The sequence below is a fragment of the Actinia tenebrosa genome, unplaced genomic scaffold (assembly GCF_029948245.1).
Source record: "Actinia tenebrosa isolate PJP-AT-01 unplaced genomic scaffold, QUT_ActTen_1.0 PGA_scaffold3__52_contigs__length_22856419, whole genome shotgun sequence".
Classification (NCBI taxonomy): Eukaryota; Metazoa; Cnidaria; class Anthozoa; order Actiniaria; family Actiniidae; genus Actinia; species Actinia tenebrosa.
In genome coordinates this window covers 1240045-1312133 of record NW_028292580.1, presented here as the reverse complement: position 1 = coordinate 1312133, position 72089 = coordinate 1240045, and the positions used below count along the sequence as shown (strand labels likewise).

The window sequence follows — 72089 nt, the reverse complement described above, 5'->3', positions numbered from 1 at the left end:
TGGTTCAGCATGTGCCGTCTCCATGGTACGGTCTGTGAAATTCTTAAGTGTTATTGGCAGGCCATAAGTTTTCCATCACTAACAGCTTTGTCAATATATAAGGGGACATTAGGTTACAATTTGCTTTAGAGATGGTGTGATTGACAGGGTACCAAAGATTACTACAGATTGGAACCCAAGTTTTACCCGAGCATCAACTTCATAACTATTACTTGTTAGTCCTTCAGGTGTTTGTAGGAGGTTATTGAAGACACTCTCAAGTCCAGCACCAAAACAAGAAAGTACATCTAAAGCAACTCCACTGAATCCAGCTTCTTTAATAATCCCAGGTAGCTTCTGATGTAATGCTAGAACTCCAATTTCATCAAATGTTAGTTTTCCTTCTTCTAGACTGACGTGCCGTGCTACTTTTGCCATAGATTGTAGACACTTTGTTTTGGAACCTGTAAATGCTTTCAGGTGAAGGAAAAACAATGACAGCAATGAACTCTCAAAATAGAACAAATACATTTGCATTTATTCAGTCAAGTGAACTCTCAAAAACCAAAAATAAAGCCAGACAATCTTGAAACAAATAGCCCTTAAGAGAAGGACTACATAATCTAAAATATCTTAAAACATATACCTCTTATTAACCGATCATGAAGGTTGTACCATAAGTTATGGACCAAGGTTTTTTTGCTCAGACTGCCTTATGGTGGGAAAAAACTAGGTTCCATAAATATCTTTTTATGGTACCACCTGAGCAATTATTGAGCTTAATAAGATATTTGTTATATAACATTTTCCTTGCTTTCAAATTAAATAATAGCAGTGTGCATTATATTGTTGCTATATGATAAAATATTGTATAGATATCAGAAATACCAGGATTGCTCCAGTGTCTAAAATTCCATATGAATTAAACTGAGAATATGTGGACCGCGTAGCACTTATGAAATACAACGTTTCTCGTAGCCCCTCAGCGCGCCTTTCTAACGCGACCCTCTCATTCAGGGTTGCCAACCTTTCTAACGCATTTCGGGTAGCTAGTTGAAAGCCCCTCAATCTTGCCACGTTAACCTTGACCAAGCCATTTTCGTCGAAAAGGAGCTGTGGTTTCGTCCAGCGGTTTTTGTCGGGATATCTCATGTCTCTGACGCTTATGAGAACTTTATTTCTGCGTTCTGTGAGTTTTATGTCGTCAGCCTCGAAACGGGGATAGCGCATTCGTAGCTCTTGCGTTGCCCACTCTACGGTTTCCCGTGCGGTTGCTCCCTGCTCGCTTATGTTTTGAAGCTCTAAGTACTCAGGGACGGAGCTGCCGCGGTTCTTTGATTGCCACATGCGATTTAAGGAGGCCTTGAAGCTTTTCCACCCACTACCATACTCGTTTTCTAGGGCTGTGTCGTAGATTAGGGGGTCGGTCTCCGCGCCTTGGGTCCATGCGTCGTATTCTTCATCTTTAATGTCTACTTGGCCTTCTTCAGTGGTGGGGTCAAAATCCGTTCCTTCTACTTCCATTATATATGATGAGCTCAAAGTTAAACCCCAACGTATTACCTAAGCAGGTTGGCGGACTAAAGGCAGAACGCACCTTTCACCGGGTCACCTTTACCCCCAGCAGCGCTAAGCCAGGGGAGACGCTGTACGTGGGCGTACCCCGTCTAACGGATAACCTAGTCTTAGTTCCTGGCACCTTGGCTTTAAGGTTTGACCTAACAATACATCCAAGCACGAAAATAGAAACTTACGCAGTAAATGACCTAGGCCGTAACATAGTCTCTAAGATGAGGGTCAAGTTTGCCGGGGAGACCCTGCTGGATCTAAACAGGTACGATCTGTATACCACGTACAAAGATTTGTGGTTGACGGCCTTTGACCGCGCACAAAAGATAGAGCAGGGAATTGGAAGCGTCATTCTTCGTAAGGTCCGCAGTGATACTAAGACACAACCTACGGATTCTGGTGACGCAACGGCAGTAGCAGATGCGACGAGGGTAAAGACCGCCTATGGCATTAAGTATGTTATCCCGCTGGACTTCGAGGTGATTACAAACCATGGCGCGTACTACCCCAGACAGCTATCCGAGTTACAGTTTGAAGTGACCCTAGCAGATACCACAAACATCTTACAGATGGACACATCACAGGCGGCACTTACCGGAAGTATTCATCCCTCTTCTATCACCAACTTAGAGCTGCAGTACGAAACGGTATACAGCGAAGAGCTGGCCCGTAGCGCCGGTATGGAATACAGTGCAGGGAAGGCATTCCTTTACGACCACGTGGTGATGTATAAGACATTTAGCTTCTTGGATAAGACGGATGAGGTTATCAATCAAAGTATTAACCTCCCCCGAAGAAGTCTCACGGGGCTGATGTTGGTGTTTGCCAAACCCTACGAGGCCGGTAAGCGCGACTCCGAGGCCTTTCACAACCCCAACATTACTAACGTAGGGGTCAACATAAACGGTGTTCCAAACAAGGTCTACTCCCAGGGGATAAAGCCCGCAGACGTGTACAGGGAGGCAATGCGTAAGTTTGGCGACCAAATTAGTCCTGAGGAATTCTTCAATGATAAGTTTGCACTGTGGATTGACATGCGCACCATCAACGACGAAGACCTACATGGACAGGGTTTACGTCTAGTAAATACGCAGGATGGCATAACATTGGAGATCAAACGCACAAAGAATGCCTCCGCGGGCGACGGCGACAAGATAAACTGCTACGTTTTCGTGGTGTCTGACGCGCAGCTAAGCATAGAAATGAACCAATTGAAAAGCGTTGCATATTAATGACTTTGTGCCTCAGTCATTCTAGAAGATTTTCGAAGAAAATATGGTATATATACGATGCTACGCGTATTTGAAAATAACGACACCAAACTGCAATGCATTGTGCAAGGCGACAAATTGTACTTTAAGGCGAAGGCAGTGGCTGCTGCGTTAGGTTATGAACGTTCCAGGGACGCTATTAGAGCACACGTTTCAGAGAAATACCAGGAAAGATGGGCTGATTTACAAGGGGCTTCAAATCACCGCTCCCTTACTATACAGCCACATTCCGTGTTCATTTCTGAGCCTGGTCTGTATCAGCTGATATTTAGCTCCAAACTACCCAAGGCCGTAGAGTTCCAAGATTGGGTATTCGAGGAGGTCTTGCCAGCATTAAGGAAGACAGGCAAGTATGAAATAGAGCGCCGTTTTAACAGTCCTAACAAGTTGGTATTTAAGATCGAAAATGAATTCGACCTGCATAAAAAGGTAGTGGACTACATCCGCAGGTTTTACCCCTAAATGCTCGTGACCCCTGGTCTAGGTGAACTGCAGGATTCGGACGGCAAACGTATAAAGTGCTGGCAGAAAGGATATCAACGCGGTCAACCCGACTTGTTAATTCTTAATGCACACGTGCGATACCGTGGTTTCTGCGTAGAGCTGAAGACCCCTAATGGCAATGGGGTATTATCTGAGGACAAACGTCGCCTGTTGCACGAATACGAAAGAAATGGGTACAAAGTAATGATCAGTAACGATTACGACGACATCTGCAGAGCCATCACGGAGTATGCACAAGGAATGCGTTTACCATGTAGGTGGTGCTGTAAGCGCTTTAAGAACGCGGACACTTTAAAGACGCATCTTAAAATGTTTCATAGAATATATGGAGTTTGAGGCTGTAAGGCAGATACACTGGAGAGACTTAAAGGAGGGCGTTACGTATGAAATAAAAAATTATGTAGCCTTTGAAGATATTGACAGGCAACGGTTGTTGTTGGCGCATGAGGGTGTTACGTACAGCCTGTGGGCGCCGGATCGCGTCCGATACGTGATAGAGGGGCAGGAGTTTACGCATCTGAGGTCGTATGGGAAGAAGGATGGTCGCTGGGCGTTTGACGTCGCAAAGTGCGTCCTTCCTTCGCCTCTATGTAGTTAGGCGCATTTAAAGTAGGGTCGTCGGCAGTGCTCGGCGACTCTTTTTTAACGATGCCGTCTGCAGGGGGTTCACATGTAATACAGTCCATATATTGAAAGGGCGATTAGGAATCCTCCAAGAAATGCTGCTGCGTAGGCTATCATATATCCTTGTCAGAAACCCCCTCAGAATGTTAAGGTGTGGTTAAATTCTTGTTAAGGAAGGTCGGAAACTATCTCAGAAACCATCCCAGAAGTTTAAGGTGTGGTATTCCATTAACATATATGGAGATTGAGCAGCTCTTAGATGAAGTCCCCACACAGCTAGATGAAAGTAACATCAAGGAACAACTCAACATCCTTGTGTCTTCGGGGAAGTGCAAAGAAATGATAGGCAAGGAACTTACCCATGAGCAAGTTAACCAGTTGTCAGAAGAGGAAGTCAAAAAGTTCCATAAGAGGTATGAGGCTGCCCTTGCAAGTAAGACCACGGACGCCGTAGCAGACTCAGCCATTAAGTTCGCGACTAAATTGCTTGGACTTGCGCTGCCCATAGACGACGTGGAGCAACTGCGGAAGGACATAAGCGAGGACTATGTCATCGCCCAAGAACTTAAGATAACCTGCGGGTGGTTGTCTTTGAAGTGCGGTAAGGTAATGGCAGTTGCCTCTGCGGCACTTCACGTAGCTCAGCATGTCGACTTGAAGGAACTTACGACGTCTTGGAAGGACTTCAAGAAGGACAGAGAAGTCGAAAAAGTCTTCCAGGCAGCACTTGCTGAGGTACCTGATCAAGTCGCCTCAAGTACTTAGTCAAGTCGTCCTCAGGAATTACCCAGGTCGCCTCAAGTACTTAGTCAAGTCGTCCTTAAGTACTTAGTCAAGTCCTATTAAGTTACTTATCAAGTCCTTCAAGTCCTTAGATATAAATGAGTGAAGCTGAATCAAAGGTGGAGGAACCCGAGCAAAAGATTACCCAGGCTAAATCTCCAGGCAGAGTCGCTGCCGGAAAGAAGCTCGCGGAGATGACCAGGAAGAACAAAGCCAAAAAAGAAGAAAAGGTGGAGGAAAGAGAAGAGGAATCCTTTATCAATCCGGGATACGTCATTGGCGCGTTGGGAGTCATCATAGTAGCAGGTAGCCTTTACTTACAATGGAAGGCAGCAAAGCCAAAGGTAGAACCTGTGCATGTGACGCAGGAGCCACCTAAGAGAAGCAAAGTACCCGTGATGGAATAACCTTCTCGCTTTGTAATATAATGTCAACCGCGTTATTGAAAACTGTTGAAGAGGCAGCTATCATTACTTCCATCGTTGCGGGTATTGGTTGGGTAGGTAAGAAAGTGCTCAAAGAAGACTTTACTGAAGACCCAAGCAAGAGCTTCGCTAATTTTGCTAAGATGACCGCTGCCGTAGGCGGGGCTATCATGGTAAAGGATTACCTACGGAAGGAAAAGTACATCCCTAATGTATAGATGGCTGCGATAGGAGGTGCATTAATTGCTGCTTTAGCATTCACCGGCGCCAGTTACGCAGGTAAGTACATAGAAAAAGCGGTAACTGGTGGAAGTAGTCTCGAAGCCGAAAGGAAGAGACACGACTTAGCGCTGGAGAAATATCAAAGGGACGTGGCGGCTTGGAATGAAAAAAGACAAGCTTACAGGGATTGGTTGGACAAGAACTACCAAGACAAGATGCAGGCAGACAAGAACTTCGAAAACACAGACTACGCCTTTAAGCTTTATGCGCAAGCACACCCCGACTTTAGAATGAGAAAGCCCCAGTTCAAGAATTACTACCAGCCTTCTAAGAAATAAAAAGACAATGAGCTGGTATTTGTAGGAGTTGCAGGGCTGGCGGGGGGCGTAGCTTTGGCGTATTTAGTCTAAGCTGCCTCTAGAAGGTAACTTTGTTGCCTGGGATATATGATCGTCTTTTTGGAAAGCGACAAAAATAACTTTACCACTTATTTAAATCCCCACATTAAAGCCTGTAAGGTTCGGCTCATAAGTTGCTCTTGGTACAATTCTTGGTATAATTTAATTAATGGCATGGTTACCGAGTGTAAAGGCAGCGGCCAGTATCAAGGTGTAATGCTACCCAATGGACATTACACGCCAATCACCCTGGCAAAAGAATTAGCATAGTACGGTTATACTCTCACCACGGGATTACCACACGAAATGACCTTCAAACATAGTCTTCCTAACAATTTCTCGGTAACCCTAGGAAAAGCTGATGCATTGGGATCTTTACTAGGTGTCTCAGGCAAGGCAATTACCAACACGGCCATACACGTGAAATGGAAAGTCGCATCCTCTTACGAAGTCTATTGCGATTTGGTCCATAGTTACGACAATGGAGAAAAGTCTTCTCTTATGTCCAAGTTTCTGCCCAAAGGTAATCCATTTGACCTGGTAGAATACACTCCCATTTCTTTGAGCTATGATTTGTCTCATTTGGTAGAAAGTATCAACGTTACCATCAAAGTGGACGGAGAGACGGTGGATTTCAACGGATGTAAGATCAATCTTGTTTTGGAATTCATATAATGGGCCGCGTAGAGGACAAACTTAAGAGGATTTACTATGGACCTGAAGGCTACTGGAGAGGAGCGTCAGCTATAAAGAAACTCGCGACCGCGGCCAGGGTATCAGAAGAAACGGCCAAGAACTGGTGGAAAAAACAAACCCTCTGGCAGGTCTATCTTCCCGTGCCCAAGTACATTCCCAGGCCCGGCTTCACCGTAAATACCCCTAATGAAGTTCATCAGGCGGATTTGCTTTTCTTACCGCACGACAAGGTGAGAAAGAAGACATATAGATACGCTTTGACCGTAGTTGATATCGCAAGCAGATACAAGGACGCCGAACCCATAACCAGCAAGGATTCTGGGGAAGTCGCAGAAGCCCTAGGTAGCATTTATAAGCGCGTTTTGAAATGGCCCAAGCTGCTGCAGGTGGATGCGGGGACAGAGTTCATGGGCGTGGTTACCAAGACCCTGAAAGACCACGACGCTAAAATTAGGAGAGGCGAAGCAGAGTACCACAGGGGTCAGAGCATCGTCGAAAGATTCAATAAGACCTTGGCCGAGCGTCTCTTTGGATACCAGTATTGGAAAGAGCTGGAAGATCCCTCCAAACGCAACAGGGAATGGACTCAGAGGCTCCCCCAGGTCGTCGCGGCTTTAAATAACGAGGCGGCCAGGGCTACGGGAATGAAACCCAAGGATGCTATGAAAAAGAAACACGTGGAACACAAGTCCTACGTCAGAAATTCGAGGGCGGTCGGACTGAAGGAAAAAAAGCTACCCCGCGACATAGTGGTCCGATACCTCTATATAGAATTCTCATGGACCAATTCTGCAAGTGGCGTGTTTTCGTAGATCTTTGTCTCCTTCTTCTTAGGAAATCTTAACTCTCTCCAAGCGTGTTCGTTGTGCTGGTAGATGACTATGGGAGCACCTCTACCTCCATACTTATGCGTACCAGGGTAAATAAACCCGTCCGTAATGTCTTTCACATGTATGCGCCTTTCTAACAGCACTTCTAACTTCTTAATGTTATCTATCGTCGCTCCGGCATTATGAGTAGCTTTTTCCCATTTTCTGATAGATTCTCTTCTCCTTAACGTAAGCTTACCACCTCTAGAGGAATCCTCGAAGAATTCTCTTACCAACTTTCCAACGCAGTTGCCGGGATGTCGCATTGGTTTGAGCTTCTTAACGTCTGGTTTCTTGATCTCATAAGCACCATAAATTACCACCGTAACTGGGTAGGCAACTTCATAGAACAACATATCCACGCCCACCAGCGCTCCTGGTCTCGTATGCTCATTCAAAACGAACAAGTTTTGCTTACCAGACGCCCTAATAGGATTCCTACCCTTTTCTATCGTCCAGTCACCATCTAAATACTTTATAAACGTCAATTCCAAACGGTAATCTCCTTCAGGCATTAAGTCAATTATCCTCTCAGCTCTTTCTTCATCCATAGTTTCATCCGTATTTCCCTCCATAAATGTCGTGAAGGCGAAGTCAGCATCCAAACGATCCAACACCTGAGTTCGCAGTCTGCGCACAGTCTTGTTCCTAATGCTCCTGATAGCGTCCATCTATATCTAAGAAATATTTTAACCCTCGTTTGCGACCCTTAACACAGCAGCAGTAAGGGACATATCGCGCAACACGGGTTATTCCCGAGGCCGGCGTATTAACGTGAGCGCAGGGAATGCCCATGTAATTCCGGGTGGTGACCGCGAGTCCCCCTTACTGCTGCTACCCTACTCTCCCCAGTAAGGAAACAGCTCCTGTTTCAGATGATCAATTAGAGTGCAGCTGAATGAATCTCACGAATGGTTTGAATGACACATTGTTTCTAAACGACCGCGATGGGGTCGGTCACAATTATACTTCTTTTCATTGAAAGAGCCCTTAAAGTGTTGCATGAAGGGAAATATGGAAACCTTATCACGAATCCAATCTCTGATATCTTCATAGGGTTTCTTGAGAGGAAAGGCCAACTTGTCAAATTTCCCGATGGCCGTACCACACTCTACCTTCTTGGAAAAAGGCTTTGAGTCTTTCATTTGCTGTCACCCCTCCGCCGACCGCAACGGGGTTTCCACACGGATTGATCCACTTAACGCTATTGAATTGCACTGCGAGTAACATCTGACAGTCCAAATCGGGATCATATTCCCAAGATCATGAGAGATTCTCCTAAAATCACGGAAAAATACAATGCCAATACACCCCGTTTTTCAGCGGAGTAACTACTCTGCCTAGTATGACCAGGAGGGTTGATTTAGATACCCCGTTTACAGAACCGTTTCAACTTCGAGACATACGTATCATTGTATGACATTAAAGAGAAAAGCAGGGAAAATATACGAGTTTCCCGAGAATGACCGTATTTGTATGCATCTGAGTTTCTTAAACGTTTTAGCATCAAAGACATTCTTTTCACAGCCATTCTACTTGGCCCATTGATGTTTTGCTTTGACATCATAGGTCACGTGACCTGCACAGCCTAGTCCTTAACTAGAGAAACATAATTACATACAAATTAACGGCATAACCCAGATTAACTCGTAAAGGCAATCAAATGCATCATTACCAATAACTCACAGATTACGTGCAATGCACTACGCATTCCATGTCCTCCGATGAATTCATCATCGATTCATAAAAAATAGCATTGTACAATGATGCGCAAATATGGAACTTCACTATACGGTTGACACGCTCATTCTAGCATTTGCAACACATGCATATCACAATCATTCTTTGAATCAACACGCCAAAGAGTTCACTCAAAGTAAAAATCAAATGAAAATAATACATTTCATAAAATCAAAATTTGGCATTCCAACTTATAGAATTCCACTGAATAAACTAATACTGACATAGTACTACTTTATTTAAACTAGCGGTTACACTTGAGCACTGTAGTCGTTCTGTGAACCAACTCGCCAAAGAATCCATTCCACAGTAAAAATTTCAGTGAACATAACAATACATAAGCACTGTAATCATTCTTCGAACCAACTCGCCAAAGAATTCATTCCACAGTAGGAATTTCAATTAACGTAGCAATACATATAAACCACTGTAGTCACTCTTTGAAGCAACTCGCCAAAGAGTTCAATCCACAGTATGAATTTCAATGAACATGGCAATATACATAACCACTGTAGTCATTCTTTGAACCAACTCGCCAAAGAATTCATTCCACAGTAAATGTTTCATTGAACATTGTAATACATAACCACTGTAGTCATTCTTTGAACCAACTCGCCAAAGAATTCATTCCACAGTAAAATTTCAATGAACATAATTGCAATACATAACCACTGTAGTCATTCTTTGGACCAACTCGCCAAAGAATTCATTCCACAGTAAAAGTTTCATTGAACATTGTAATAAGCAGCAGTAAGGGGGACTCGCGATCACCATTCGGAATCGCCCGGGAATTACCCGTGTTTATGCACTAGCGTCCCCCGCGGGAATTACCCGTGTTCTGTTATATGTTGCGCGAAGATTTCCTTACTGCTGCTATGTTTGCGAAGGTTAAAATATTTGTGTCGCAAACGGAGGTTAAAATATTTGTCGGATATACGATGCATGAATGTAAAAAGTTCACCAATGATTTCTGTGTGATTTGCCTAAGATTCAAAGTTAACATTCCAAAACCCAAGGGTTTCTGGTGTTGTGGTAAGAAAATGCAAATAGAAGACGACACGTCAGCGCAGTGTTACGAGTGTGGTAAGAATATTCGTAATGCCGTACCGAATGCTACCAAAGAGCAGTATTATGCCAATGGAGGTCGTACGAAGACCCCATACAAAAGAATAAAATACTTCCGAGACTGGATGAGTCATATCCAAGGTCTACATCCGGTATATTTAGACAACGAAGTAAAGAAGAAAATCACAGACCACTTAGAAGAGCCAACCCCACAAAGTCTACGGAAAACGTTGAAAAAATTAAAGCTAGGGAAATATTACAAAGCTATTCCTTATCTTTTGTCTGAAATTACCGGTAAGTCTATTCCCGAGGTTTCTGATATGACAAAAGCCGAGTGGATGTTATGTCGGTTGGATAAGGATATTCCTTATTATCCTGACGTAATCTACGAAATATTTTACAAAATAGACCCCAACCACCCACTGTTAGGATGGATTCCAAGAAGATAGTGGATCTTATGCCATAAGATGAGAAATTAGCATAAATCTTATGGCATAAGATTACGCGTAATTTCCAGACTGTCGTTCGATATGTAAATAGAATCCTGTCACGATATTTACTGAGCAAGCTTTCTTTGAAGCTCTTCTTTCGCTTCTTGATAGATCTTTTTGCGAGATTCCTCGGAAAGATCTTTTACGACTGTTTTTTTATTCCTTATGTCCGTCTTTAATTTCTCGTACTTTTCCTCTTCGGCCAGAATAAGCGAAAACTCTACGTCGTCTATCTTTCTGTCACGCAAAGCCTTTGAAACAAGGTCGGTAATAGTATTTACTTTAGCCCTTGACAGAGCTATTGTCGTGTCGTGTTTTGATATTTTGCTTGACAACTGTTTCATAATACCCGTAGCAGCAGCAGAAATAATACCACAGGCTGCCCCAACGCCGGCCAAAGGAACTCCAACAATTACTCCGGGTCCAGTAAGCGAAGTAGCAACGCCGGAGCCCGTTAACACAACAGATATGGATCCTGAAGTTATCGCAATCTTATGTAGCGTACTCCGGGCTCTAACGTACTTTTTTCTAACTTTTTCATAGTGTTTTGCCTGCCCTTCCAAGTAAGCCAGGATTAAGTTCGCTTTATTCAGGCGAAAGTTTTCGGCGTTTAGTTCGTTAGGTGTAGTATAGGGAACATCTGGGTACAACTGAGGTGCTGATGGTATAACATCCATTATATATACTAATGTACGACGCTTTTGGGAATGATATCGAGGAGCAGCCACATCACGACAACAGGGATTATGCCAACTGGAGGGCCTTTAGGAAGATGTTTCCGCATGCAGACCCCAGTAAGTTTGAGCGCAGACCTGATGGGATTTACTTCAACGGCGAAAGAATGTACAGCAATGCGGACTTGGAGCCAAAGGCGACCGTTAAGCATAAAGAAAGGCAGCCTAATTTCCCGGAGAATTTATTACCGACAACAGAGGGTTACCCATTTTACGACAACAAAGGTGGAGCGGATGACTTTGCTAAGATGGTTACCTCCTTAGAAATCCCCGTGGGTCCTACGACTTTCAAGACAAAGGTCAGAGACATCTTTAGAGAAACTGCCATGAAACATAACTCGGGGAAAGAATCCAGAGAATGGTTATCAGGTCCCAACATGCGGTATTGGCCGCAGCAGTTAAACTTTGCTGTCTGGGCTGCTACTAAAGGATGTGGTATAGCCGCGGATATGTTCCATATTCCTTTCCTACGATTTCACGTTGCTTTTACTATTCGTAGGATATTGTTTGAGTTAGGAGCGCCGCTTCCTAGTGACACTATCTTTAACCCGAAGGATAACAAATATGACAAAGTTGCATGGGAGCGATTAAGGAATGAGTTTAAGCTTACCAACCCTGATTTTCGCAACAAAGAGGGTGCAGCCCATGGTTTAGGAGAGACTTACACCTATGCTTCGTATGTTGGTGCCAGCATAGAAACGCCGGGCATGGGGTATCCCAGTTCCTACGAATTTTCGGACTTAGGAGGCAGCGGAACGAAGGGTAATCTAATTTACTACATAGAAAGCAAAGAAAAGTATCCTTGGGCGCCTTTCTTTGCCGCAAAGGGCATTGGACTGAAAAACCTAGCAAGGATTAATCGAAGCATCGAAGCCTTTGTCTACTGCATTCTAGGAGCACAGGTTAGCACTCGCAGCCCCATCGTAGATGCCAGTGGAGCGTCACAGGAAACACAACAAGTATTCCTTGTCCTCTTTGAAAGCGCTGTTATCGAGAATGAGATCTCTAAATCAGTTCAGAGGTATCAACTTGCGGTGCAGCAATCGAAGGTTAGACTGGATTATGCCTTGAGTCCTGGTTGTTGGTTAATGCCAAGTAATTTGGTTATCAACACTAATTCCGTTGTGGGTTATAACAACAAACTTCAACGAGCTACTAAGGATATGAAGTTTGGAGTGAATGATGTGAACTCTGACATGACCAAGGGCATTCCTCAAAAAAGTCACACGAAACGAAGCCGTCCGTAGTTAAGGAGCGAAAGAAGGTCCTGCCTACGATACCAGAGGAATATGACCATAACTTACTAAAAGCTGGTTTGGCTACCGCAAGCATTGGTCTGAGTTATTATATATGGCGATGAACAACCCCTACGTAGCTGGAGTAGATTGTGTCTATACGACTTACACAGGCGAGAAAAAATACACCCAGGCATCTTGGGTTGATGTCGCGGGGATGTCTGTAGACCTGAACTACTCAGGGAAGAAGTTAATCCTTTGTAGTATTTGCATTGGCACGAGTAGTCACGCCAACGTCGGCTTTAGGTTTCTGGATGAGAATGGCGTACTGCAGCCTATGAGAAATAAGACAAACAACAGGGAGCCTACGCATTTCTCCGTAGAGCCCAACCCAGCCAGCGCCGAAAATTTATCAGCTTGGACTTTCCACATGGTCGCCGATTGCCATGGGAAGGTAAAGCTGCAGATAAGAGTAGATGACACCGGGGGCGTTTGCATAAATAGTATAGAAAATCAGAGAGATACGGTTTATAATCACGCTACCATTAGCACTTTAACGGTGCTTAGTCTTTAAATATATGAACCCACACGCGAAGGAAGATTGGTTTTCTTATTACTTTGGGGAGGAGTACTACCAGGGGGATGAGTGGTACGATACCGGGGTGTGGGTAAAGGTTGGGGGCTTGGGATTAGTTATGTGCACCATTAACGTTAACCTATGGAATAGCTGTAATCTTGGACTTAGAATCGTAGATGAGGCCAACACCACATTATTACCATATAGGAAAAAGATAAATAAGAGGCACCCATCACACTTTACGTTTGAAGGTGTGCTTGCTACCAGGGAAAACCAACAGCCGGTAACTTTTCACATGGTAGTTAATTGTCAATATGCAAAGCTTCAAGTTCGCCCCAGCGATAACTTCCCAGGTAATCCCAATAGTAAAGGCTTTGTCGTATTTAATGCCATAACGCAAAATCGTGGCTTGCCGGATGCTGTTTGGAATCATAAGACCATTAGCACCATGACTGCCATACCCCTACTACCAAATTATCAGGGCGGTGCGAATACTATCTTTACTTATCCCCAGTCGAGGACGCCTCGGGCGCCCGACGACGATAAGCCCCCAGTAACGTACCCAGATAAGATTAACCCTGAATCTTCTTCAGGAGTACCACCCCAATAGCGACGACCAAGATCCAAATGTTGTTGCCCACAAACTTTAGCAGTTCTCCGCCGGCCCTAAGTGCCAAGGAAACAACCGAACCCAGCAGCCCAGGAAGACCGGCTGCCATCTTTTTTCCCAAGTCCGTCAGCCCATTGCCTAATTTCTTTACGCCCGCGCCTGTAGCCTTAAGCGTGGATAGGATAACTCCTACTACGCTCGAAATAGCAACCGCAAATGCCAGCGGAATACCATACTTCACCAGAGCTCTTTTTACCTTTTCCTTGGTGGTAAGCCCCAACTCCTTTTCCAGGTTGTCCTTTTGCGCCTGTAATTCCGCAACTCTCTCCTGAAGGGTTTCTACTTCCTTTTGGGCAGCCTCCCTTTCCTCTTCGGGGCGAGTCTGGTCAGCAATTATTTCCTGCTGCCGCTCTATTTGCCCCTCCAGGTCTTCGATAGCCTGATCTCTTTGCCGGATTTGTTCCTCCTTAGTATTGATTTCAGCCATTAACCGCCGCCTTTCCACCAAAGAGCCAGCTATGGTGGTTTGTAGGTTTTCGGTATCGTCTCTAATTAAGTCTAACTCTTGCAGGGCGAGGTTAAGAGCCCTTTGAGCCTGATTTCTTTCACGTCGAATTCGGGTTCTTTGGTCTACCAACTCAGCTATTTCTTGATTTTTAAATTCGACCTCCCTCCTATGCGCGTCGGCAAGCCGCTGGTTTTGCTTCATGTATTCCTCCTCCCTTTCTTCCAACGTTTCCCGCAGTGCTTCCACTGAGGCGCCAGAGCTTTGGGCTTCTCCTAAGTCCTCCCGTGCTTTGTCTAATTCGCGCAGGGCCTGATCCACCTGATTTCCTATTTCTTTTATTCTTTCATCTTGATGGGCGGACTTCTTTTCAGCATCGGCAAGTAGCTGACCTTGCTTTGCATATTCTACATCTTTTTCTCTTAACTCCCTTTGCAGATCCGCGGCACGTTTTTCCGCGTTGGTCCTTTCGGTTAAGTTGTGCAGCCTTTCTAACAGGCTTCTAGTAGCACGCTGAAAGCCTCTTAATCTCAAGACGTCACCCCTAACGTTGCCCTCCTCATCAAAGAGGTTTTGCGGTTTTGTCCAGCGGTCTTGGTCGGGAAATCTTAAGTCTTGGACGCTTATGAGGACTTTGTTTCCCTTTTCCGTGAGCTTTACGTCGTCAGCATCAAAGTTGTCGTAGCGCAGCTCTAGCTCCCGCGCTGCCCACTCTACGGTTTCCCGTGCGGCTGCTTCCGGCTCGCCCATGTTTTGAAGCTCTATGTGCTTTTTAAATATATCGTTTGTCCGTACACTGGTGTATGGTTCCCCAGTAATTATGCGCGCAGCACGATTTTGTAATTTCTGTAATTTTTCTGCTAATATTTCATCAAAACCATCCCAAACAAGACAGCAGTAGTTGAAATATGGTTCAACTATTGCCTTGCACAATTTGTTAAGGCAGTCTTTGTTTAGGAAGGGCTTAATTTTCTTAATGATGGATAAATTACATGAAATTTTCTTCTTGATATTTTCGATATGACGGCACCAAGTCAGATTATTATTTATCTGTACTCCAAGACATTTTGTTTCGTTGGTTTTTTTCAAGTTGAGACCATTTATAGACAGAGTTACATCCTCCTCGCGGAAAGCAGATAATCTCTGTCTAGAGCCTATTAACATGAATTCTGACTTAATGACGTTTAAAGTTAGTTTGTTTGCACAAAGCCAAGATGATACATGATCTACATCTATGTACATCCGCTTTTTTAGGCCAATTGCGTTACCATCAAAGAAGGTCAGACTCGTATCGTCAGCATACAATCTTGCTTTACTAACTGTTAAGCACTTCGGCAAATCATTGATGTACACAAGGAAGAGGATCGGACCTAGGATCGTACCTTGTGAAACACCATACGCTATTGATTTCATATCTGATAAAACACCATTAACAGAACACTGTTGGGATCTATCAGTCAAATACGACCTGAACCATTCTCTGGCACATGAATCAAAACCATAGTAATATAACTTTGTAAGCAGAACATTGTGGTCAACGGTGTCAAAGACTTTTTTAAATCAAGGAAGATGACACCGTTGACCAATTTTCGATCAATATTAAAAGACCAATGATTGGTGAGATCTAGAAGAGCGGTCAAAGTAGAATGTAATGGTCTAAATCCTGATTGAAGAGAATAGATTAAGTTATTTCCCTTAAGATAAGATTTTAATTGACTACAGATCAATTTTTCAAAAACGCGAGGAATTGTCGCTGTCACAGAAATAGATCTATAGTTGTTTGAGTCATTATGATCTCCAGACTTAAAAATGGGAGTTACCTTAGCAGTTTTCCATTCATTTGGATACACACCGGAATGAACAGAAAGATTAAACAATTCGGATAATGATTCATAAATATATGATGCAGATAACTTAAGAATGTTGTTTGTAATTCCATCGAGACCTGTAGCTTTATAGGTTTTGATGTTTTTTGGATGGATGGATGGATGGGTGGGTGGGTCGGTGGATGGATGGATGGATGGATGGATGCAATTATATATAATTCATATAGAAAGGCTAAAACTTTTAAGCGGGAATGTTAACATGAACCTTCGCTCGTGCCATAAGAATCTTACCTCACTTTGCCACCTAAGTGCAGGGTAATCCTCAAGAATTTCAGTGACAGGTTATTTTGAATATCATTTCTTCGGTAATTGAAAGTTTGGTTCTTCAGATCTTTCACCAGAAGTTTATATTGACTTGATTTCTTTCTCAGTTCTTCCTTTATCTTATTCAGGTGATCTCTTATTATCTCTTCTGTTGTGGTTTCATTATCAGAGCTGGTCGTCTCCCTAATACATGGTGTTTTTTTGTAGGGTGGTGCGGTTTTTTCACAGGCACTTCCCGTCTTCGTTTTTCGAATGTTCTTGAATCTACACTGGATGCTCCGTTCCCATGAGCCCTGTCATTATGCAAATTTGTTTCAGATATGAAAGTATAAAGGAAATTTAAATTGCCCATATCCTTGTTCCATTTATTTTAAGATAGCAATGGAAAAACTCGGATATGCCTTGTGTTCAGTGATAACTTGCTTCCCAGGTGCTGGTATATATTCACCGCACCGCGAAAGGTAAATATTTCCCATATTCACTGAGCCTGATCGAGATGAATAATTGTTTTAGTATAACTTTAGACTTGAATATCAGAGAAAAGTCGAAATTCAGGGTAAAGAAACGTTTTCGTATTACTTCTACTCTTGCAAACTTTGGAAAATCTCATGAATCACCGCTCGAGCAGTGATATTATCGTATCAGAATCACTGGTCGCTCGACCAATCGCAGTGCGAAAAACTCTATATTTAGGTCTAAAATTATACTAAGACTATATAACATATAGAAATGGCCAAAATATACTTACAAAGCCACTACCCAACGAATCAGCAAGGAAGGGGTACTTTTTAATTAATGCTTGCCACGCTGTCCCTCTCTGTTTTGGACGGATACATTGTAAAAAGTCGTACTGAATTGCAGACATCCCGAACAAATTCACTGCGGGCAGCATCACACAGAGTTTCATTTCTTAATCCTACTCTGACACGTGGTGAAAACTGTGGTAAATAAAAGCAACGTTGTAAAAATTTATTTTACGACAAAAAATGCATAGACGTGACACAACATTAAGCTATCATGGGCTATTAGTGAGCTGACCTAGCTAGTTATAGTACCGTTGCCAAATACATACAGTAGTCATTTATACTTTGAAAACATGAGTTCCAAAAATATCCATTATGTGCATGCAAAGAGGATATTGGAAAAAGGATTGTACCCTACTTTGCATCTGGAATTTTTAATTTTCTTCGACACAAACCTTGCAATTTTGGTTTTCCCCAGGGTTTTTCCTCTGACCCTAGGCCTCCTGGCCCTGCCTGCTGGGAATTTCTGATTTCCTCCATGGCCATAGTGGTAATGTATAATCTCTCATGCATATGCATTATTTTTAGGTATTGCTCACTTAACAACTCAAGATATTATCATGTGATTGGTGGGCTATCAGCAGATGCCATGCATGATATTCTGGAAGGTGTTTTTCAGTATGAGGTCAAAGAACTTCTGAATGAGCTAATTTTCAACCAACAATTATTTACTTTGGATGAACTTAACAAGAGGATGGCTGCCTTTGATTATGGTTACTATAATGATTCCAACAAGCCATTTCCCCTAACTGAAGACTGACAACTTCAGGTCACACCTTGAATCAGAAAGGTTATAATTTATTACTATTTATACATGAAGAAACGTCTTTGACTGAAGGGTTAAAAAATAAATTATTTTTGACTCGAGTTTTGATTTTTTTCTCAAAACAAAGATTTCATTAACATATATATTATATTCTAATTACTAATCATGTTTGGGTGGTGCAACTTTTTTAAAATGCGCTCTTCTTTAAAACACAGGGCAGCTTTTTGTTAATAATTATTACGTCCTTTGATTAATTGTGATCATGCACATGAACTGTTGTTTAATACAATGAGCTTCTTTATTAACTTTCTCCCTTGCTTTTTCATTTTAAGCCAACCAAATGTGGTGTTTAGCAAAGTTTATGCCATTGTTAATTGGTTCCCTCATTCCAGAAGACCATGAGTACTGGTGCTTGTTTTGCAAGCTGTTAGAAGTAACAGACATACTGTTTGCTCCTACTGTTGGTGAAAGCCAAATAGCATATGTACAAGTTCTAATGGAGGAACACCATAGCCAGTTCAAGATGTTATATCCTGACAGTCCCATTACACCAAAGATGCACTACATGATTCATCTACCAAATACTATACTTAGGTATTAACCTATTAATTCATCTTCTTGGTGTAATGTTTTCCAATTTCAGACCACACGTCATTCCCACAAGAGTATAGTAATATTATTATCATTTCATTGTGTAGCCTATGTCTATATACTAGCTGCACATTTTAAAGAAGACGCACCAATAAAACTCAAACAAAAAATATTCAATATCTACTACAAAATGACACATTGTCTGTAATGAGAAATTATATTGCACCAAGATGAGTTGGGTCTATAATTGATAATCTGAAGAACAGATTTTTGATCAAAGGAAGTTATTTAAGGAATTTTGTTGTGTTTAAGGATTTGATGCAAGACGAACGGTGAGTTTGCAATGAATTATTTACATGTCTCTATCATTGCAAGCCTACAAATCTTTCAACATGCTGCAGCAATTTGTGAAAGGGACTACACTAATTTACCTGTATTAATTTCTTTAAATTTCAGATTAGGACCACTTGTACGTTCATGGTGCTTCAGATTTGAAGCAAAACACAACTATTTCAAAAAGCTGGCACTATCTCTTGGGAGTTTTAAAAACATTGCTTTGACCCTGGCTAAAAGACACCAACAGTGGCTGTGTTACCAACTCCAGACCTCTCCTTGGCACCTTTCCTCCTTTATAACAAAAGGAGTAGAAATTGGTCCTGGTATTCATTCTTCTTTTTTTATTAATTAATATCAATTAAAACAGTTTTATCAGATTATTCATACATTCAGTTTATTTAAAATATAGCAAGCAATAAGCTATATATAATCCAAATAGTAATACTTTACTACTAGGTCTATACTAGCTGCTACTGTATTGCTATGCTGTTGACACTACTCCTGCTCACGACACTGCTACTATGACTGCCACTGCTATTGCTATACTGCAACTGCAACTACTGCTACCACTGCAAGTATGTACTGCTACTAGCATTCTGCAATTGCTACTACTGCTGCTATACTCTTACTGCTGTAAATAATAATAATAAATATGATAATAATGATGAAGATGATACATGATGATAATGATAATTTATTATAATAATACTTTACTATGATACTTTTATTGTTTATATTCTACAGGTAAAAACACATTTGCTGGTGATGTCCCATATTATGCAGTTCTCCAAATAGACAGGCAAACAAGTCTCACAGAGTATGTATATGAGATTTTAAAAATTGGAACATTTAGTCGATATGATCAACAGTTGGTTTATAATTATTATATAGTCTAAATGAAGTTGGATGGAAAACCATGAAGGAAGGGAGTCTCTGGGTCTGGAAGTACCTAATTAATTACAATCCGTGTGATTTTATTTTATTTTTTGTTTGTTTATTTTTGTCTAGAGCTAAATGGGTAACTATAAATGGAACGACATACAAAGAAGGCGGCATTGTTTGCATTGGTAATGATCAAAATGGAGATGCACAATTTGCTGAGCTGAGGAAAATTTGTATAATTGAAAGAAATCCAAAAAACATTCGATTTATCATTAATACATTGAATACCCTTGGTTGGAATTCACATTTTCATGCCTATGAGGTAGATGATAATTCCAGTCTACTCTCAAATGTAATTGTACAAAGTGATCTCAAAGATTACTACTTCCCATTATACGTGATTGATATGCCAACACCTGGCCATGGTATGAAATTTGTTAACATTAGACATGAGATCATCGACAACAATTGAAGAAATAGAAAACCCGCGCGCGTGCTGTGTGCTGTCATAAAGCATGCGGGGGTTGGCAGAACACGAGAGAAGTGTTAGGAAGCAGCAGTAAGGGGGACTCGCGAAATGCCCTCTGAATTACATGGGAATAACCCATCTCTCCGTTGAATCTTCCACAGTGGGTTATTTCCGTGTCCCGTTATATGTTACACGGTGATTTCCTTACTGCTGCTGTGTTAAGGGTCGCAAACGAAGGTTAAAATATTTCTTAGATATAGATGGACGCTATCAGGAGCATTAGGAACAAGACTGTGCGCAAGCTGAGGAGTAGGGTGTTAAATAATTTGGACGCTGACTTCGCCTTCACGACATTTATGGAGGGAAATACGGATGAGACTATGGACGAAGAAAGGGCTGAGCGAATAATTGACTTAATGCCTGAAGGTGACTACCGTTTGGAGTTAACGTTCATAAAGTATTTGGACGGCGAATGGATCATAGAGAAATGCAGAAATCCTATCCGTGCGTCTGGTAAGCAGAATCTGTTCGTTTTAAACGAGCAAACGCGTCCAGGAGCGTTGGTAGGCATCGACGCGCTGTTCTACGAGGTCGCTTACCCGGTTACGGTCGTCATTTATGGTGCGTATGAGATTAAGAGACCAGACGTTAGAAACTTACGGCCTATGAGACATCCAGGTGACTGCGTTGGGAAGTTGGTAAGAGAATTCTTTGAAGATTCTTCCCGAGGTGGTAAACTTACTCTAAAGAGAGGAGAAGCCATCAGAAAGTGGGAGATTGACACTGGCAAGGCTGGAGCTACGATAGATAACGTTAAGAAGCTGGAAGTCCTCTTAGAGAGGCGCATACATGTGAAAGACATCACGGATGGGTTCATTTATCCTGGTACGCATAAGTATGGAGGTCGTGGTGCTCCTATAATCATCTATCAACACAATGGACACGCTTGGAGAGAGTTAAGGTTCCCTAAGAAAAAGGAGACAAAGATTTACGAAGAGTCTCCACTTAAGGACTTAGTCCATGAGAATTCCATATGGTTGATGGACGCAGAAGGGAGTCAATTTATGACGCAAGATGGTACCTTGTACCGCCCGGAAATAGAACAGCAACGCATTCAGAGCGCTTGCGAAACTTTAGGTGAAGACTTCTCAGATGAGGTCCTTAGCTCTCGCAGCCTGGACTTCTTAGCTGCGAAGAAAAGGAATGGTTGGAAATCTACACCAAAAGAGTTCGCAGACATAGCCAAAGCTTGCGTAGAACACGGTCTTGGAGATTTGTGGAATATGGAATACGACGAAGATGAGTATGTTTCCTTGGATATGAAACATTGTTACCCCGCAAGTTTCAAAGGTTTGGGAGATTGTAAGGAATATTATGATCGCTACGGGCATCCAGACAGCCAATTCTTCCGTGTCTCCTTACCAGGTCACTACGACGCCCCATCTACGGGGTTTGTAAGGTTAACCTCTTGGAAATTAGCAAAGAACTTGCATCCAATAATCTACGCGTGGTATGGTAAGCATCTCCAGGAAAAGCAATGGATACCCGTACCCCTCCTCAAATTCCTTGAAGAGCGTAAGTTGCTCAAATACACCGCACACGAAGCCATACTATGTCATTCCTCCTTTACGAAATGGTTACCAGAGCACAACCCCACAGCGCGCGTTGTCATAGGTAAATTCACCCAGGGCGCTAAGGAGGGCGAGAAACACATGCAGCGACGTTTAATAACGGACGAAGGTGAGTTAAGTTTCCTCATCAAGCGTGCCCATGATCAAGGAACCATGGTTTCCGTGGAGAAGTGGGACTATTTCATAGAAGCCGAGCAAAAAGAACGCAAATGGAATGCTATATGCTACTACCAAGATCATCGACCGCAATATTACCACCTCCGCGCCAGCATGCTTGCCTACGCGCATATCAACCTTCTCGCAATGCTCCTGCGGTTTGACAAAGAAAATATCCCCCGCGTAGCCACGGATTCCTTATACGTAAAGCCTAGCGTGTTGGAAAAGATGAAGGAATTCTACACTGCCGATGAACTCGCAGAAAGCGGCCAATGGCGCGTCAAAGATGAGGAGATAAGGTCTTGGAGGGCACGTGTAGAATATCACGGCGAGCACACCCGTGATTCCGTAACGCCTACCGAAGAGCCTCTACCTTCAGTTGAGGACCCGATATCTTACCAACGCTTTCCTATCTGTACGGTACCGGAGGCAGCGGTAAGACGACGCGTGTTTTGGAACTCTTTCCTAAGATAAAAGTGTTAACGCCGACGCATCGTTTGGAAAGGGAACTGCAAGAAATGGGTCACGACGCTCAAACGTACCACAGCTTCTTCCGTTGGAATGGCTAAAAGTGGGTACCGGAAGCAATCCACGACATACTACCAGTAATACTTTGGGATGAGATTTGCACCGTTCCTTTAGAAATCCTTCAAGAATTCATAGACTTCCTCCGTAGAAAGTGTCAAGTGGTATTTGCCGGGGATCCTTGTCAGCCTCCTCCAATAGCCGGAGAGATGCCCCACGAATGGTTAAAAGAACTAACCACCAAAGGTGGTTACTGCGAAGAAATTAACACAGATTACCGCAGCACAAGATCAAGTAAGAAACCTGAAAGCGGAATTAAGGGGGCTCAGTGATGCCGAGCAATGCAAGACACTGCGCAAACGCGTACGAGCGAAGTCCTACGAGGACTTTCTATACGCCTGGCATCCCAAAGATCTGGTGCTAAGTAGTAAGCGCGCAGCACAGTCTCGCATACAGAAAGACCTCTTCAAAATACACCAAGAGCGCTTCCCTACGCATCCCGTACCCGTTTGTTATAAACCCCACGACACCCGCATGCAGCGCCACGACGTCTGCGTACCCGGTACCGACATCCAACTGCAAAATGCGGTAACGCATGATAAAGCCTGGGTACCCATAGAAAAGGTGGAAAAAATAACCTCCCATCCGGACTGGCGCTTGAGCTATTGCATGACAGTCCACAGCGCGCAAGGGCTTACCATAAAAGAAACCTTATGGATCATAGACCAGCGGCTGTGTTGGAGCAACCTTATCTACACCGCCGTAAGCCGTGTAGAATATGCCAAACAACTAAAAAGAGCCTGGGGTCCGCAACTGCGTTATGACAGAACCCCCGAAGACGTAGCCAAAGAGAACATTGCCAAAAAACTCCTTCGATACAAGCGGCACGACGAAGAGAAGGGTCATGTCTTTGACTTATGCGTGGACGACGTCTATAAGAAAGGGGCGCGGTGTGCCAAATGTAACATACCTCTACTATGGAGGTTTGACCCGAATGACGATCAGCAGTTCTCCGTGGATCGTATAAATAACAAGCGCGGCCATTGCAGAGGTAACGTAAGACTGACATACCTAGAGTGTAATCGTGCGCGCGGAGCAGCATTACTCTGAGTCTTTGGGGACTATGAGCAGCTCTTCCTTGACAAATCCACGACTTGGGCCATTTAGGTAATACAACACGGGCTGTCCTTCCTTGGTGACGGACTTCGAAATCTCATACGTTTCCAGGGACCAGTTAGGATCCGTGGCTCTCTTACTGCCACCTTCGAGTTCTCCCGGCTGATAGAGGTATCTGACCACTATGTTGCGGGGTAGCTTTTTTTCCTTCAGTCCGACCGCCCTCGAACTTCTGACGTAGGACTTGTGTTCCACGTGTTTCTTCTTCATAGCATCCTTGGGTTTTATTCCCGTAGCCCTGGCCGCCTCGTTATTCAAGGCCGCGACGACCTGGGGGAGCCTCTGAGTCCATTCCCTGTTGCGTTTGGAGGGATCTTCAAGCTCTTTCCAATACTGGTACCCAAAGAGACGCTCGGCCAGGGTCTTATTGAATCTTTCGACGATGCTCTGACCCCTGTGGTACTCTGCTTCGGCTCTCCTAATCTTGGTGCTGTGGTCTTTCAGGGTCTTAGTAACCACGCCCATGAACTCTGTCCCCGCATCCACTTGCAGCAGCTTGGGCCATTTCAAAACGCGCTTATAAATCCTACCTAGGGCTTCTGCGACTTCCCCAGAATCCTTGCTGGTTACGGGGTCCGTCGTCCTTGTACCTGCTTGCGATATCGACTACGGTCAAAGCGTATCTATAGGTCTTTCTTCTCACCTTGTCGTGCGGTAAGAAAAGGAAATCCGCCTGATGAACTTCGTTGGGGGCATTTACGGTGAAGCTGGGCCTGGGAATGTACTTGGGCACGGGAAGATAGACCTGCCAGAGGGTTTGTTTTTTTAACCAATTCTTAGCCGTTTCTTCTGATACACTGGCCGCGGTCGCGAGTTTCTTGATAGCTGACGCTCCTCTCCAATAGCCTTCGGGCCCGTAGCAAATCCTTTTAAGTTTGTCCTCAGTTCGACCCATTATATGAATAGAATCGCGCTTCGCTTGATTCAAGCGAAGGATAGGACGAGATTGATCTTGCGTCCGTTGAAATCTACCGTCTCTCCGTCCACTTTAATGGTCGTTGATGTTTATGCTTTCTACCAAATTAGACAAGTCATAGCACAAAGAAATGGGGGTGTATTCTATCAGATTAAATGGATTACGTTTGGGCAGGAACTTGGACATAAGAGAAGACTTTTTTCCATTGCTGTAGCTATGAACCAAGTCGCAATAGACTTCGTAAGAGGATGCGACTTTCCATTTCACGGGTATGGCCGTGTCGGTAATCGTCTTGCCCGAGGTACATAATAAAGATCCCAATGGGTCAAACTTTCCAAAAGTTACTGAATAGTTTGGCATATTATGTTTGAGGGTCATTTCGTGCGGCAATCCCGTGGTGAGAGTATAACCGCGTTTGGCGAGCTCCTTAGCAAGGGTGATTGGTGTGTAATGTCCATCGGGTAGCATTTCACCTTGGTAATTGCCAGGCGTCTTAAGTACGGTAACCAGGCCCCCAATCAGGTTATACCAAGAATTGTACAAAGAGCAACTTATGAGCCGAACCTCACAGGCTTTGATGGGGGGATTCAGATAAGTGGTAAAGTTATTCTTGTCGCTTTCCAAAAAGACGATCATTATATTAAATACGCCAAAGCCACGCCTCCGGCCAGCCCTGCGACTCCTACGAAGACCAACTCATTGTCCTTTTGTTTCTTAGAAGGCTGGTAGTAATTCTTGAACTGAGGCCTTTTCAACCCCGTTAATGCCGCGGGGTGCGCGTGTGCATAAAGTTTAAAGGCGTAGTCTGTATTTTCAAAGTTCTTATCCGCCTGCATCTTGTCTTGGTAGTTCTTATCCAACCAATCCCTGTAAGCTTGTCTTTTTTCATTCCAAGCCGCCACGTCTCGCTGATATTTCTCCAGTGCCAAATCATGCCTTTTCCTCTCAGCGGCGCCGCTATGATCGCCTCTGACTAATCTATCCAAATATTGACCACCATAATTAGCTCCAGTGAATGCTAAAGCTGCAATAACTGCGCCTGCGATTAAACTAGCCATTTATACATTAGGGATGTACTTTTCCTTCCGTAGGTAATCCTTTACCATGATAGCCCCGCCCACGGCAGCGGTCATCTTGGCAAAGTTAGCGAAGCTCTTGCTTGGGTCTTCAGTAAAGTCTTCTTTGAGCACCTTTTTACCTACCCAACCAATACCCGCAACAATGGAAGTAATAATAGCTGCTTCTTCAACAGTTTTCAATAACGCGGTTGATATTATGTTACAGAGCGAGAAGGTTATTCCGCATGGGGATGACCTTGCTATTCCATCACGGGTATTTTGCTTCTAGGATCCTGCGTCACATGCACGGGTTCTACTTTTGGCTTTGTAGCCCGCCATTGTAAGTAGAGGCTGCCTGCTGCTATAGCAACTCCCAACGCGCCGATGACGTACCCAGGATTGATGAAGGATTCGCCTTCGTCCTCCACCTTTTCTTCTTTCTTTGCCTTGTTCTTCCTGTTCATCACTGCGAGCTTCTTCCCGGCCGCGACTCTGCCTGGAGATTTAGCCTTGGTAATCTTCTGCTCCTCTTGGGGCTGCTCCTCTGTCTTTGACGCTTCACTCATTTATACTAAGGACTTGAAGGACTTGATAAGTACTTGGGAATGACTTAAGGGACGACTTGGAAATAACCTGGGCGCGACCTGACCAAGTTGACTAGGTACTTATGGTGACCTGAGTAAGTCCCGTGGATGACTTAACTAAGTTCTTGAGGTGACTTGTTGTCGACCTCGGCAAGTGCTGCCGTAAATACCCTTTCGACTTCTCTGTCCTTCTTGAAGTCCTTCCAAGACGTCGTAAGTTCCTTCAAGTCGACATGCTGAGCCACATGAAGTGCCGCAGAGGCGACTGCCATTAACTTACCACACTTCAAAGACAACCACCCACACGTTATCTTAAGTTCTTGAGATATGACATAGTCCTCGCTAATGTCCTTCTGTAGTTGCTCCACGTCGTCTATGGGCAGCGCAAGTCCAAGCAATTTAGTCGCAAGTCGGATAGCGGAGTCTGCGACGGCGTCCGTGGTCTTACTTGCAAGAGCGGCCTCATACCTTTTGTGGAATTTCTTGACTTCCTCTTCTGACAACTTATTGACCTGCTCATGGGTAAGGTCCTTGCCTATCATTTCTTTGCACTTCCCAGAAGACACGAGGATGTTAAGTTGTTCCTTAAGGTTACTTTCATCTAGCTGTGTGGGGACTTCATCTATCAACTGCTCGATCTCCATATACATTAGGGATCGGAGATTTTTACCTTGTACGGAAACCTCAAAGAGATGATCATTTTGGAATGTTGGTGCGTCTTTAGATGCCGCATGTATTCGTGTAACTGTTCCTTGGATATCTCGCCGCCGTAGTCGCTTAAGATGGTTTCCAGATCAGACTTACTTGGAGTGTAAAATACTACGAGAGATCCTATGTTTTCCCTAAAAGGCTTAGAGACACTGGTAAGCTGTTGCGAGAGCAACCAAACGCTAATGTTGTCATGCCTGCCGCTAAAGGCGAGTTTAACGAGCTCGGAAGTGCGTCTCTTTACGTCGTCCCCGCAGGCGATGTCATCCAGTATGAGGAGTGTCTGAGTATCCTTAGGGAATTGTTTGTGCCAAAACTTAAGATGTCCAGATAGCTCGTTAGGGTCTAAGATATCCACGAAGAAGTCGTCATCTTTCGCGCCTACGCCCGTCCAGGTGCGGTTATTCACGTAGGTGGGACAAAGCAGCACTATGTAGTCAAATCGGTATCTAAAGGGTCCTAATAGCTGCTCTACGACGAATTGGGTCTTTCCGCAGCCGGTGGGTCCTACTATCAGAGCGTTACAAGGCATGTGATCTGGGTTCATTTATATCCCTTCTATCGAAGGGAACTTGTTCCCTGATATATATGGAGCCCGTGGAAGCAGTCAAAGCAATGGTTAACGTCGTCAAAGAAAAGTCAGACCTGGAGAGGACGGTCAAAATGCAAAGGGAGGAGATAGACCGCCTGCATGAACGCGTAAAGGAGCTTTATGAGGAAATGTGCGGTCTGAAGCGCGCAGAGCGGTTTGGCGCTTTGATAACGATGGCAACGTGGGCTAAGGAGTCCGTCGTGGACTTCATGAGGTATCCCATATAAGGATTATTAAATTCTTATTATATATGGAGTGAGAGCGATGCAATAAGGAGTTCAGTAGCAAGCAAATGTTAGCGTACCACGTGGAAAGAGGTGTCTGCAGGAAGTCAAAAGAAAAGCGCTGTGATCGTTGCGGTACGTTGTTTAGCAGCAAGCAAATGCTTAACTATCACTTGGATAAGGAGGTGTGCCTGAAGAATGTCTGTAAACGCTGTGAGGAGGATAAAGATGAGAGTTGGCATCGTCTGCGTTGTCTAACGCGGTACGAATTAGACGGCGTCGCATGCGAGCGGCACGGCGATATTGCGGCGCGTTGTCCTGAGAAAACCAAGATGCGGCTAATACGTCGAAAGAAGAAGATTGACATGCGCTTCGCAATGTTTGACCGCGTGGAAGGCGTGCCTTGGGAAGATAGAGAATATTGGGAGGCGGATTGTGAGCGATGTGGTTGTAAAAGGGATGAACAACATCTGTGGCAGTGTTTATACGCGCAGGCGGAACCAATTACGTTCAAAGAGCACATGGATCGCGTCAAAGGATGGCACGATGAGGCCATGGAAACCCTCGAAGATGAGGATCAATAATTATTAAATGCTCGGAAACCCTCTTAGGAAGGGGATCATTCTTATTAAATTCTTATTAAATGGCTGGAAACCCTCTTAGGGAGGGGCCTATTTTTATTAAATTCTCATTAAATGCCCCCAAAACCCTCAAAGAGGAGAGGCCATTATTATGAAATTATTATTATTTTATTAATATCTTATTAACGTATTAATGGGTACGCGGGGATTATTATTAAATTATTAATAAGGATAATAAGAAATAAATAATATAGGCCTCTCCTCTTTGAGGGTTTCTGGGGGCATTTAATAAGAATTTAATAATTATCACCCTCTCCTTAAAAGGGTTTCTGGGGCATTTAATAAGAATTTAATAATAATGAGGGCCTTCCTAAAAGGGTTTCTGGGCATTTAATAAGAATTTAATAATTATCGATCCTCTTCTTTGAGGGTTTCCAACCATTTAATAAGAATTTAATAATAATGAGGGCCTTCCTAAAAAGGTTTCCGGGCATTTGATGATCCCTTTCTTTCAGGGTTTCAATATATGGACTGCATTACCTGCGAGATATCTAACGACTGTATCATCCCCGCAGAACTTGTTAAAGAGGGCGTCAAAGAGCGTGCTGACCAACCCAAAAAAAAGTCACCCTCCACTCCGGGGAAAGGTACGACTGCCGACGCACCTACTTAGGCGCCGACTTTACGGGCCATTGGTGCCGCGCAGGACCGTAGCTGACGCACTCATTTCGACAACTGAGGCACGAAGTTATTATCCACACAGAGGAGACTGAGTAACCCTCCTTTCGATGTCAAACACCCATCTGCCGTTCTGCTTACCATGTGAACGCAGATGGGTAAATTCTTCGCCTTGAATTACGTACCGCACGCGATCAGGCGCCCACAGGGAGTATTCCACGCCTTGCTCGTCTTTCAGAAGCAGCCGCAGACTGTTGATATATTCAAAGACGACGTAATTTTTTATTTCATATGCTTTGCCTTCCGTAAGTTCCTTCCAATGCGTTTGAACGATCATATATCCTATAAAATTTCCTTAAGTGCGTATCTAAAGTCTCCGTAGACTTGAAGCGCTTGCAACACCATCTGCATGGAATGCGCAGCCCTTGTGCGTAATCCGCAATGGTGCGGCAGACGACGTCGTAGTCGTTGCTGATTAACACCTTATAGCCGTTCTCCTCATATCGTTGTAAGAGTGAATGTTGATCTGCGGATAATACCCCGTTGCCTTTTGGTGTCTTTAGCTCCAAGCAGAGACCACGGTATCGGATATGCGCATTCAAGATAAGAAGGTCGGGTTGACCTCTTTGGTACCCTTTCTGCCAACACTTTACACGCCTGCCATCCGAGTCCTGCAGTTCGCCTAGGCCAGGGGTCACGAGCATTTGGGGGTAAAACCTGCGGATATAATTGACGACTTTCTTATGTAGATCGAACTCGTCTTCTATCTTAAAGACCAACTTATTTGCGGTGTTGAACCGACGGTCTATCTCATATTTGCCAGACTTCCTTAAGGTAGGAAGCACCTTTTCAAAGACCCAATCGCGGAACTCCAAGGCTTTGGGTAATTTGGAGCTGAATATCAACTCATACAGACCAGCCTCTGAGATAAACACGGAATGTGGATGGATAGTAGAAGAGCGGTGATTTGGAGCCCCTTTCATGTCGACCCACCTTTCCTTGTATTTATCGGAGACGTGATCCCTAATTGCGTCCCTGGAACGTTCATAACCTAACGCGGCTGCCACTTCCTTCGCTTTGAAGTATAGTTTGTCGCCTTGCGTAATGCATTGCAGTTTGGTATCTTGGTGTTCGAATACGCGTAACATCGTATATCATGCAAATATTTTAACTCTCTTTTAGGATGACTGAGGAACGAAGTTATCAATACGCCACGCTTTTCAATTGGTTCATTTCTACGCTCAGTTGCGCGTCAGACACCACGAAGACGTAGCAGTTTATCTTATCGCCGTCGCCCGCGGAGGCATTCTTTGTGCGCTTGATCTCCAAAGTGATGCCGTGTTGAGTGTTGACCAGCCGCAGACCCTGACCGTGCATGGTTTCGTCGTTGGTGGTGCGCATGTCGATCCATAACGCGTACTTATCATTAAAGAATTCCTCAGGGCTAATTTGGTCACCAAACTTGCGCATTGCCTCCCTGTACACGTCTGCAGGCTTTATTCCTTGGGAGTAGACCTTGTTAGGTACTCCGTTTACGTTTACCCCCACGTTAGTAATGTTGGGGTTGTGAAAGGCTTCGGAGTTGCGCTTACCGGCCTCGTAGGGTTCGGCAAACACCAACATCAACCCCGTGAGACTTCTTCGGGGGAGGTTAATGCTTTGGTTGATAACCTCGTCCGTTTTATCCAGGAAGCTAAAATTCTTGTACATTACCACGTGGTCGTAAAGGAATGCCTTACCCGAGCTGTATTCCATGCCGGCGCTACGGGCCAGCTCTTCGTTGTATACCGTCTCATACTGCAGCTCTAAGTTGGTAACGGAGTAGGGATGAATACTTCCAGTAAGTGCCGCCTGTGATGTGTCCATCTGTAGGATGTTTGTGGTATCTGCTAGGGTCACTTCAAACTGTAACTCAGATAGCTGCCTTGGGTAGTATGCACCGTGATTCGTAATCACTTCGAAGTCTAGTGGTATGACATACTTAATACTATAGGCGGTCTTTACCCTCGTCGCGTCTGCTACTGCGGTTGCTCCGCTGGAGTCGGTAGGCTGCGTCTTAGTATCACTGCGGACCTTACGAAGAATAACGCTCCCAATTCCCTGCTCTACTTTTTGTGCGCGGTCAAAGACCGTTAGCCATAAGTCCTTATACGTGGTGTACAAATCGTATCTATTCAAATCCAAAAGGGACCCCCCGGCGAACTTAATTCTCATCTTAGAGACTAAGTTACGACCTGCATTGTTTACGGTGTAAGTTTCTAATTTCGTGCTTGGCTGTATTGCTAGGTCAAACCTTAAAGCCAAGGTGCCAGGTACTAAGACTAGGTTATCCGTTAGACGGGGCACGCCTACGTACAAGGTTTCTCCTGGCTTTGCGCTGCTGGGCGTGAATGTGACCCGGTGAAAGGTGCGTTCTGCCTTTAGTCCGCCAACCTGCTTAGGTAATACGTTGGGGTTTAACTTTGAGCTTATCATATATAATGGAAGTAGAAGGAACGGATTTTGACCCCCTTACCGAAGAAGGCCAAGTCGATATTAACGATGAAGAATTCGATGCATGGACCCAAGGCGCGGAAACCGACCCCCTAATCTACGACGCAGCTTTATATAACAAATATGGTAGTAGGTGGAAAGCATTCAAAACGGCCTTGAATCGCATGTGGCAATCAAAGAACCGCGGCAGCCCCGTCCCTGAGTACTTATAACTTCAAAACATAGACGAGCAGGAAGCAACCGCGCGGGAAACCGTGGAGTGGGCAACGCAAGAGCTACGGATACGCTACCCCAATTTTGAGGCCGACGACATTAAGCTCACAGAACGCGGAAACAAAGTTATCATAAGCGTTCAAGACATGAGATATCCCGACGCTAACCGTTGGACCAAACCACAAGTCCTCTTCGATGATAGTGGCTCAGTCAAGGTTAACGTGGCAAGATTAAGGGGCTTCCAAGTGGCTACCCGTAGTGCGTTAGAAAGATTGGAAACCCTGAATGAAAGGGTCGCGTTAGAGAAACGCGCCGAGGGGCTACAAGGAAAGTTAGACGAAAAGGAGGCAGAATACCAAAGACAAAGACAACGCGCCGAGGAGCTACAAAGAACGTTAGACCAAAAGCAGCCAACCAATGAAAACGCGCTGCAATTCAAGCGAGAAGCTGAAACGGCCTTAGACGAAAGAAACCAAGCCCGACGCGCCTTCAACCTTGCCCTGCGGGACCTGAATATGAGCAAGGAAGAAGCCAAGAACTTGCGTGTCATCATAGCTGGCTCTTTGGAGGAACGCCGGCAGTTGGTTGCCGAAATCAACACCAAAGAAGAGCAAATCAGGCAAATGAGCCAGGCCATCGAAGACCTAGAAAAAAACATAGCCGAGAAGCGAGAAATAATCGACGACCTAACCAAGCCCGAAGAAGAAAGGGAAGCCGCCCAGACCGCCCTAGAGGATTTACTAGAGCGCAAAGCTGAATTAGAAGCCAAAGTCCAATCCTTAGAACGAAAATTGGGCCTTACCACCAAGGAAAAGGTAAAAGGAGCCCTGTTGAAGCATGGTATTCCGTTAGCATTTGCGGTCGCTATTAGCACCGTAGTAGGAGTAATCTTGTCCGCGCTTAAGGCTACAGGCGCGGGCGTAAAGGGGTTAGGCAAGGGCTTGACGGACTTAGGGAAAAAGATGGCAGCCGGTCTTCCTGGGCTGCTCGGTAGCGTGATTGGCCTGGCACTTAGGGCCGGCGGAGAACTGTTAAAGTTCGTGGGGAATAACATCTGGATATTGGTAGTAGCTATTGGGGTGGTCCTCCTGAAGAAGATGCGGGGTTAATCTTGTCCTCGTGTATTACTGGGGGCTTATTGTCGTCGGGCGCCCGAGGCGTCCTCGACTTGGGATAAGTAAAGACGGTGTCAGCGCCGCCTTGATAATTTGGTATCAAGGGCAGGACGCTCATGGTGCTAATGGTCTTATGATTCCAAATAGCATCCGTCGAAGGGTGAACGGTCAGGGCAGGCATTTATTCGTATGCGGCCTCGTCGTGCTATGGTTTTACCCCCATCGCTGGAGCGAACTTGAAGCTTCGCATATTTACAATTAGCTATCATATGGAAAGTTACCGGCGTCATGTCTTCCGTTTGCGGAGGAACGGGCTCCGACAAAAAATGAGCCGGATACCTATTATTACTTTTTACCCTGTATGGCGGCAATGGGTGGTCATTCTCATCAACGATTCTAAAGCCGACATTGCATGAGTACCCCGTCGAAATGCAAATAGTGCACATGATTAATCCCAGGCCTCCAACCTCCACCCACAATCCGGCGTCTTGCCACTTGTCGCCCACGTACTCCTTTTCCTCCAGGTAATGGAGAAACCAATCTTCCTTCGCGTGTGGGTTCATATTTTTAAAGGCTCACCACCGTAAGAGTGCTAATGGTAGCGTGATTATAAGGTCGATCTCTTTGGTCATGTATGCTATTTATCGCTACTACGCCCGTGTCGTCTACTCTCATTTGCAGCTTTACCTTCCCATGGCAATCAGCAACCATGTGAAAAGTCTAAACCGAGATGTTTTCGACGCTGCCGGGGTTGGGCTCTACGGAAAAATGCGTAGGCTCCCTGTTGTTTGTCTTATTTCTCATAGGCTGCAGTATGCCATTGTCATCCAGAAACCTAAAGCCGACGTTGGCGTGACTACTCGTGCCAATGCAAATACTACAAAGGATTAACTTCTTCCCTGAGTAGTTCAGGTCTACAGACATCCCCGCGACATCAACCCAAGATGCCTGGGTGTATTTTTTCTCGCCTGTGTAAGTCGTATAGACACAATCTACTCCAGCTACGTAGGGGTTGTTCATCGCCATATATAATAACTCAGACCAATGCTTGCGGTAGCCAAACCAGCTTTTAGTAAGTTATGGTCATATTCCTCTGGTATCGTAGGCAGGACCTTCTTTCGCTCCTTAACTACGGACGGCTTCGTTTCGTGTGACTTTTTTGAGGAATGCCCTTGGTCATGTCAGAGTTCACATCATTCACTCCAAACTTCATATCCTTAGTAGCTCGTTGAAGTTTGTTGTTATAACCCACAACGGAATTAGTGTTGATAACCAAATTACTTGGCATTAACCAACAACCAGGACTCAAGGCATAATCCAGTCTAACCTTCGATTGCTGCACCGCAAGTTGATACCTCTGAACTGATTTAGAGATCTCATTCTCGATAACAGCGCTTTCGAAGAGGACAAGGAATACTTGTTGCGTTTCCTGTGACGCACCACTGGCATCTACGATGGGGCTGCGAGTGCTAACCTGTGCTCCTAGAATGCAGTAGACAAAGGCCTCTATGCTTCGATTAATCCTTGCGAGATTCCTTAAACCAATGCCCTTTGCGGCAAAGAAAGGCGCCCAAGGATACTTCTCTTTGCTCTGAACGAAGTAGATTAGATTACCCTTTGTTCCACTGCCTCCTAAGTCTGAGAATTCGTAAGAGCTAGGATATCCCATGCCCGGCGTTTCTATGCTGGCACCAACATACGAAGCATAGGTGTAAGTTTCTCCTAAACCATGGGCGGCACCCTCTTTGTTGCGAAAATCAGGGTTGGTAAGCTTAAACTCATTCCTTAATCGCTCCCATGCGACTTTGTCATATTTATTATCCTTTGGGTTAAAGACAGTGTCGCCCGGAAGCGGAACACCCAGCTCCTTTAGTATCCTGCGAATAGTAAAAGCAACATGAAACCTTAGGAAAGGAATATGGAACATATCCGCCGCTATACCACATCCTTTAGTAGCAGCCCAGACAGCAAAGTTTAACTGCTGCGGCCAATACCGCATGTTGGGACCTGATAACCATTCTCTGGATTCTTTCCCTGAGGTATGTTTCATGGCAGTTTCTCTAAAGATGTCTCTGACTTTCGTCTTAAACCTCGCAGGACCCACGGGGATTTCTAAGGAGGTAACCATCTTAGCAAAGTCATCCGCTACTTTGTTGTCGTAAAATGGGTAATTCTCCGTCGTTGTTAGTAGATTCTTTTGGAAGTTTGGTTTCTTTTCTACCGTCTTAAGATGCTTAGCGGTCGCCTTTGGCTTCAAGTCGGCGTTGCTATACATTCTGGATCCGTTGAAGTAAATCCCATCGGGTCTTCGCTCGAACTTACTAGGGTTTGCGTGTGGAAACATCTTCCTAAAGGCCCTCCAGTTCGCATAATCCCGATTGTCATGATGTGGCTGCTCCTCAATATCATTTCCAAAAGCGTCGTACATTAGTATATATAATGGATGTTATAGCATCAGCACCTCCACTTTATCCTGAACTTCCTAAGGAACCTAACGAACTAAACGCTGAGAATTTCAGGCTTAATAAAGCAAATTTAATCCTGGCTTACTTGGAAGGACAAGCAAAACACTACGAAAAAGTTAGGAAGAAATACGTTAGAGCCCGGAGTACGCTACATAAGATTGCGATAACTTCAGGATCCATATCTGTCGTGTTAACGGGCTACGGCGTTGCTACTTCGCTTGCTGGACCGGGAATAATTGTTGGCGTTCCTTTGGCCGGCGTTGGGGCAGCCTGTGGTATTATTTCGGACGTTGCTACGGGCATTATGAAACAGTTGTCAAGCAAAATATCAAAACACGACACGACAATAGCTCTGTCTATGGCTAAAGTAAATACAATTACCGATCTTGTCTCAAAGGCTTTGCGTGACAGAAAGATAGACGACGTAGAATTCTCGCTTATCTTAGCCGAAGAAGACAAATACGAGAAACTAAAGACGGACATAAGGAATAAAAAAACAGTCGTAAAAGATCTTTCCGAGGAATCTCGCAAAAAGATCTACCAGGAGGCAAAAGAAGAGCTTCAAAGAAAGCTCGCTCAGTAAACATCTGCTTTGAAAAAAGCAAAACAGGATTTTATTTGCATATTGAACGCCGGCTGTCTGGTTCATATGTAAATTAGTTACACAGCCTCTGGCGCTTTCACAAAATATTACACAGCCTGCATCGTTTTCACAAATGTGAAAAAACTTGTGTAAAATCATCGCCAGGGAATCCATCCTAACAGGGGGTGGTTGGGGTCAATTTTGTAAAATATTTCATAGATTACGTCAGGGTAATAAGGAATATCCTTATCCAACCGACAAAACATCCACTCGGCTCTTGTCATATCAGAAACCTCGGGAATAGACTTACCGGTAATTTCAGACAAAAGGTAGGGAATAGCTTTGTAATATTTCCCTAGTTTTAATTTTTTCAATGTCTTCCGTAGACTTTGTGGGGTTGGCTCTTCTAAGTGGTCTATGATTTTCTCCTTTACTTCGTTGTCTAAATATACCGGTCGATAACCTTGGATATGACTCATCCAGTCCCTAAAGTATTTTATTCTTTTGTATGGGTCTTCTTACGACCTCCATTGGCGTAATATTGCTCTCTGGTAGCATTTGGTACGGCATTGCGAATATTCTTACCACACTCGTAACACTGTGCCGACGTGTCATCTTCTATTCGCATTTTCTTACCACAACAAATATACTTATTTGGTTTAGTGGGTTTAAACTTTGGTTTCAGGCACTTTATACAGAAGTCGTAGATAAACTCTTTACATTCATGCATCGTATATAAAACAAATATGTTAACACAGCAACAGTAAGGAAATCACCGCGTAACATATAACGGGACACGGAAATAACCCACTGTGGAAGATTCAACGGAGAGATGGGTTATTCCCATGTAATTCAGAGGGCATTTCGCGAGTCCCCCTTACTGCTGCTTAGGAGAAGCACCACGTTCTAATACAAAAAAGCTTTGTCCTTGAAAATCGAATTTTTGTGCTTGAAAAGTGCTTGAAAAGTGCTTTAAAAGTCCTTGAATTTCGTAACAAGAAAGTAGCACCAACCCTGTGTGAAATAGATGCCGACAAAGAGCTTGCTACTAAATGTAAATATATTTCTTAAGGCGGTCAAAATTTCATTTTTTTAGTGTAACTTATAAGTATAAGCTTCTTGAGATTTCTAACACAGACGTCCTTTCAATTGAACAATGTTTTACTCGTGTTCTCAGTTTGGTCAAAATCTACAGCCGTGTCAAGTTTGTTTTGATTTTTCTTTCTGATGAGAAAGTGTTCACAAAGAAATTCTGTATAGTTTTACTGTGTATTGCTGATCGACTCAATTCAAAACGCCCTCTTATTTATTTCATCAAAAATATCAATAAATCACAACACAGGGACCCCAAAATTGTAAATGTCTAACGTTACTTCTCAAGATGCGCAACCTTTCCAGCAATCATATCACATATTTCAATCTCATGCAATATCTACTTTATTTATCAGAATTTTTGGAAGCTTAACCAACTAAATACTCAGTGCGTGTTGATACCAGATCCTCCAGTGTAACCCTGCCACCAGGGTCTTGTTTGCGATACGATGTTAAGACTTACGAAATGAAGTCTTGTTTCGATAGCTTCATGACTCAAAATATACCATATTTTTCCTCTTCCTGATCCTGGCGAATGAAGAGCAAAAATATATCTATTAAGTAGAGGATATTACATGTGCGCGCGGAGATACGAAATATATCTTCAAGTGTTGAAAAGATCTCTCACTCACTGCGCTTACTCGTGAGAGATTTTTAACACGAGAAGATAAATTTCGTATCTCCAAGTGCCCATGTAATATTCTGTTTATTATAAATTTATCCATAAAATCAACTTAATAAGCTTTTTATTATTATAAAAAGTTTTTATTCATAAACTAATAGCTTAACTACAAATGGAAACTATATTTTGACATGTTAAAATAGCATGTTATTTTCACATGTGAAAATATCAGTTTTTCAAAAAGGAGAAATATAGGTATTTTATGGATAATTATATGATAAAAGTATATTTCTTGCAAGAAAAATGCTTATTTTCGAAAATGAAATTGAAAAATACTTGAAACTTTTCGACAAGGAGTCTTTGTTTCGAGGTCGTGAAGCCGACAAACCACAAGACTAAACACTTCGTAGGTCTTCATATGGTATCGCAAAAAATACCATATCAATCTTGGTCCTGAGAATCTATCTTGTGGCTCTTCTTTGGATTTTTTCAATCGCTGCTTTGAGCTTAAGTTGTCTTAGAGACCATACTTGGGTTGCAAATTCTAATTAAATTATATATTTTTTGTTAAGGTTCACTTATTCACCACATGTGTATACTATTCTGTGAGTTGTTAACAGTTTTTTTTAACTCGCCTCATATATTCTATATATTCTATATCGATAAAATTATCTTAAATTCACGTCTTCCTACTCATGATATTCGGTTATACGAAAGATCGATTATCCAGTCCTACCATATTTTAGCAAATCCTGAGTTCATTTGAATCAAATTTTGTGCTAAAATGTTGTAAGATAATCGTGCCCTGAAGAAGATGAGATATAGACGTGTAAGAGAGTCAGGTGTTCCGGAGTATTGTGAAAGACAAAATTGTATTAAAATAGATGTGTTTTTCGAAGAATCGATTGAAACTGAAGCTGTGAGTTGTTTTTATGATTGACAATGAACACTTCGCGTGAAGTAATAAAAATGCATTAAAATTTCAAACAACCTTGAATCTCTTCAAATGACGTTTGTACACGTCTTAGATAAGTTTATAGACTACGAAAAGATTGGAGCAGAAACACACACGACTTGACTGGCGATGGCTTGGAATTTCTCCTGTAGGCAGTTTAACTTCTGGTACAAGCACAGATATGAATTGTACGAGATAGTAATATTCTCGCAGATCGTAGACTGGTTTTTACTGCTTCCTACGATCATTTTCAACTGTGTTATTCTGATCAGCATTTGGCGCAAAGGTTTGTTGCATACGCCTTCAAATGTGTTTTTATTTAACCTTGCAATCTCGGATTTTGGTGTTGCTTTCTTGGCAGAACCTTTTATATTTGCCTGGAAATTCCAAGAGTTCTATGGCATGAATAATCGACTAACATGTTCCTTGGCGTATGCTGCTTGTATCATATCAACTGCTTTTGCTACAATATCTTTCCTAACTATTGCAGCTGCTACCGTTGACCGTTACCTTGCCCTGAAGTTGCATCTAAGATATGTTTCAATAGTGACGAGATTTCGTGTCATGGTTTGTGCGTTGCTATGGGGGATATCTGTTGGTACTGCACATCTCCTTCTGATCAGTCAGTCTGCTTTGAACTACGCATTCACACCAGGCTCACTTCTAATCATTGGGGTTATGGCTTTTTGTTACTTTAAAATATTCTTCATCGTTCGAAAACACCATACCCAGATACATAGTCAGAACAGCAATAACAATGTGGCATCCTTGACTAATATCCTTCGCTTCAAAAAGTCTGTAATTATTCTGTTTTACGTTTTAATTTTGTTTCTAGTATTTTATTCGCCGTACATAATTGTTCTCTTCGTTTATGAATTTCGAGACTTATCAGTATGGCTCTTCTTCAAGCCTGGATTTTTTCAGTTGTGGCAGCATTTATAAATTCTGCTATTAATCCTCTTGTTTACGTTGGTAACGCACTCTCTAGTAAACTCTCAAAAGAAGAGTGTTTACTAGAAAGTGCGTTACACACCACAGGCAACGCATAAGAAACAAAACACCAACGGTTATTGATTTGAATTTAATTGGCTATCAGTTTAACAGCGCCGATCTAAATTACAGCGCAGATCTCATTACAGCTTTATGTAATAGGAAACCGATCACAACACAGGAAACCCACAAAGAGCAAAGTTAATTTTTTAAAAGAAGCAAAAAAAAAAAAAAATAGCCGGGTTCCCTGTGCTACATCAGGTCGAGGCTGTAATTGACCCGTGGTTTTGTAACATACAGTAAATGTCATTAACGTTGTTGTTGTTGTTTAGACATTTAGACATTTACACATTTAGATTAAAATATATATAACGTGTTTCATTATGTATTCTTTGCCTGGTGTGCGTCAGCCTGAACTTTAAATGTAAAATTAAACTCGTGAATCGAAAATCGCGAGTGCCCCGACCATTTAGAGAGGATTTAAGATGGAGAATGGTATTTCAGCGTTTGTCTTATTCCAGAACGTTCAAGGAAACGTGATATTTCTTTTAGTCTAAAAGTGTAAATGCGTAAATGTCTTTTTTCGGTGGACAACGTTAATGACATTGATTGTATGTTTTCATGTATAAAAACAAATTTCTTGATTCCAAGTTTAGCATTAAAAATGGTCCTTTTTCATAAAAATAACGGAATTGAGACACTGGCCGACATCCAGAGCTTAAAAGTGAACGATCTGAAAGAGATTTTAATGTGCTATTCTGAGTCAACAGATGGATTGCAAGCTAACTTAGTCTTGAAGGTTTTCGCCATATTAATGCGCGAGGTAATTCCAGAATCAAGTACAAAACACCCTTGAAGATGGAAGGAATACATCACAAAATCAAAGCTAATAGGCCTTTTGCAGCTTAGTAATCACGTGCTGATTAATTCACTGAGAGCAAATGAATGAACATCTTGTTTCCCATGGGTGAAATATACTGGTGAGCAAAAAAACTTTCTACAACCTGTTTCGAGAGATCGTAATAAAACTGCATTTCGTAACACACTGGATACACATGTTTTCATTCAGTTCTTTACAAGTAGCTAAAAAGAATCGCCAATTTAATATAAAAACAAAAATTTTGCAGTCCAGTACAGACACGTGACCGTTAGCTGCAAAGAGCCTATTCAAATACGATTCCACCTTGAGACGAATATCAGCACTTGGATGATCATCCGACCTCGGAAAGTTACCAGAGTTAAAAATCTTCCAGCTGTACACATACCTTGTTATACTTTGTTGTGTCCACACGAAGAAAATAAACTATAAAAAGCTGAAATCTTATCAGTTTTTTCCTTTTTTTTTTTTTAAAGGAAATGTAAAAAGGGTGGAAAGTAAAACTTTTGATAACCAAATATACGTAAATGCGTTCACTCAAGTAAATATAAAAACAAACCTCTTATACTTCACCTTTATAGTTGGCAAAGCAGTTTTCCTAAAGAAAATATATGTTATTTACCGGCACGGAGGTCCGGATAGGTAAAAACTGTGCCCAAGGTCTTGAATATACGTTTGAAGACTGTTTTCAAGACCGAGGGCACAGTTTTTCCCTATCCGGACCGACTATAGGACGGTAAATAACTTATTTTTTTAAATTTTATTTTACTTGTTTATGTAATCGTTTTGTTTTGTTGTTTAGCGGCAAAGGATATCGGACCGCGAGCACGGGCAGATACTGACAAAATACCGCCCGTTCAAAAAGCCAATCAGAACGCAAGATTTTTCAGGATCCCGGACCGGAAAATAATAAAATTTAGTATTTCTAAAAAGACTTCTTTGATTCATCATGTAAGGTTATTATACTGGAAACAAGATGAAAATACAGAGACAAAATCAAGCTTTTGACAAAGCTATTGTTTATTTCGATGGCATGACATGTGAAATCTACAAGTACAGCGAAAGCTTAAACCTTTCACTAATTCCCAGCGTCCTGTTACAGAGCAGCAGTAAGGGGGACTCGCGGTCAATGTCAAAGATTTACGGGTTTTACAGGCGGTTTAAGGAAGGCGCCGGCAGCGGGAAATACCCGCGCGACAAGTCCTTACTGCTGCTGTGTTGGGAATCAAAGATATCGCAAACGGAGGTTAAGATATCCTTTACATATAGATGTACACCATCACAAGCATTCGAAATAAAACTGTGCGCCGACTGCGAACTCAGGTGTTGGATCGCCTGGATGCTGACTTTGCCTTCACAACATTTATGGAGGGAGATACGGACGAGACGATGACAGAAGAAAGGGCTGAAAGAATAATTAACTTAATACCCGAAGGTAACTACCGGTTGGAGCTAACGTTCATAAAGTATTTAGACGGCGAGTGGATGATAGAAAAGGGGCGCAATCCTATCAGGGCGTCTGGTAAGAAGGACCTGTTTGTCTTAAACGAAAACACACGCCCTGGAGCATTGGTAGGAATAGACATGCTGTTCTACGAGGTTGCTTACCCTGTTACCGTAGTCATTTACGGTGCGTACAAGATAAAGACGCCAGACGTTAAGAAGTTGAAACCGATGCGACATCCCGGTAATTGCGTAGGGAAGTTAGTAAGAGAGTTCTTTGAAGACTCCTCTCGGGGCGGTAAACTGACTTTAAAGAGAAGAGAAGCCATCAGGAAATGGGAAAAAGATACTAATAGGACCGGAGGGTCGATAGACAACATCAAGAAGTTAGAAACGGCGCTGGAGAGGCGAATCCATGTGAAAGATATCACCGACGGCTTTATTTACTCCGGAACACACAAATATGGGGGCCGTGGTGCGCCTATAGTCATCTACCAGCACAATGGGCACGCCTGGCGCGAACTGCGGTTCCCAAGAAAGAAGGAAACGAAGGTCTATAAGAATTCTCCATTGGCAGAGTTAATCCATGAGAATTCCATTTGGTTGATGGATTCAGAAGGAAGTCAGTTTATGACGCAAGACGGCACTTTGTATCGACCCGAAATTGAACAACAGCGCATTCAAAGCGCCTGTGAGACCTTAGGGGAAGACTTCTCTGACGAGGTCCTTAGCAGTCGCAGCTTGGACTTCTTAGCCGCAAAGAAAAGAAGTGGATGGAAACCTACCCCAAAAGAGTTCGGAGACATAGCCAAAGCCTGTGTAGAACACGGTCACGGTGGTCTGTGGAACATGGAATACGACGAAGACCAATACGTGTCTTTGGATATGAAACACTGTTACCCTGCAAGCTTTAAAGGTCTAGGAGATTGTAAGGAATATTACGACCGTTACGGACATCCAGACTCCCAATTCTTCCGTGTGTCTCTAGATGGTCACTACGACTCCCCGGCAACGGGGTTTGTACGATTGACCTCTTGGAAATTAGCGTCGGGCCTGCATCCAATAATCTATGCGTGGTACGGAAAGCACCTGCAGGAGAAAGAATGGATACCGGTGCCCTTATTGAAGTTCTTTGAAGAGCGTAAGCTGCTCGAATACACAGCGCATGAAGCCATACTTTGTCATAGCGCCTTTACACAATGGCTCCCAGAGCATAACCCCACAGCGCGTGTGGTCATAGGTAAATTCACGCAGGGCGCAAAAGAAGGTGAAAAACATATGCAGCGGCGCCTGATAACGGACGAAGGCGAACTAAGCTTTCTTATAAAGCGCGCACATGACCAAGGAACGATGGTGTCCGTGGAGAAATGGGATTATTTCATAGAAGCCGAGCAGAGAGAACGTAAGTGGAATGCTTTGTGTTACTACCAGGACCATCGACCGCAGTATTATCATCTGCGTGCCAGCATGCTTGCATATGCGCACATTAACCTTCTCGCGATGTTACTGCGGTTTGACAAAGAGGACGTTCCGCGCATAGCTACGGATTCCTTGTACGTAAAGCCGGAAGTGTTAGAAAAGATGAAGGAATTCTACACCGACGACGAACTCGCAGAAAGTGGTCAATGGCGTGTCAAAGATGAAGAAATAAAAGCTTGGAGAGAACGCGTAGAATATCACGGGGGCACCTCCGGTGCCTTGCACACCCGGGGCACCGTAACGCCGACGGAAGAGCCATTACCGTCGGTTGCGGACCCAATCTCTTACCAACGCTTCTCTTACCTTTACGGTACGGGAGGCAGCGGTAAGACGACGCGCGTACTGCAGTTATTCCCAAAAGTAAAGGTGCTAACGCCAACGCACCGTTTGGAACGAGAACTCTGCGAAATGGGCCACGACGCTCAAACGTACCACAGCTTCTTTCGTTGGAATGGCCAAAAGTGGGTACCGGAAGCTATCCACGACATACCACCGATAATACTTTGGGATGAGATTTGCACCGTACCTTTGGAAATCCTGCAGGAGTTCGTAGAATTCCTCCGTGGAAAGCGTCAAGTGATATTCGCCGGAGATCCCTGCCAGCCTCCTCCAATAGCCGGAGAGATGCCCCACGAATGGCTAGAAGATTTCGTAGACCATGCGGAGGAAATTAACGCCGACTACCGCAGCAAGGATCAAATAAGAAACCTGAAAGCGGGATTGAGGGGCCTCAGTGACGCCGAGCAATGCAAAACACTGCGCAAACGCGTACGAGCGAAGAAATACGAGGACTTTCTATACGCCTGGCATCCAAAGGATCTGGTGCTAAGTAGTAAGCGCGCAGCACAGTCTCGCATACAAAAGGATTTGCTAAATATACACCGAGAGCGCTTCCCTACGCATCCCGTACCTGTTTGCTACAAACCCCACGACACCCGCATGCAAAAAAGAGACGTCTGGATACCTGGTACCGACATCCAACTGCAGAACGCAGTAACGCACGATAAAGCCTGGGTACCCATAGAAAAGGTGGAAAAAATAACCTCCCATCCAGACTGGCGCTTGGGCTATTGCATGACAGTCCACAGCGCGCAAGGGCTTACCATAAAAGAAACGCTGTGGATCATAGACCAGCGGCTGTGTTGGAGCAACCTTATCTACACCGCCGTAAGCCGCGTAGAATATGCCAAACAGTTAAAAAGAGCCTGGGGGCCGCAACTGCGTTACGACCGCACCCCAAAAGACATAGCAAAGGAGAACATTGCCAAGAAACTCCTTCGCTACAAAAGACACGACGAAGAAAAAAATATGACGTTCGACCTATGCGTGGACGACGTCTATAAGAAAGGGGCAAGGTGTGCCAAATGTAACATACCTCTACTATGGAGGTTTGACCCAAATGACGATCAGCAGTTCTCCGTGGATCGTATCAACAACAAGCGCGGCCATTGCAGAGGCAACGTAAGACTGACATGCCTAGAGTGTAATCGGGCGCGTGGAGCAGCACTACTCTGAGTCTTTGGGGACTATGAGCAGCTCTTCCTTAACAAATCCACGACTTGGGCCATCTAGGTAATACAACACGGGTTGCCCTTCCTTGGTGACGGACTTCGAAATCTCATACGTTTCCAGGGACCAGTTAGGATCCGTGGCTCTCTTACTGCCACCTTCGAGTTCCCCCGGCTGATAGAGGTATCTGACCACTATGTTGCGGGGGAGCTTTTTTTCCTTCAGTCCGACCGCCCTCGAACTTCTGACGTAGGACTTGTGTTCCACGTGTTTCTTTTTTATGGCATCCTTGGGTTTCATTCCCGTAGCCCTGGCCGCCTCGTTGTTCAAAGCCGTGACGACCTGGGGGAGCCTCTGAGTCCATTCCCTGTTGCGTTTGGAGGGATCTTCCAGCTCTTTCCAATACTGGTACCCAAAGAGACGCTCGGCCAGGGTCTTATTGAATCTTTCGACAATGCTCTGACCCCTGTGGTACTCTGCTTCGGCTCTTCTAATCTTAGTGTCGCGGTCTTTCAGGGTCTTAGTAACCACGCCCATGAACTCTGTCCCCGCATCCACTTGCAGCAGCTTAGGCCATTTCAAGACGCGCTTATAAATCCTACCTAGGGCTTCTGCGACTTCCCCAGAATCCTTGCTGGTTATGGGTTCGGCGTCCTTGTATCTGCTTGCGATATCGACTACGGTCAAAGCGTATCTATAGGTCTTTCTTCGCACCTTGTCGTGCGGTAAGAAGAGCAAATCCGCCTGATGAACTTCATTGGGGTCATTTACGGTGAAGCTGGGCCTGGGAATGTACTTAGGCACGGGAAGATAAACCTGCCACAGGGTTTGTTTTCTTAGCCAGTTCTTAGCCGTTTCTTCTGATACCCTGGCCGCGGTCGCGAGTTTCTTAATAGCTGACGCTCCTTTCCAATAGCCTTCAGGCCCATAGTAAATCCTCTTGAGTTTGTCCTCTACGCGGCCCATTATATGAGTTCCAAAACAAGATTGATCTTGCGTTCGTTAAAATCCACCGTCTTTCCGTCCACTTTAATGGTGATGTTTATGCTTTCTACCAAATTAGACAAGTCATAGCACAAAGAAATGGGAGTGTATTCTACTGGGTCAAATGGATTACCTTTGGGCAGAAACTTGGACATAAGAGAAGACTTTTCTCCATTGTTGTAACTATGAACCAAATCGCAATAGACTTCGTAAGAGGATGCGACTTTCCATTTCACAGGTATGGCTGTGTCGGTAATTGTCTTGCCTGAGGCACATAATAAAGATCCCAATGGGTCAGACTTTCCAAAAGTCATTGAATAGTTTGGCATATTGTGTTTGAGGGTCATTTCGTGCGGCAACCCCGTGGTGAGAGTATAACCGTGTTTTGCTAATTCCTTGGCCAGTGTGATTGGTGTGTAATGTCCATCGGGCAGCAATACGGCTTGATAGTTAGATCCTCCTGTATGCTCAGTGACTATGCCCCTAATCAGGTTATGCCAAGAATTGTACAAAGAGCAACTTATGAGCCGAACCTTATGGGCTTTGATGGGAGGATTCAAGTAAGTGGTAAAGTCATTCTTGTCGCTTTCCAAAAAGACGATCATATATTTCAGGAAACACAGTTCCCCTCTAGTGATCTGAGCGCAGCTCAGAGCAGATACGCCAAAGCTACGCCTCCTGCCAGCCCTGCGATTCCTACGAAGACCAGCTCACTATCTTCTTGTTTCTTAGAAGGCTGGTAGTAATTCTTGAACTGGGGCTTTCTCAACCCCGTCAATGCCGCGGGGTGCGCCTGCGCATAGAGCTTAAAGGCGTAGTCTGTGTTTTCGAAGTTCTTATCCGCCTGCATCTTGTCTTGGTAGTTCTTGTCCAACCAATCCCTGTAAGCTTGTCTTTTTTCATTCCAAGCCGCCACGTCTCGCTGATATTTCTCCAGCGCTAAATCATGCCTCTTCCTTTCGGCGGCTAAATCTCCGCTTTTGTCGCCTCTGACTAATCTATCCAAATACTGACCACCATAATTAGCTCCAGTGAATGCTAAAGCTGCAATAACTCCGCCTGCGATTAAACTAGCCATTTATATTAGACGCAAGCAAAGCTTACGTCGTCGGCAGGTACTTTTCCTTCCGTAGGTAATCCTTTAGCATGATAGCCCCGCCAACGGCAGCGGTCATCTTAGCAAAATTAGCGAAGCTCTTGCTTGGGTCTTCAGTAAAGTCTTCTTTGAGCACTTTCTTACCTACCCAACCAATACCCGCAACGATGGAAGTAATGATAGCTGCTTCTTCAACAGTTTTCAACAACGCGGTCGACATTATATTACAAAGCGAGAAGGTTATTATTCCATTTCAGGGATCTTACTTTTTCTAACAGCCGGTTCCACAGGTGCGTGCACGGGCGCGTGATATGTTGGTGGTTCTACCTTTTTCGTAGCCCGCCATTGTAAGTAGAGGCTGCCTGCTGCTATAGCAACTCCCAACGCGCCAATGACGTACCCAGGATTAATAAAGGATTCCTCTTCTTTCTCTTCTACCTTTTCCTCCTTCTTTGCTTTGTTCTTCCTGTTCATCTCCGCGAGCTTCTTTCCCGCGGCGTCTCTGCCTGGAGATTTAGCCTTTGTAATCTTGGTATCTTCTACGGGAGCCTTTTCTGGTTGTTCTTCGGTGCCACTCATCTTATAGTAAGGGACTTGAAGGACTTGACAAGTGACTTGATGACGACTTGACAATGACTTGGCAATGACTTAACGGCGACTTGACTAAGTACTTGACAACGACTTGACTAAGTACTTGACAACGACTTGACTAAGTACTTGACAACGACTTGACTAAGTACTTACGGTGACTTGACTAAGTACTTACGAATGACTTGACTAAGTACTTGAGGCGACTTGATCAGGTACCTCAGCAAGTGCCGCCTGGAAGACCTTTTCGACTTCTCTGTCCTTCTTGAAGTCCTTCCAAGACATCGTAAGTTCCTTCAAGTCGACGTGCTGAGCTACGTGAAGTGCCGCAGAGGCGACTGCCATTAACTTACCGCACTTCAAAGACAACCACCCGCAGGTTATCTTAAGTTCTTGGGCGATGACATAGTCCTCGCTTATGTCCTTCCGCAGTTGCTCCACGTCGTCTATGGGCAGCGCAAGTCCAAGCAATTTAGTCGCAAGTCGGATAGCGGAATCTGCTACGGCGTCCGTGGTCTTACTTGCAAGGGCAGCCTCGTACCTCTTATGGAACTTCTTGACTTCATCTTCTGACAACTTATTAACCTGCTCATGGGTAAGTTCCTTGCCTATCATTTCTTTACACTTCCCAGATGACACAAGGATGTTAAGTTGTTCCTTGAGGTTACTTTCATCTAACTGCGTGGGGACTTCATCTATCAACTGCTCAATGTCCATATATGTTAATGGAATACGGAAACCTCAAAGAGAAGATCATCTTGGAATGTTGGTGCGTTTTTAGGTGCCGCATGTATTCGTGCAGCTGTTCCTTACTTATCTCACCGCCGTAGTCGCTTAAGATGGTTTCCAGGTCAGACTTGCTCGGAGTATAAAATACGACAAGTGAACCTATGTTTTCCCTGAAGGGCTTAGAGACGCTGGTAAGCTGCTGCGAGAGCAACCAAACGCTGATATTGTCATGCCTACCGCTGAAGGCGAGTTTAACGAGCTCGGAAGTGCGTCTTTTTACGTCGTCCCCACAGGCGATGTCGTCCAGTATGAGTAAAGTCTGAGTATCCTTAGGGAATTGTTTGTGCCAGAACTTAAGATGGCTGGATAACTCATTGGGGTCCAAAATATCCACAAAGAAGTCGTCATCTTTTGCGCCTATGCCCGTCCAGCTGCGGTTATTCACGTAGGTGGGGCATAATAGCACGATGTAGTCGAAGCGGTATCTAAAGGGTCCTAATAGCTGCTCCACGACGAACTGGGTCTTTCCGCAGCCGGTGGGTCCTACTATCAGAGCGTTACAAGGCATGTGATCTGGGTTCATTTTATATTTATATAATGGAGCCAGTGGAAGCAGTGCAAAGAATTGTCGCCGACGCAAAAGATAAAAGAGACACCATAGAAATGCAAAGGGAGGAGATAGACCGGTTAAAAGAGCGCGTGCAGGAGTTGTATGATGAAATGTGCGGCCTGAAGCGCGCGGAAAGGTTTGGCGCCCTTTTGACGATGGCGGGCTGGGCAAAAGAGTCCATTAAGGACTTTATGCGGTATCCCCTGTAGAATGTTGACGTTTAGGTTAAATCTTTGTTAAGGATGCCTGGAAACTATTTCAAAGAGTGTCTCAGAATGTTGACGTTTAGGTTAAATCTTTGTTAAGGATGCCTGGAAACTATTCCAAAAGTGTCTTAGCTTTACTATTTTGAATCCTGCAAGTGCCCTTTAAAAGGGGTTCTTATTTTTATTTATTATTATTAAATATCCTTAATTATTCTTAATAATAATAAATAAAAATAAGAATGGGATTTGAGACTCTTTGCGCAAACCCTACTTTACTATTTTAAGCCGCCTACTAACCATTACGGGCTTTCCAGGCATCCTTAACAAAGATTTAACCTAAACGTCAACATTCTGAGACACTCTTTGGAATAGTTTCCAGGCATCCTTAACAAAGATTTAACCTAAACGTCAACATTCTGAGACACTTTTGAAATAGTTTCTGGCCGTTAAGGACTTCATGCGGTATCCCATATAAGGGCTATTAAATCCTTATTATATATGGAGTGTGAGCGGTGTAACAAGGAGTTCAGCAGCAAGCAAATGTTAAAATACCACCTGGAAAAGAAGGTGTGCGCTAAGAAGGCACGCGAAAGGCGTTGTAAGGAGTGTAATCGCCTCTTTAGCAGCGCGCAGATGTTGGATTACCACGTGGATAACCGCGTTTGCCTAAAGAACGTGTGTGAGCGCTGAGAGGAGGAGAAGAACGACGAATGGCATCGACATCGGTGCCGCGGTAATTACGACCTGCTAAGCGTGGCTTGCGAGGAGCACAGCGACGTTGCCGCACGATGTTGTCCGCAGGAAACCCAAAGGAAGTTAACGCGCCGGAAGAAGGAAATTGACCAGCGCTTTACGGAGTTTGACCTCGTAGAAGGCGTACGGTGGGAAGATAGGGAATATTGGGAGGCAACTTGTGAGCGCTGCGGCTGTCAAAGAAGTGACCAACATATTTGGCATTGCCTCTACGAGGGTCAAGGCGGCTTTAAGGAGTACTTAGATCGCTTCGAAGCTTGGCATGCTGGCAATGAGGCGGCAAGGAAAGCCCGTAATGTTAGTAGGCGGCTTAAGATAGTAAGGTAGGGTTTGTGCAAAGAGTCTCAAATCCCATTCTTATTTTTATTTATTATTATTAAGGATAATGAATAATAATAAATAAAATAAAGACCCCTTTTAAGGGCGCTTGCATAATCTAATAATAATAAATAAAGATAAGAACCCCTTTTAAAAGGCCTTGCAATATATGCTAGCCTACGCAGCCGCCTTCTTAGGAGGATTCCTAATCGCCCTTTCAATATATGGACTGTATTACGTGCGAACTACCAGCCGATTACATTACGCCTGAAATCCCCAAACCGCGTAAAAAATACACCTGCCTTCATTGTGGCAAGGTATTCCCCGAAGGATCCTTTGTGGGGCATTGGTGCTCCGCGAATCCTAAAGCGCAGCGGACTTTAGCAGACGCGCTAGTAAGCTAATTATGCAGAGGACTCTCAGGCTCATACTTGACTACATCAAATACCCACCTGCCATCCCTCTTACCATGACTCATGACATGGGTAACGTCCTGCCCTTCGATGGCGTACCTTATCCTATCGGGCGCCCAAAGGGTGTATGTTCTTTTTTTATTCTTTAAGACCAAACGCAGGCGGTCGATGTCTTCGAAGACCACGTAATTCTTTATCTCGTAAATCTCCCCCACCACCAAATCCCTCCAGTGCGTTTGTATGAACTTTAACTCGTTAAATTTATCCTTGTTCATTATACCTATGGAATATTCTCAAATGCGTTGCCAGAGTCTGCGCGCTCTTAAAGCGCTTGCAGCACCACCTACATGGCAGGCGAATTCCTTGTGCATACTCCGTGATCTCCCTGCAAATGACATCGTAGTCGCTGCTAATCATTACCTTATAACCGTTTTCTTCATACCTCTGTAAGAGGCGGCGTTGGTCCTCAGATAATACCCCGTTGCCTTTAGGGGTCTTCAGCTCCACGCAGAATCCACGGTAACGTAGGTGTGCATTCAGGATGAGCAGGTCGGGTTGACCGCGTTGATATCCTTTCTGCCAGCACTTTATGCGTTTACCGTCGCCGTCCTGCAGTTCGCCTAGACCAGGGGTCACGAGCATTTGGGGGTAAAACCTGCGGATGTAGTCCACTACCTTTTTATGCAGGTCAAACTCATTTTCTATTTTGAATACCAACTTGTTTGGACCGTCGAAGCGCTTGTCTATTGCATACTTACCCGTCTTTCTTAAAGTCGGAAGAACTTCCTCAAAGACCCAATCCCGAAACTCCACGGCTTTTGGCAGCCTGGAGCTAAATATTAGCTGATACAAACCAGGTTCGGAAATGAACACGGAATGTGGCTGTGCGTTAGCAAGGGAGCGGTGATTTAGAGCCCCCCTTAGCTCATCCAACCTTTTCTTGTATTTATCAGAGACGTGATCCTTAATTGCATCTCTGGGGCGCTCATAGCCCAACGCTAAAGCCACTTCCTTTGCTTTGAAGTACAGTTCGTCGCCTTGCACTATGCATTGCAGTTTGGTGTCGTTGTTTTGAAATACGCGAAACATATTATACGTAAGGGATATTTTTCATCCTTTCTCGGATGAGGGAGCGCAGCGAGTGGATCAATAGGCAACGCTCTTTAGCTGATTCATTTCTACGCTCAGTTGCGCGTCAGACACGACGAAGACGTAGCAGTTTATCTTATCGCCGTCGCCCGCACTGGCGTTTTTGGTGCGTTTGATCTCCAATGTTATGCCATCCTGCGTATTTACTAGACGTAAACCCTGACCATGTAGGTCTTCGTCGTTAATGGTGCGCATGTCAATCCACAGCGCATACTTATCCTTAAAGAATTCCTCGGGGCTAATTTGGTCGCCAAACTTGCGCATGGCCTCTCTGTACACGTCTGCGGGCTTTATCCCCTGTGAGTAAACCTTGTTTGGAACGCCGTTTATGTTGACCCCTACGTTAGTAATGTTGGGGTTGTGAAAGGCCTCGGAGTCGCGCTTACCGGCCTCGTAGGGCTTAGCAAACACCAGCATTAACCCCGTGAGACTTCTTCGGGGGAGGTTAATGCTTTGGTTGATAACCTCATCCGTCTTATCCAAGAAGCTAAATGTCTTATACATCACTACGTGGTCGTAAAGGAATGCCTTTCCGGAGCTGTATTCCATGCCAGCGCTACGGGCCAGCTCTTCGCTGTATACCGTTTCGTACTGTAGCTCTAAGTTGGTAATAGAGTATGGGGTTGTTGTGGTAAGTGCACTGCTTAGCCCACCAATGATGTTATTAGCATCTGCTAAAGTTACTTCAAACTGTAGCTCGGATAACTGTTTTGGGTAATACGCGCCGTGATTCGTGATTACTTCAAAGTCCAGTGGTATGACATACTTGCTACCATAGGCGGTCTTTATTCGCTTTGCGTCTGCCACTGCGGTTTCTCCGCTGCCGTCAGTAGGTTGCGTTTTCGTAGGTGTGCGAACCTTACGTAGAATGACACTACCAATTCCTTGTTCTATCCTTTGCGCGCGGTCAAAGGCTGTCAACCATAAGTCTTTGTACGTGGTATACAGATCGTACCTATTTAAGTCCAGCAAGGATTCCCCTGCGAACTTTACGCGCATCTTAGAAACAATGTTGCGGCCCACGTTGTTAACGATAATCCTTTCATCTGTGGGGCTTGACTGTACCGCTAGGTCGGACCTCAGCGCCAAGGTGCCAGGAACTAAGACTAGGTTATCCGTTAGGCAGGGCACGCCTACGTACAAGGTTTCTCCAGGCTTTGCGCTAGAAGGAGTAAAGGTGACCCGGTGAAAGGTGCGTTCTGCTTTCAGTCCGCCAACCTGCTTAGGTAATACGTTGCGATTTAACTTTGAGCTTATCATATATAATGGAAGTAGAAGGAACAGACCCCGACTTTGATCCCACCACTGAGGAAGGTCAGGCTGACATTAACGACGGTGATGAAGAACCGCTGCTTCCCACCCAACAAGTCGACGATTCCCTAAGGGATAGGATTGCAAAGGCCCTAAGACTTCCCAAAGCACGCGAGTACACGTTTCCGCGTGAGCACATAGAGCTTCAAAACATGGGCGAGCCGGAAGCAGCCGCGCGGGAAACCGTAGAGTGGGCAACGCAAGAGCTAACGCAGCGTTATTCCCGTTTCAATGCTGACGACGTAAGGCTCACAGAACGCGGAAACAAAGTCCTCATAAGCGTTCAAGACCTGAGATTTCCTGACAAAGACCGCTGGACGAAACCACAACCCCTCTTTGATGAGAATGGTGACGTTAGGGGTGACGTCTCAAGATTAAAAGGCATTCAGCAGGCTACTAGGAGCATGTTAGAAAGGTTGCAAACCCTGAATGAAAAGGTTGCGCTAGAAAAACGCGTCGAGGAACTACAAGAAACGTTAAAAGAAAGGGAGGAAGAATACGCAAAGCAAACTCAGCTAATTGTCGATACCGAAAAAAAGTTCGGTAACGAAAGAATGGTAGAAATGAGAAACCAGTTGGATAAAGCTTTACGGGAAAGAGATAAAGTACAAAGGAACCTGGAGGAGGCCAAAAGCTCAGGCGCCTCAACGGAAGCGCTGCGGGAAACGTTGGAAGAAAGGGAGGAGGAATACATGAAGCAAAACCAACGACTCGCCGACGCACATAGAAGGGAGGTCGAATTTAAAAATCAAGAAATAACTGAGTTGGTAGACCAAAGAACCCAAATTCGACGTGAAAGAAATCAAACTCAAAGGGCTCTTAACCTCGCCCTGCAAGAGTTAGACTTAATTAAAGACGATACCGATAACCTGCAAACCACCATAGCCGGCTCTTTAGTGGAGCGGCGGCGGGTAATGGCTGAAATTAATACTAAGGAGGAACAAATCCGGCAAAGAGATCAGGCCATCGAAGACCTAGAGGGGCAAATAGAGCGGCAGCAAGAAGTAATCGAGGACCAAACTCGTACCGAGGAAGAAAGGGAAGCAGCTCAAAAGGAAGTAGATACGCTCGAAATACGCCTTGCGGAATTACGGGCGCAAAAGGAAAACCTGGAAAAAGAGCTGGGGCTTACCACCAAGGAAAAGGTAAAAAGAGCCCTCTTGAAGTATGGCGTTCCACTGGCATTTGCGGTTGCTATTTCAAGCGTAGTAGGAGTAATCCTTAGCGCGCTTAAGGCTACGGGCGCGGGCGTAAAGAAATTAGGTAAGGGGCTGACGGACTTGGGAAAAAAGATGGCAGCCGGTCTTCCTGGGCTGCTGGGTTCGGTTGTTTCCTTGGCACTTAGGGCCGGCGGCGAACTGTTGAGGTTCGTGGGGAATAACATTTGGATCTTGGTAGTAGCTATTGGGGTGGCACTCCTGAAGAAGATGAGGGGTTGATCTTATCCTTGTATATTATGTCGGGCTTATCGTCGTCGGGTGCCCGAGGCGTCCTCGACTGGGGATAAGTAAAGATAGTATTCGCGCCGCCTTGATAATTTGGTAGTAGGGGTATGGCAGTCATGGTGCTAATGGTCTTATGATTCCAAACAGCATCCGGCAAGCCACGATTTTGCGTTATGGCATTAAATACGACAAAGCCTTTACTATTGGGATTACCTGGGAAGTTATCGCTGGGGCGAACTTGAAGCTTTGCATATTGACAATTAACTACCATGTGAAAAGTTACCGGCTGTTGGTTTTCACTGGTAGCAAGCACACCTTCAAACGTAAAGTGTGATGGGTGCCTCTCGTTTATTTTTTTCCTATATGGTAATAATGTGGTGTTGGCCTCATCTACGATTCTAAGTCCAAGATTACAGCTATTCCATAGGTTAACGTTAATGGTGCACATAACTAATCCCAAGCCCCCAACCTTTACCCACACCCCGGTATCGTACCACTTATCCCCCTGGTAGTACTCCTCCCCTAAGTAATGAAAAAACCAATCTTCCTTCGCGTGTGGGTTCATATATTTAAAGACTAAGCACCGTTAAAGTGCTAATGGTTGCGTGATTATAGGCTGTATCTCTCTGATTTTCTATACTATTTATGCAAACGCCCCCGGTGTCATCTACGCGCATTTGCAGCTTTACCTTCCCGTGGCAATCGGCGACCATGTGGAAAGTCCAAACGGAGTGATTCTCGGAGCTGCCGGGATTGGGCTCAACGGAGAAATGCGTAGGCTCCCTGTTGTTTGTCTTTGCGCGCATAGGCTGCAGTATGCCGTTGTCATCCAGGAACCTAAAGCCCACGTTGGCATGGCTGCTCGTACCAATGCAAATACTACAAAGGATCAATTTCTTTCCTGAGTAATTCAAATTCACGGACATACCCGTGACATCAACCCAAGATGCCTGGTTGTATTTTTTCTCGCCTGTGTAAGTCGTGTAAACGCAATCTACTCCAGCTACGTAGGGGTTGTTCATCGCCATATATAATAACTCAGACCAATGCTCGCAGCTGCTAAGCCGGCTTTTAATAAGTTATGGTCATATTCCTCAGGTATCGCAGGCAGGACCTTCTTTGATGGTTTCTTAACTACGGGTAGCTTCGTTTCGTGTGACTTTTTTGGCTTCTCTACGAAGTGAGGAATGCCCTTGGTAGTATCAGAGTTCACGTCATTCACCCCAAACTTCATGTCTTTGGTTGCTCGCTGCAGCTTGTTGTTGTATCCTACTACAGAGCCAGTATTTATAGATAAATTACTGGGCATTAACCAACAACCCGGGGCTACTGCATAGTCCAACCTCGCCTTAGAATTTTGTATAGCTAGTTGGTAACGCTGTACGCCCTTGCTAATGTCACCCTCCAAGATCGAACTTTCGAATAAGATCAAGGCTTCGGCTCGCGTCTCTTCTGCGGCGCCGGTATTCCCCACTATGCTTGATCGGGTATTTACTTGGGCTCCAAGGATAGAATACACGTAAGCTTCTATGCTGCGGTTCAAACGGGCAAGGCCGGCTTTGGTTAGTCCTTTACCTTCTGGGGGTATGAAGTTAAAGTATTGCTTCGTATGCTCGTCGTTGGTAATTTTGATAATCAGTGGATTAGCCCCGGCATACTTACCGCCCTCGTCTTTGAACAGAGGTCCGTCTCTAACTTCCTTAGTGGTTTTGGCATTTGGCTCGAAGAAGGTGCTACTGTCATAGGTTTCTTTGTGATACCCAGTGTTCCATCGTAGATTCAATGCATGAACTTCCTTATCACTTAGCTCATGTCCACCAATCCCCCAATAAGCCCAAACGTGTCCTAGACCATTGTTAGCGCCCGTAGTGCATCGGAAATCCTTCCCTACGACACCAAACTCCTTACAAAGTCGGTCGTAAGCAGGAACGTTGTATTTATTATCTCTAGGATAAAACGCAGCATCTCCCGGTAAAGCGGTAACACCCATCTCATGTAGTATTCTTCTGACCGTAAAGTGAAAGTGAAACATAAATATCGACTCCTTCATCAGTTTGGCGCTTACCCCACAACCGCTGGTGGCACACCAAACCGCAAAGTTTAGTTGCTGCGGCCAATAACGCATGTTAGGACCACTTAACCATTCATGAGATTCCTTGGCGGTGGTATGAACAATGGGCACGTTTTTGAAGATATCTCGCACCTTTAACGGAAAGGAATGGTCGTTAGAAATCCGCATGTTCAACGTTAAGTCCAGGCTTGGGTGTTTATCAAATGAAACTGCGGGTATCGGATAAGTACTGGTACCAAGCAATAATTCCTTTGACCAACCGGGCTCAACATGCGTAGGCGTGGGTTTTGGTGCGGGCTTAGACGTTAGCACAGGCGCGGGCTTAGGCGTGGAATGCTGCAGCTGATTGTCTATTTGCCCCACCAGCGTTGGCTCCAAGTCCGCATTGCTGTACATTCTGGTGCCGTTGAAGTAAATCCCATCGGGTCTTCTTTCGAACTTACTGGGGTCTGCATGCGGGAACATCTTCCTAAATGCTCTCCAATTCCAGTAATCCCGGTTGTCATGATGTGGCTGCTCCTCTATGTTATTTCCAAAAGCGTCGTACATTAGTATATAATGGATGTTATACCATCAGCGCCTCAGTTGTACCCAGACGTCCCAAACTACCATGCTACGGCACCCATCGAAAATGCAGAGAATTTCCGCTTGAATAAAGCAAATTTAATACTGGCTTACTTAGAGGGGCAGGCAAAACACTATGAGGAGGTTAGGAAAAAGTATGCTAGAGCCCCAAGCATACTACATAAAATCGCGATAACTTCGGGGTCTCTGTCCGTGGCGTTAACAGGCACCGGCGTTGCTACCTCACTCACCGGACCTGGAATAGTCGTTGGCGTTCCTTTGGCCAGCGTTGGAGCCGTCTGCGGCATTGTTTCCGCTGTTACAACAGGCATTCTAAAGCAATAGTCCGGTAAGATATCCAAGCACGACACTCATATAGCCCTAGCAAAAGCAAAGGCTAACACCATCACCGACTTGGTGTCTCAGGCTCTGCGGGACCGCCGCATAGACGACGCGGAGTTCTCTTTGATCCTCGCGGAGGAAAAGAAATACGGGGAGTTAAAGTCGGGTAATAAAAAAACCATCGTGAAAGATCTTTCCGAGGAATCTCGCAAAAAGATCTACCAGGAGGCAAAAGAGGAGCTCCAAAGAAAGCTCGCTCAGTAGACATCTGCTTTGAAAAGAGCGTAGGTGGATTTCGTCTGCACATTTCATCTTCTCGGAATCCATTCTAACAGCGGGTGACTGGGGTCTATTTCGTAAAATATTTCGTAGATTACGTCAGGGTAATAAGGAATATCCTTATTCAGCCGACAAAACATCCACTCGGCTTTTGTCATATCAGAAACCTCCGGAATAGACTTACCGGTAATTTCAGACAAAAGATAGGGAATAGCTTTGTAATATTTCCCTAGTTTTAATTTTTTCAGCGTTTTCCGTAGACTTTGTGGGGTTGGCTCTTCTAAGTGGTCTATGATTTTCTTCCTTACTTCGTTGTTTAAATATACCGGTCGATAACCTTGGATATGACTCATCCAGTCCCTAAAGTATTTTATTCTCTTATAAGGTGTTTTCTTACGACCTCCATTAGCGTAATATTGCTCTCTGGTAGCATTTGGTACGGCATTGCGAATATTTTTACCACACTCGTAACACTGTGCTGACGTGTCGTCTTCTATTTGCATTTTTTTACCACAACACCAGAAACCCTTGGGCTTGGGTATGTTAACCTTGGATCTTAGGCAAATTATACAGAAGTCATTGGCGAACTTTTTACATTCATGCATATATAAGACAAATATTCCTAACATAGCAGCAACGTACAATGGGGCGCGGGTATTTCCCGCTGCCGGCGCCTTCCTTAAACCGCCTGTAAAACCAGTAAATCTTTGACATTGACCGCGAGTCCCCCTTACTGCTGCTGAAACTGACAAAGAAGTTATGATTCAGTTCACAATTTCGAAAATATGAAGGCATTGGAAAAACATCTCCTTCAACACTTCCCGCTCACCTACGAAGGTTTGTGCTGTAAACCAGGCATAAAACTAGTCAGATAACATTATGGAGTCAACTCGGCTTCAATGATTGCTACACAGAGTTCCTTTCGGTCCAGTCGCGTAGGCTTGAGTTGGTCAACGACAACATTTTTTAAATTGACTGTATGTGTGTGTGTGTGTGTGTGGCCAAAAAATCTTACTTACCACTTTTTTCATCATCTAGCCGTCAAAGTGTCGTGGACTCCCTCGGCTACGCTTTGTGAATCCACAACATTTTCACGGCTAGATGACGGCCAAATTAGTGACCCAGGTAGAAATCTTATTAAGAAATTTATAAGATCTTGAACTTACAAAGGTAAGAATCTTAGAACATCTTTAAAGTTTTTATTAAGATTCTTATAAGATTTTATAAGATTCTTATAAGCTTCTTATAAGACCTTATAAGAATCCTATAGAATCTTATGAGAATCTTATGGAATCTTACAAGAATTTTATAAGAATCTCTAAAAAACCTTACAAGATCTCCAGCTGGGAAGAAGTGAAAATCCAATCAAGTTTTAATGTGCAAATATTGTATACTTAATACAGACAGGCAATTGATTGTCTATTATAACTGTATCATCACTCTATAATCAAGTATTACTAACTATATAAGCAACTATTGTATTACTGTATTTCTATGCACGTGACATGTATGGTTGCTCCTATTGTTGGTAACCAAGGTGATGTGATTGTTATTGTAAACAGGAAGCTCATCATAAAGCCACTACTGGGAATCCTTATACTGACTACCTCTGGTGGTGTGTTGGTGGGTATACACATATATGTATATTACCTTGCATATGCCATAAATCCTCTATTAAGCCCCCATCCCCCTACCCCCACCATCTTAGAAGATCAGATCAATCACACAAACACCGTAAAATAAAAATAAAAATTTAATTGTAGCACTTTAGTTAGAGTTTGAATTTAAAGAAAGTTATTAAATCATATTATATACTGATAGATAGGATACATTGGAGTCAGTTTGCTAAATCCATAAGCCCCGCCCTCTACAATACAATACAATACAATACAATTTTATTTGGCACCTTATACTAATAGTACATGAGTGTTTGATTCCAAATATATTATAGGTATATATATATACTATGTATTAGGTAATTTTCTTAATTCATTTTCACGTATCAGCATACATTGATGAATGTATGCTGATATGGCTCTTTGTAGAGACGCTGATTTTGAATTGATTAAGAACATAAAACGACTGTCAGCGCTCATATTGTTGAAATTAATGCTGGTGTTTTTTTCTATGAACTCTCTTAAGTCATTTCTATGAGAGTCATATAGTGGACACCAAACTAGAAAGTGTTTTTCGTTTTCTACTCCCGACTTACACACTGGGCAAATCCTTTCATCGTAAATGAGATAAGGCCTCTTATACCTCCCCGTTTCTACTTCAAGCTTATGGTTACTAATTCTTAATTTTGTAAGCGCCACTCTGTGCTTAATATTGGTGACTTGACTTAAATATTCTTCAAAGTTATAATCCGTTTTGAACTGACGAAAGACTCTGAGTTTATTTTTATGTCTGTCGTCTTTCCTTTCATCATTGTGGAGATTACTCCATAAAATTTGCCTCTCAATGTCATATATTCTTTGGGTTATTATTTTTCCATATTCATACCATCTTGGAGAAAGTTCATTTTGTTTCATCCAAATTATCCCCAATCCGAGTTGTTCTAAAGTAGTTTTAATTTTTATGCTCCAAAAGGCTTTTTTAGTTTCATTTTTAATATCTTGGTAGACTTCGGCTGAAAGTTTTTTTGGGTGTAGTTCCGACTTTATAATTTTATGCCAGAATTTAAAGCTTCTACTGCATGCTTTGCATTTTAGCGGAAACCTTCCTAACTCAGCTCTGCATGCAAGGTTACTAGCATTCTTTGTCACCTTGAGGAGCATTTTGCAAAATTTCAAATGAACAAGTTCCATGGGCTCTTGGTCTTTGGTGCTTAATGTTTCGATACCCCATATCTCACTTGCGTATAGAAGTATTGGTGTAACAAGCGAGTCAAACAGTTTTATAGTTAATTTGATATTGGATGTGAAAAATTCACCCATTTGTTTTTTCATCTGAAATAGTGCCTTTAATGCAGCTTTTTTTAATTCTTGTTTTGCAAACGTAAAGTTTCCAAAGGTTGTAAAATTTAATCCTAAATATTTATATGATTTAACGTTTTCTAGTTTAGATTTGTTCAAATAGAATTGGAAGTTATTCATTGTCTTCCCTGTATTATTGAAAACCATCACTTTTGTCTTTGTTATATTAACTGTTAAGCCTGATTGTTCACAAAATGCCTCTAGCTTGTCGAGATATTTCTGAAGCCCTTTAGCAGATTTAGAGAACAGAACCAGGTCATCTGCATATAAAAGAGTACTAATCGGTTTGCCATTCAACATTACATCATTGTTGTTACACGAATTTAATGAGTCAGGCAGATCGTGAAGATATAAATTAAATAACGTAGGGCTCAGCATACAGCCTTGTTTAACACCCATATAACAGGAAAATGTCGGAGAAATGTGTCCATTTACTTTGATTGCTGATTGATCAGTGGAGTACATCGATTGTATCACTCTTAGAAAATTTCCATTTATACCAACATTTTCAAGTTTTGCCATTAAGTTTTTCCTTGGGATGCAGTCAAACGCTTTTTGAAAATCTACAAAGCAGGAAAAAAGGAAATTATTTTTCTTCCGTGGCTTACTTTTAACATATTTATCGATTACGGATTTCAGAATAAAAATACTATCTGTTGTTCCGTGCTTTTTTCTAAACCCACCCTGTTCCTGTTTAATTATATTATTCGTAGTTAGGTAATCATAGAGCCGTTTGTTAAGTATTGCCGTAAAAACTTTGCCAATTGCAGAAAGGAGTGTTATTCCACGGTAATTTTCAGCTTTCGTTGGATCGTCCTTTTTATGCAATGGAACAATATATCCTAGATTCCATGAAGAGGGAAACTTTCCGTTGTCTAGGATTTTATTGAAAATTACCGTTAGGTGTCCTTTTAGTGCTTCCTTTCCCGTTATCAATAGCTCATTTGGAATATTATCAGGGCCGGGAGCTTTATGTTTCTTTAGGTTACTTAGAACTTCATATACTTCTTGATCTGTAATGGAAAAATCTAATTCCCCTTGACTTTGCGACTGTTCTAAGGTCTCCGTAGTATTTACTGCGGATGTCTGGGAGCTATTAAGCCCTCCCCACCTCTCTCTATTAAGTCCCCCCCCCCCACCTCTCTCTATTAAGCCCCCCCCCCCCCCACCTCTCTCTATTAAGCCCCCCCACATCTCTCTATTAAGCCCTTCCCCCACCTCTCTCTATTAAGCCCCCCCCCCACCTCTCTCTTAAGCCCCCCCCCCCACCTCTCTCTTAAGCCCCCCCCCCACCTCTCTCTTAAGCCCCCCCCCCCCACCTCTCTCTATTAAGCCCCCCCCCCCCCCTCTCTCTATTGGAAAGTTGGTATTACAGAATTGGTATTTTTGTAATTTGTCTCTTTTTACCCAATTCTTTTTCATCTTTTCCATAAATTGCATATTCTAGGTATTGGAATGTTGATTGTGGCCCTACTGTTATCTGCTAGACTTGGTATTTACCAAGTAAGATAAATGTGACTGTGTAGGTTAAAGCCTGGGAGGGATTTTCAGTTAAAAAACAAACACAAATCAAGTAGAATAACCCACTACCGAGATATGCTTCGCTTGTCACGCACAAAGGTTTCAGTATAAGGCTACGTGCTAATTGCTCAGTCATTCGTGACAGGCGGTAAGAATAAATTTAATTTAGCACGTAGCTTCATACTGAAACCTTAGTTGACATCATTAATGCGTTAGGTGAATTCAAAACTACCCTAGAGTAAGGGGGAGGGGGTGCTCAGACCCCCAAGCTCTAAACCCCCCTGCGTCTGTCTAATATTCTCTTAAAATTATAGTATTGTTTTCTCATTTCTAGGAACAATTGTATAGTGAGTTTGGTAAACATCCAAAAGAAGCTCTTTTCTATGCAGTGAGTACGTGCATACATACTATATGTAATATCAATACAAGTATTTGTACAGGGTCGTAACCAGGACTTTTACAGGGAGGGTGCACATCGAATAAAATCAGACCATTGATCGTTTTTTTATTACCAACTCAGTGGCGTAACTAGGGATCTTGCAGGGAGGTGCACAGGCAATGATTTGCAGAACCAAAAAAAAAGGGAGATGGATGAGCGGACCTTAAGCTTTTATGGGGGGAGGGTGCACATGCACCCTGTGCTCCCCCCTGATTACGGCCCTGTAGTACACACTATCAAACCCCAGTTATAAGCCCTAGGATTATATACTTCTTCAAAGGCCTTTTTCGTTCTAAGAACAATAGAAGAACAATGAAATCACGTGAGAATGGGGCTATTCGGGGGATGGGGGGGGGGGGGGGGGGGCGGACACAAGTGAAAAACGTCTGCGCATGCTCTGAACCCGTATACAAATTAGTCAAAACATATTAAAGTGCTACTATGACGAAAATCGCTCAAACTTGGATTCAGCTGAAACTTCCTAAGAATACTCTTTAAAGGTCCAATAATCACTGTATGAAGTGTTTTCTCGATCTTAAGGACGAAAGTATGATATTTTTACGATTATTTTTTGGAGTCTGTGACGTCATACACTCAACATCAAACATTGCTACATATATTTCTTTGTATATAAATCCTTAATTTATTTTATTCCTATGAAGCCCAAAGGGTGGCTAATGTACTTATTTCACATTACTTGTGACTATAATTTGTATTTTGGGGTGTTTGGGTATTTCTTTCTCCCTTAATTACTGATATTTTGATCATAAACTACAAAGAAATGTATGGAGCGATGTTCGATGTTGAGTGTATGACGTCACAGACTCCAAAAAATAATCGTAAAAATATCATACTTTCGTCCTGAATATCGAGAAAACACTTCATACAGTGATTATTGGACCTTTAAAGAGTATTCTTAGGAAGTTTCAGCTGAATCCAAGTTTGAGCAATTTTCGTCATAGTAGCACTTTAAGTAAATTTGACTTTCAAACATGCTTTATAAATTGGAATTCAAAAATTGCCAAAACTTAGCGTCCATGCTTGAAACTTAAGGCTAACTCTTTCATATTGTGTTTGTTAATACAGTATCTTGGTCTGACAAAAGTATACTCTCGAACTTTTTTGTATACTTGGAGAGAACAAACATTTATTTTCTCACTCAAACTCTTCAAAATGCTTAGAAAACGTACTGAAGTGCACACATGCGCAAACGTTTTTCCCTGGTGTCACCGGGGAAGGGGGGGGGGGCGCTTTAAATTTGGGTATTGAACAGTAACCTGCTGACAGCTGTGTCATGTTCTTGTCGTTGTTATTTTACTAGCATGCATTGCCTCTTCCTGGGTTTCTTCTTCTTGGTAAAGACCTTTACCATCATATCCTCGTGTTCAGTGCTTCTGGTGAGTATTTAAATGAAAAAAATGTCCTTTTTTTACGAGGGTAGCACTTAATAGCCAGTGGCTAACAAACCTGTGGCCCTCATTCCGTGATCGAATAAGCCTGAAGCGAGATGACGTTTTACCCCCGTCTCTAGACCATAATCCTTTTCACACTTCTTTTGTTCTTTAATTATGACTATTTTTCCTGTATTCTCTAAGGAATCAAAAAATTCAATATGAAAGAATTTTAAAAACTATTATGGTATAGAGTCGGGGGTAAAACGTCATCTCGCTTCAGGTTTATTAGAATTTAGGAGTTGATTTTTGTGGAGGGAGGAAAACCGGAGAACCCGGAGAAAAACCCTCGAAGCACAGGAGAGATGATGCACCCTCGAAGCATTGATGAGAGGCGAGCACTCACAACGCTACGCCACCCGTGCTTCCCAATTTGATCATGCAAGGAGTGTGTAACCACATCTTATTCAGTGACAAAACAGTGGCTTAACCAGGGATCTTGCAGGGGAGGTGCACAGGCAATGATTTGTAGAACCAAAAAATAAATAAATAAAAAAAAAAACATTTACATGCTATTTTAAAGTAAAAGGAGATAGATGAGCGGACCTTAAGCTTTTATGGGGGGTGCACGTGCACCCTGTGCTCCCCCCCCCTCGTTACGGCCCTGCAAAACTTTGGATTTGAATGAAAATATAGATGACACTTCTTTTTTTGGCTGCGTAAAAACTTGATGATCCTCTCCCCACTCCCCCTCTCGCGCGCTGATTGGTTGAGAAACTCAGATTATCACACTGATTATTAGGAGCATATTTGAAATGCTTATCTTGTACTAATGCCTCTATATCTCTTCTAGAACCTTTGCATCTGTTTGGTACCAGTCTTCTCATCCCCAAACTCTGGCTCTACACAATGGGTAACGTGGTCACGCAATACATCTGTATCCGCTCCGCTTACAACCTGACGTCTGAGTGCACGTCATTGACTGTCACGCTTGTTGTCACGTTGCGAAAGTTTTTTAGTCTTCTGTTCTCCATTTTCTATTTCATGAATCCTTTTACCGTCTATCACTGGATAGGAACTGCGCTTGTATTTTCAGGCACTTTTATTTTTGTCGAGTTGTTCCAGAAAATCCGCGATCAGCTAGCACCGCCCAAGAAAGAGAAAAAGACAGAATAATGATTCTCATTCGTACAGGTTGTTGTAATGAATAATGATTTTACCGGATATTTCATTTAATTATCAAATTATATGATGTCATACAGTCAATGTCATTAACGTTGTCCACCAAAAAAAGACATTCACACATTTACACATTCACACATTCACACATTTACACATTCACACATTTACACATTCACACATTCACACATTCACACATTCACACATTCACACATTCACACATTTACACATTCACACATTCACGCATTCACGCATTCACGCATTCACGCATTCACGCATTCACACATTCACACATTTACACATTCACACATTTACACATTTACACATTTAGACTAAAATGAGCCTGAACTTTAAATGTAAAATTCAACTCGCGAATCAAAAATCCAGAATGCCCTGACCATTTAGTGAGGATTTAAGATGGAGAATGGTATTTCAGCATTTGTTTTTTGACAGAACGTTCGAGGAAACACGTGATATTTCTTTTAGTCTAAATGTGTAAATGTGTAAATGTGTAAATGTGTAAATGTGTTTTTTCGGTGGACAACGTTAATGACATTAACTGTATAAAATCCGGGTTCGTGCTACTCTCCTTGAAAACTCCTTAAATTTAATTCACGTTTTCATGGGCACTTGAAAAGCTCTTGAATTTTACGATTTTAGCCAAACTCCTTGAAAACTCCTCGAATTTTTGCTTTGATCATTACTTGTATGGTTCTGAAATGGATCTAGTCAGAAAGATCGGAAAATCTGAAAGTCGGCCATGTGCAACCACCGTGTAAAACCTTGGCATAGTTAGCTGAACATACTCCTTGAAAATTCATTTTTGGGTCCTTTTGTATACTCCTTGAATAGCCCTTGAATTTAAGTGGTTACCTCAGCGCGAACCCTGTATAATTTATATTAATATGATTGCAGCAAAATATAAGCCAGGATTTTGTAAATCATGAATAAACAATATTTTTTAGGTTTATTGTTCATTATTCTTTTCTTTTTCCGTTTCGTCTTAGTGCAGTTTTCGTATGACTGTAAAAAGCTCAGTGTCGTATGCGTGACGTGCCGTGACCGTGATACTTTCTAGAATTTTAATTGGCTGATTTTTTTAACGCGCAATATGATTGGTCTAAAAGTGCCGTGATCTTGGCGTGACCGTGTCCGCGCCGTGGTTATGCCGTGTTCCGGGTATTTGATTGGATGGAGAGTACATTCTTGTGCAATGTGATTTGTCTGGCGTATCCCTTGTTGTGTCACGACCGTGTTCGTGCCGTGAACTTTTCACAGTCATACGAAAACTGCACTATGGATCAAACACACTTACGTCTTTTTCCCGCGAGCGAGCGCGCTTAAATTTGAACGTCGTTAGAAAAAGAATTTAAACTAATTTTTGGAGCCCGAATTTAACTTAAGCAAAGATAAAGCGTAAATGAACCTATCGACAATACTTTCAGTACTGATTCTACATGAAGTAAATAGTTGAATGGTAAAATATTTCTTGATTTGAGTGATGCGTTTCTAAGTTATGAAGGTTTATACTTCCAATATGTTAATGAATGTAAATATACAAAATCGAACTGGTTCATAGATACAGTATTTAAAAAGCATCATTATTTTACTCATGGTTTATATGAAAGCTATTTAAAATTTTTATCTTCAAAATGGCCAGCATTTAGTATTAGTAGTTACGAAAAAAAAACCACTCAAATATCTTACCTGACGTCATCATCATTAACATATTGGAAGTATAAACCTTCATAACGGGTATGTGCTGCCCTACAGGGTATGGTTTTTCGGCTTTTGGGTCTGGGGTAGGGTATCATTTTTTGACATTTTGTCTGGGATAGGGTTAACGATTTGGTCATTTTTGTCTGGCGAATAGGCTACGCTTTCTGCCGGCACAAAAACAATAAAAACGTTTGTAAATATTGATTGCAATCTACTGAATAACCGTCTTGTCCGTCTTTTAATCTGGGATAGGGTGTACAATTCTTAGTTTTAGTCTGGTGTAGGGCATTTAAAATCAAAGTTTTAGGTCTGGGATAGGGTCAGGGTTTTGAGGTCCTGGTGGCACACCCCTACCCAAGTTGGGGTGGAAGTACCCCCCCCGGATATTGGTGTATCAATATAGAAAATTTCTGTATAAACGTTTTTGTGTAAAAATAGAATTCACTTAATGATGCGTACCGCTTTCAACATATAAAATTTATATAAATTTTAGAAATATAGCTTTCTTTCAAATAATTGCCTGTGTGATGATACTAAGACGATTCTTCACCCCAGGCGAAGTGATTATCCATAAATATTTACCTTACTCGGCAAATAATCAAACAGCAGCCTATATAATAGTATCCAGCGTGACGCGCGAAAAATTAATTTAATCGAGAAGCCCCACGAACCTTGACTGTAAACATAATGCTCTAATAAAACACCTATCTCCCCATTTTGATACACCTATTTCAAAAAAACATCCGTTGGATATCTCAAATCAGAAATCTGAGACCGATTGGAATTGCGGGGGACTGAGTGTTTACCCAGCTGAAATAGCTGTATAATGTACCTTATCCACTTGGCGTAATGTTTTGCCATTTCAGACCATGTGTCATTTTCTCGAGAATAAGATTCTGTGTCTTCTCGTGCAAAACCGTTAAACAAAGAAATGATACTCTAGGGAATGACACAAGGTCTGAAAAGGGAAAACAGTGGATTAGGTCTATAGAGTGCACGCACTAAACCCGTGAATAATATTTAGTACAAAATTACTAGTAAGTCATACAGAATTCTCTGTTTTTTAATGTTTGATTATCACTATTTACTACTAAAAATAGTATCCGTTTCACGGGTTTAGTGCGAGCATTCTACTATAGACCGAACTTTTTTTTCCTTTTTTTGCTCATTAGCATTAAAAAAATTCAAGCTCCCAAAATATTGAACATATTGACAAACAAGCGGTTGACTGGGGAGCAACTAGCGGATGCTAAGTCAAAACATCAAAATAAGTCCCCAAACTATAGTATTTGACTATTTTCACGACATCAAACCAGAAAACAAGAGATCAAAACAACCTCCAGGATTCTACAAGCCATCAAAAAAAAGCTATTACCGGAAGTGACGTCTATTGATAGCAACCTATTGATGGTTTTCAACCATTCCCAAGAGAATTAAATAACAAAAGAAACGGCGGCCATGTTGGAGCATATAACAAAAGAATTCATTGACAATTCTTATGTTAAAGTCCTCCAACATGGCCGACGTGAAAACCATAATTCCCATTCTCTTTCGATTTCTGGAGTTGCTTTGCGTATAGCTTGAAATTTTTCTTGTGCTAATGCAGAGGAAAAAACGTAAATAAAGATCGGCCTATACTAACAAAACTATATATAGCCTGGGATCTCCGCAATCTTGAGCAGTACTGATCACCCACGCACCACGTCATCCAGTGGGATAGAGTACAGTTGCATAATCTACAAATGGGGTCCATACAGTCTTACATTACCACCCCGATCATCTCACAATTATGAAACTTCAATTACAGGTTAAATGTTTGGCTCTCATAGTAAAAAGGAGCCTCGGGGTCACAGTAATCAAAAAGCAGCTCAACTCCTCTCGCTAAAGCGGTCTTCGCCACAAGAACCACTCTTGGGCTGTCAGTCTCAGCATCAATACAAACCATTTTTAAATTAGTATTTCGTAACGAATGGTTTATCCTGGCTGATTTAGGGACTGGCTTTATTCCGTAAGGATCAATGCTACAACGGAAAAATTGTGAAAAGCATTACTTCGAGTTTCATAAACATGCGAACTCCGTATCTCGAGTTGCACGCTGATATACAGTCAATCCGAAAAACGTTATCGTCGACCGGCTCAAGCCTACGCGACTGAACCGAAAGGAACTCTGGGTAGTAAATCGAAGCCGAGTTGACTGCATAATTTTATCTGACTAGTTATGCCTGGTTTACAGCACGAACCTTCGTAGGCGAGCGGGAAGCGTTGAAGGAGACGTTTTTTTAATGCCTTCATATTTTTGGAATTGTAAACTGAATCAAACTACTCGGTTTTTCTTTCCCTAAACCCATGAAGACATGCATTTGATGGATTGTTTCTCGCCATTATTATCTTATTACTTGCGGGAACAATTAATTCAGAACGAATATCTAACCGCTTCAGTGGTAATGCTTCATACAGTCAATTCAAAAAACGTTGTCGTCGACCGGCTCAAGCCTACGCGACTGGACCGAAAGGAATATGGGTAAAGATCACTGAAGCGGCTAAATATTCGTTCTGAATTAATTGTTCCCGTTAGTAGTAAAGATAATAATGGCGAGAAACAATCCATCAAATGCATGTCTTTGGGTTTAGGGAAAGAAAAGCAAAGTAGTTATGATTCAGTTCACAATTTCGAAAATATGAAGGCATTACAAAAACGTCTCCTTCAACGAGTTCCTTTCAGTCCAGTCGCGTAGCCTTGAGTTGGTCGACGACAACATTTTTTGAAATAGGTGTATGGTTTTTCGCTGCCATCAATCAAAACTAATCAGTCGGTACCTTTCATATTTTTGATTGACAGCAGCGAAAAAAAAAATTTCAGCGTGCAACTTGGAGACACAGAGTTCGCATGTTTATGAAAGTCGCAGAAAGTTAATGTTTTGCAAGAGGAAAAAATTGCCCAGTACTTGATCATTTTACCAATGATGTCATAGGAGGAGGCTGTTTTGGGAACACCCCAAAATAATTTATTCCTTTCGTAGCCTTTCAAAAGTGAGAAATTGACTGGGAACGAGTGTTGAAGTATTTATCTTCGGTTGGTCTTATCAAAACCAATGTTTTGCACCATCACGTGCCGGTGCCCATAATCCAGCTTGGACTGCCTGTGGTTAGATGGCAGAACAATAAAATCCCTGTGCTCTCAGGAATTCTCGACTTTCATATCCCCATAATGCCTTGCGTTTTTGGGGGGTAACCAATCAAAAAACTGTCCCAAATTGAATGGTTTCTTGATTGAATTTATACTATACCTGTTTTTATCTGTACAATACTGATTATCAGTTTATTCCAAGTTATTTTTGCGTGTACAGATCATCAAGAGTTTTGGTCTTACAGAAAATGTATTGACTTACGAAAAAATGTTTAAAATTCACTTTAAACGTCTTCAAGCTTCTATCTTTTCCTGTTTTTTACTTCTTCATTTTATCTTTGGATACCAAACAAGGTATTGTCAACATTGTCTGATCAGCCTTCAGCAAAATAAGGGGGTTTTTACCCTCTGGTTACCCCCCAAAGACGAAAAGAAATATGGGGATGTGAAAGTCGAGAATTGAATTCTTTCTCATGTAAAACGACTGTACTGTTCCTGCCATCTAACATGGCTGCTGTCGCGTGATGGTGCAAAACCTCTATTTATGGGCTGCCAGCATTTCCCAAGAGAGTCAAAAGACAAAAACATGCTGGCCATTGTGGTACCGTTAACAATGGATACTAATGAGAAATCTTTTGTTAAACGGTACCAACATGGCCGCGATGACGTAACGTGCAATCGAAGAATATTTGTTGTATTTCCGCTATAAAAAGGAATAAGACCCCGTCCACACGTATCCGGAAATGTTTGTATCCGCAAATTATTTTTTACTTTTTTATTTTATTTTTTTTACGTATTCGAATCGTTTTCACCGTCCACACGTATCCGTTTTCGAAATATTTCGGATACGGACACAAAAATTTCCGGACACGTGTGGACGCAACCCGTATCCGTAAAAAAAAAATTGCGGATATAAAAATTTGCGGATTTGTTTTATAATTCTTATTGCAAAAGCAAAGCTTATTTCAAACAAAATCTTTTCAAGGCTGATCCGACATCCAAAATGAGAGAAAGAAGTAAAAAATAGAAAAAGCAAAATTAACTAGGAACAAACTGATAACCTGTATTGTACAGATAAAAGCTGGTATAGTATTCACCTATTCTCGACTTTCACATCCCCATAACCCTTTGCATCTTTGGGGGGTAACCAGAGGGTAAAAACCCACCTATTTTGCTGAAGGGTGATCAGACAATGTTGAAAATACCTTGTTTGGTATCCAAAAATAAAATGAAGAAGTAAAAAAACAGAAAAAGATAGAAGCTTGAAGACGTTTAAGGTAAATTTTAAACATTTTTTCGTCAGTCAATACATTTTCTGTAAGACCAAAACTCTTGATGATCTGTACACGCAAAAATAACTTGGAATAAACTGATAATCAGTATTGTACAGATAAAAGCAGGTATAGTATAAATTCAATTAAGAAACCTTTCAATTTGGGACAGTTTTTTGATTGGTTACCCCCCCCCCCCCCCCTCCCCAAAACGCAAGGCATTATGGGGATGTGAAAGTCAAAAATTTCAAAAAACGTTGTCGGTCGAATGTCTGAAATCTGAGACCGAAAGGAATTGTGGGTTTTAAGCTGTACATTGTTTGTGGTTTTAATTAGTAGTTCGCAAAAACGTTAATATCTTGATATACTTTGAGCGATGACCTGTACTGGCAAACGATCTGGGTAAGTGTATATTGAATTTTGAACGAGAAAACGCTCAGTCACCCACAATTCCAATCGGTCTCAGATTTCTGATTTCAGATATCCAACCAACGTTTTTTGAAATAGGTGTATATTCAATTGAAGAACGTTTCAGTTTGAGACAACCTTTTGATTGGTTAGCACACAAGGCATTATGGTTGAATGCCTTCTTAAGGCCGGTTTAGACGGTACGATTTTCGCCTACAACTATCGTATACAACACGCTCGCG

General features: G+C 43.1%; 1 protein-coding gene and 1 pseudogene across 1 annotated transcript; both read left to right on the top strand.

The window, feature by feature from the left end:
* Positions 1 to 17839: 17839 nt before the first annotated feature.
* Positions 17840 to 20297, top strand: LOC116290495 (uncharacterized; annotated as a pseudogene).
* Positions 20298 to 31975: 11678 nt separating this feature from the next.
* On the top strand, positions 31976 to 65504 carry LOC148907566 (nucleotide sugar transporter SLC35B4-like). The gene is made up of 6 exons (XM_089035670.1): positions 31976 to 32374; positions 59380 to 59440; positions 62240 to 62295; positions 62648 to 62701; positions 64074 to 64149; positions 64997 to 65504. Exons 1-6 carry the CDS (start codon positions 31976 to 31978, stop codon positions 65317 to 65319), a joined length of 969 nt encoding a protein of 322 aa, XP_088891796.1. The 3' UTR covers positions 65320 to 65504.
* Positions 65505 to 72089: the final 6585 nt, after the last annotated feature.

Excerpts from the sequence above, each read along its gene's own strand:
- LOC148907566 (XM_089035670.1), top strand. The coding sequence starts at position 31,976 with ATGAGATATCCCGACGCTAACCGTTGGACCAAACCACAAGTCCTCTTC. Across the intron at positions 59,441-62,239 it reads CTACCTCTGGTGGTGTGTTG|GTATTGGAATGTTGATTGTG; the intron begins GTGGGTATACAC and ends TGCATATTCTAG. Across the intron at positions 64,150-64,996 it reads CCTCGTGTTCAGTGCTTCTG|AACCTTTGCATCTGTTTGGT; the intron begins GTGAGTATTTAA and ends TATCTCTTCTAG.